Source organism: Daphnia pulicaria, chromosome 4, assembly GCF_021234035.1.
Source record: "Daphnia pulicaria isolate SC F1-1A chromosome 4, SC_F0-13Bv2, whole genome shotgun sequence".
NCBI classification, from domain to species: Eukaryota; Metazoa; Arthropoda; class Branchiopoda; order Diplostraca; family Daphniidae; genus Daphnia; species Daphnia pulicaria.
In genome coordinates this window covers 19,865,245-19,926,192 of record NC_060916.1, presented here as the reverse complement: position 1 = coordinate 19,926,192, position 60,948 = coordinate 19,865,245, and the positions used below count along the sequence as shown (strand labels likewise).

Below are 60,948 nucleotides of genomic sequence, written 5' to 3'. Positions count from 1 at the left end.
AACGTATCAAGCTTCTCTAAAACGTTACACACTTCCAAAATGTACTGTACCCGCTCACATTATTCGTCCTACAAAACAAGTGGGACAACCATTAACCGTACGGAATTATTTTAAAGTTTGGGAATTTGAATATGGTAATTACCTTGTTTTTGTTTAGTCTTTTCCTGGCATATGAGAGCGAACCACGGATTTACTCAACGGCCGTAGGGGCGCATTTCAAACAGCTTTCTACCACGAACCGAGGCACAGTAATGCAGTCTAACGTGTTGATGAAATCCTTAAATTTGCTAGAAATTATTTCCGGCTTAGTATTTAATATTTACCCAAACAGATAATTCCTGTGAGAGACAGGTGGCTTTGGCGGTGTATACTAGTTGGACATCCAAGTCAAAATTTCGCGCGAAGTGAAGCCCTTCGTCAAATCTCCCTCGCGCGATTAATCGCCTTAACCTTAAAATGAAAAATAAGCAATACTAATGTAGACAACCAAAAAATCGAGAAGTACTACTGGGAATTTACCTATCAATTGGTCGTCCTTCTGCCATTTTCCTAATTCGCAAAGTAGTTACTTTTCCGTCCCTGTCACGCGCCCCCTCAATAAATATGATGTCATTTTGCTTACTTGAAGACGACATCAAATAGCATAAATCGCTTACAAGAACTCTATATTCTATCTCAGATCCTGAAAATTCGTTCGTTAGTAAGGATTTATAAGGCACTACGAGACCTGCAATGTTACCTTTGAATGATCTCATTATGACCGATCGATTCTCCATATCGGACAAGTCTGTGGTCAAAATGCGCTTGGTCGTTTTATCAAGCTCAATAAACACAAATTGCTCGTTCGATTCAACGTAGTAATTAGGCAAAAGGAAATCCACGTCGTAACAAATCAATCGACCCTCCTCGTCCAGTGCGATTATGCACCTTCATGCAATGTATGTTAAGTGTTTGCACAACAAATGGCATATTAAAAATTAAGAAAATCACTATTACTTGTTGCAACTAGTGGCTTCAATTTGCCGTAAGATACAGCTCAAAGGTGCACCAGCAACAATTACGTTTTTCGTAAAATCCCAAAGGAAAATTCCGTTAATACTACCAATCACAAGAAGGGCATCGCCGTTTAAATCATCAATTACAGTTGCAGCTGTTAACTAAACATTTCATAGAATTGGTAAATCAAAAAATATTTTGTAAGTAAACTAGAAAAGAAAAATACATGCTAAACCTGTAGGAAATACCTTAGTTTTTAGCAAACAGTCCACAACTTCTTGTTTCATTGCACTCTGAATTTCTTGAGCTATTTGTACATTTTCAATGGACAAGGCTGTTGCCAGACTTTCAAGATTTAAATTGCTTAATCTATAATGAAAGAAGTTCCGTTATTTTGACACTAATAATACTATGCTTTCTTAATCATTGGTTGCATGTTTTCCTTTACCTCAACAATCCCACTGCTATTGAGGAGAAGTACTTCATCCTTTCTTACGATAATGTAAACTGCCTGGTTTGGAATACTCAAGTTTGGCAAAGGCATGGTTGCAAGCAGCAAGCTGACTGGAATGTAGATTACACTCATGAAGCCTCCTTCTGTGACAATAAACAGGAATTTTCCATGCAAGGACCAGGCCAAACAATTTGGGAATGAATCCAAAGAGAAACTATTTAAACAGTCTGGCAGTTGTTGGTGAGAATATGGAAATAGCTATCAACTGCCAGAACTGTATTAATTGTTCCCACATGCTTCCATTGACTCTTGGTTCAGACTTTGTCCCCTGAAATATTTTTAAAATTTACATTTAGAAAACAGAATTATGAAAACTTGAAGTCATTGCTTACAGGATTGGTGCATTCTACTGTGGCCAATGTAACAACATCAAAGATAGCTGAATCGACTACAACATACACTGCTTTTATGTACCAAAATTGACAGTCAATTATCTGGATCCCACTCAGTATTAATTACATTCCAGCAAGCCGCCATCTAAATAGAAAACAAAAGTTGAAAAAAAAATATAAGGCCAATTGAATTTTCAAATGAAAAGATTCAAATGATGAAACCATTTAGAAAGAAAATTTTGTTTTAGTCTCACCTGGAAATGTGTGTAGATTTGAAATACTCGGCTAAAGTCCACAGCATTATATGACTTATTGTTTCTTAGATCAGAAAATGTTAACTGAAATTGATTAAAATGAAAAGTAGATTATTTTCTTCTTTGTGCTGTTCAAGTTTTCAGTGTTCATGCCTTCTTATTTATGGTATGAAATCAGGTGATTGCTTTGTGCACATAAGTAGCGCTAATGATTTGCACCATAAATCATAACCCAAAAATTGAATCGACATACAAAGTGTGACCAACAGATGGCATTTACCAGTTGTGTGCCGAATTTTAGGAATACGTGATAATCGTCCGTGACTGCGTGAGTGCAAATTCGTGTAAAAGCTGCTACATTTGTTAATATTCACATAATCCTAAGAGATCTTAAGCAAGTGTCTTTAAATATTCAGATCAAGATCTGTTGTGGTTTTGTATTTGCATGGTTTCCGGTACTTTTTTTTTACCGGCGGGATTGAAAAGATTTTGGAGTTTCGAAAGTTCTGTATTTGGCTATTTGCCACTTGAAATTTTGACTACGCTTGCCACATGCGATGTCGGCTTGGGAAGGAGAAAAATGGAACAGCACAGTTAACAAAAAATTTTGAGCAGAAATGCAACTGACGGTTGGGCAAAACAGAGAGAGGAAACCTCTTCTGATTTCTGAATGGTGGGAATCTATTTGGAATCGTCTGTCACAAACACGGCAAATTTATGAGATATACGTTAGGTTAAAACGAGGAAAAAAAATGTTGTTAGTATTTCGGGTCAAACATATCCTCAAGTAAAAGATGCAACTCAGTGCTCGGATAGTGCAGGCGGTTACATTTTATAAATCTTAGGGCACCAATTTCCCCGAATAGTTCTCCGTAATCATCCACAGATCTTCCATCCAAAATACTCCTGACGATGCAAGTGAAGTAATGCGCACGAATAGAATATGAATCCACGTCCCACATATAAGAGTTCTCCAGCTCCTTTTCAGACAACAGTTCAAGGGACGAAAATCCGTGTTGATCTACAGCGTGGACATTTGTTCCAGCTCCAAGTGCCCATGATGCCCATGATTAGCTTGACTGGTAATTCTTCTAATCACGAGAAGAGACTGACGTTGCAGTAGTTCTCTAATCCTTTTTCGCTCTTCTCGGTCAAACAAATAAATGTTAAATTTCGAATTTTCTTCAAGCAGGTTCAGTTCTTCCATCGAATTGACTTCTAAGTCAGATCCAAAAACAATAGAAGATGCCACAGATGTAGATGATGTAGATGTAGATGTAGATGCCAGAAGTATCTTTGGCAGAAGTGGCTCACCATCAGTTGGTAAATAACGGAGAGACATTGCATCTCTCCAGCACCTAAACATCAATGGTGTTTTTCCAGAAGTGTTACAGAAAGAAGAAGCACCCATCAGTTCCAAAACAATTATCTTGTCTGTCCGAGACAACAAAGTGGACTTGATAACTACTTTGGCAAGCATATCAAACCATTCAGATTTTTCCCACATTGAACTGAAAATGTCAAAACTTAGATGTGTAAGATGTTCAATCAACTCCATAATTGGCATTCGACAAAAAAAAAGTTGATCAATTGCCGTCATCACTATCAGCACACGACACTTTGCACTTTCAATGGTTTTACTATCACTTTCCAGGTATGTAGATTGCCTTACTGCCCTTACAGCTACCCTTTTCAGGTATTTGACCAACTCATCAATAAGATAAATATTTTCCCCTTTCATGGCGATTTCCAGGGGTGTTTCACCTTTCTCGTTACATTGGACTAAATTTGTCAAAACTTCAATCTCACTGTAAGTATGTATAATTCTTCCAAAGTCGGATTCTGAGAGGAATCTGTATCGTTCGTAATCGGAATCATTTACATGGTATTCGGGTCCTAAGCTACCTTCTTTGACGTACGTTACTAAGCTTTTGTTAACGGCTTCTAAAACAAGGAGATAACAGTTTTTCGAATTTTCCGAAAAGGCTTCAGCCATTTTATCAATTTATAGTTTTTGTGTAAACTTGCTAGCCGAGAAGTTTTTGAGAAATATTTAACACAACTGACAGCTGACGGTACCGGGCACACTGGGAAAACGTCGGTAAGGACGCTTTACTTTCAGGCGGGAAAACCAAATTTTAATTAGTAAACAGCACTGTTGTTCTGTGAACTACTTCACGAAAGATTTTCGTCTGCAAATATTGTGCCCCTGATACAAATATTGTGCCAATTCTGTAGCCCGGGCCATGACAACGCGGGCCACCCGGGCCAAAGAAAAAAAAAATTTTCCTTTGATTGTGCCGAAAATCAACATCATTTGTGCAAGAAATTTTTCAACGGTTAAAAATTTCAAATTCAGCCGACAGTGGTTTGAAAAAAGCTAAATTTGTTGTCCCCCTTGCGGGACGCTGTAGCATGTTTACGACAGCATGAGGACTGAGGAAAAAAACAAAAAGGTAAAATAACCGTCAGAAGAAACCCAGAGGCTAGAACAATTTTCGTACGCGTAGTGGGCAGACGTCGTCTATCAGCTCAGGAAGTAAAGCGAATTAAAGTTAAAATCTCGTAAAATTTTAGCAACTTTGACAACAATTGTCTGATATCGAAAAATGAGCCGCAAAAGGCATCTTGACAATGGACCAGGCCCGATTCCTCAACGGTGGCTACACTGTCCTCGAAAAGCCTTTTTTACAGTTGGAGGAAAATTTTTAGCATTCAAAACTCCACTTGATGCAAGATACGAAAATCAAGTCGACGATGAATATACTTTTCACCCTGAAATGGTATTTTCATCAGTCAAGAATATGAAGATGAAAATTGGGCTCTGGATCGATCTTACTAATACCAGCCGGTTCTACGACAAGAATGTAGTAGAACAAAATTCATGTAAATATGTGAAACTCAAATGCAAAGGACATGGTGAAACTCCCAACCCTGAAACTGTGAACCTCTTCATCAAGCAATGCACGGAATTCATTTCTCAAAATCCTTTAGAAATTATTGGAGTCCACTGTACCCACGGCTTCAACAGAACTGGCTTTCTCATTGTTTCATACTTGGTACAGGCCATGGACTGGTCAGTAGAAGCTGCGGTCAATGAATTTTCTAAAGCAAGGTAACTATCACCAATTTGAACCATAATAGGATAACATTTAGTCTACAGATGAATAAATCGGCCTGAATTTAAAAAAAAGGGTTGACAAAGACGTGCTCTTTAGTTTCAACTACTATTTACTAATATGTTTATTTACCTTTAACAAACAAACATGTGTTTCCTCTCTTTAATAGACCCCCTGGAATCTACAAGGAGGACTATATATGACAACTATTCACTCTCTATGGTGACATAGATGACAACCCACCTGCTCTTTTCTTGCCAATGTGGCATCGTGAGGCTGATGATGATACCCACATCAAAGAAGAAACAGAAGCTGTTGATGGTATATTTTATTCAAACTATGCTCGTAACCTAAGAGTCATGTTCACGATTAAAGACAACGAAGATGATGACCAAGCCGGCGGCAGTACGGGAGCCACCTGGCTAAACTGACTAAACTGGACTGGCTAACTGACTGGCTAACTGACTGGCTAAACTGGACCTCCTGGCTAAACTGAATCGGAGAATGTGAAACCAATTGCAATTTACCTGTATTACAGTTTTAATTATATTATACTCCAGATTCCACGTCTATCGTAAAAGCCAAATGATATGCTATTTTTTATACTTAATATAATAGATTGGGTGGTTGAGTCGGATAAGGCGGAGTCAGGTAATAGTGTCATTTAGTGAACTGAGTTCGACTCTCCTGGAAGGCTTAGCTGCTTTCACACCCGGTCTACTGGAAGATGGTGTTAATAAGGACATGTGCGTTGTCTGGTCCTTCGGTTCAGCTGTTGTAGGACATATTGTAGGTTTGTAGGACCAAAAATCCTGTTGTAACTACTGTATCTCTTCATTATCCTGGTCATTCTCTTTCCCATTACATCGGTGATTATGACTAAGAAAGCAATAGTGTCTACCGTCATCTCCTTTAATCGAAATGATTTGTTTTATTCATTTTAGCCGCTAATACTTATATTTAGCAACCGCTATAGCCGAAATTAATAGGAGGTTAGCGCCATGAAGGGGCAGTATCTATAAGCGTGTGTCGATGGGTGGATGCAATTTTTTAAATTTACAGCGAGTGGAATCACCGATCGGTAACTGTGATTAATGTGTATTATATACCTTCGTGGCTTGAAGTCAAAATTATTCCATTTCTTAGTTTATCAATTTTCATGCCCAACACTGTTGATATAATTTGCCGAACAGGAATAAACGAATTCCGTTCGTTTATTGTTATTTCAATAATATTTGATGGTGGTTCTTTGCCGTTAATCACAGCGAAGATGATGATGTACACGTAGTACTATAAAGATAACCGACTATCCCGTTAAATTTCATTTAATTACGTCGACAGTAAAATTTATTTGTTTTCTATTTTTATAAAAAGGGAGGAAGGAAATGATGATTATTCGATTAATCATACACCTATACACTGGCTGATCTAATCCTTTTGGACGCTTTACTTTCAGGCGGGAAAACCAAATTTTAATTAGTAAACAGCAACCAGTTGACTGTTGTTCTGTGAACTACTATGAGAAAGATTTTCTATTGCAAATATTGTGCCCTGCTACAAATATTGTGCCGATTCTGTAGCCCGGGCCATGACAACCCGGACCACCCGGGGCTAAAGAAAAAAAAAGAAAAATATGAACCCACCGAGGTATTTTTTGTCCGGGGCGGGCATCGAGTTGCACCACAACTAGGTCTCGGGCCAACCCGAGCAGCGGCGCCATCTATTAGTCAAAAAATAAAGAATTCTCGCTGATCTGCAGTTAGAAAGTGCGAGAAAGAAAGATGAAGGTGAAGGATATAGATCTGTTCCTTTGATTGTGCCGAAAATCAACATCATTTGTGCAAGAAATTTTTCAACGGTTAAAAATTTCAAATTCAGCCGACAGTGGTTTGAAAAAAGCTAAATTTGTTGTCCCCCTTGCGGGACGCTGTAGCATGTTTACGACAGCATGAGGACTGAGGAAAAAAACAAAAAGCTAAAATAACCGTCAGAAGAAATCCAGAGGCTAGAACAATTTTCGTACGCGTAGTGGGCAGACGTCGTCTATCAGCTCAGGAAGTAAAGCGAATTAAAGTTAAAATCTCGTAAAATTTTAGCAACTTTGACAACAATTGTCTGATATCGAAAAATGAGCCGCAAAAGGCATCTTGACGATGGGCCAGGCCCGATTCCTCAACGGTGGCTACACTGTCCTCGAAAAGCCTTTTCTACAGTTGGAGGAACATTTTTAGCATTCAAAACTCCACTTGATGCAAGATACGAAAATCAAGTCGACGATGAATATGCTTTTCACCCTGAAATGGTATTTTCATCAGTCAAGAATATGAAGTTGAAAATTGGGCTCTGGATCGATCTTACAAATACCAGCCGGTTCTACGACAAGAATGTAGTAGAAAAAAATTCATGTAAATACGTGAAACTCAAATGCAAAGGACATGGTGAAACTCCCAACCCTGAAACTGTGGACCTCTTCATCAAGCAATGCACGGAATTCATTTCTCAAAATCCTTTAGAAATTATTGGAGTCCACTGTACCCACGGCTTCAACAGAACTGGCTTTCTCATTGTTTCATACTTGGTACAGGCCATGGACTGGTCAGTAGAAGCTGCGGTCAATGAATTTTCTAAAGCAAGGTAACTTTCACCAGTTTGAACCATAATAGGATAACATTTAGTCTACAGATGAATAAATCGGCCTGAATTTAAAAAAAAGGGTTGACAAAGACGTGCTCTTTAGTTTCAACTACTATTTACTAATATGTTTATTTACCTTTAACAAACAAACATGTGTTTCCTCTCTTTAATAGACCCCCTGGAATCTACAAGTAGGACTATATACGACAACTATTCACTCTCTATGGTGACATAGATGACACCACACCTGCTCCTGCCTTGCCAATGTGGCATTGTGAGGCTGATGATGATACCCACATCAAAGAAGAAACAGAAGCTGTTGATGGTATATTTTATTCAAACTATGCTCGTAACCTAAGAGTCATGTTCACGATTAAAGACAACGAAGATGATGACCAAGCCGGCGGCAGTACGGGAGCCAAGAAGAAAAAACCACGCCGAAAAGTGGCACAAGATAAAGCCAAATTCATGGAAGGGATACCCAACGTCAATCTGGTTACCGATATGGAGATAACATCCAGAGTACAAAAACGGATCAAAAACCTCACGGGGTTAAAATCGTCTGGATTCCCTGGTTGTCAACCAGTTTCCATGGATAGAAGGAACATCCAACTACTGAACAATCCCTACAAAGTGTCATGGAAAGCTGACGGCACCAGGTAATTGATCTAATCTTTATAGTCTTACGGTACCTCTAAACTTTTTCACGTCGGATTCAGGTACATGATGTTTGTTATGGGACAAGAACAGGTCTACTTTATAGACAGAGACAACGCAGTGTTTCAGATCGAGGGTGTATCGTTCTTCTCTTCGCATGATGGCAAGCGTCATTTGGTTGACACCTTAGTAGACGGTGAGATGGTCATTGATAAGGCTGACGGGATGCGCCATCCGCGCTATTTGATCTACGATCTCGTCTCTCTTGAAGGGAATCAAGTTTTTAAAGAATATTTTACGATCCGCTATCGTACGATCATGGTAACCAGTGTTTACATTTATTCTATGGATTTTTCTTTTTGATTTATTGAATATCATTTTTAATTCCAGAAAGAAATAATTGAACCTAGAGTGGTTGCCATGAAATCGGGACGGATTATCCGAGAACGTGAGCCGATCGGCATTCGACGTAAAGATTTTTGGGATTTACCAGCTACCTCCGCTCTTTTAGGAGAGAAGTTTATGAAAAAACTTGGGCATGAACCTGATGGTCTCGTTTTCCAACCAATAGAAGAGGTAAAAAAAAATTCTGCACTTTACCTATGGCAACAAAATCATTTAAAATTTAACTTTAATTGCCAACATGTTGTGTGTTTTTATGAATAGAGCTATACACCAGGTCAGTGCCCATCCGTTTTGAAGTGGAAACCACCTTCTCACAATTCTGTTGATTTTCGACTAGAAATTGTTATCGAAAACCGTCCTGGGTAAGTTCGTTATCTTTCTGTAACAGATAGACTTGTAGTTGAGATTGATTTTAATTTTGTTTTTTAGCATGTTGCGACAACGTCTTGGTTATTTGTTTGTCGGAGGGAAGAATGTCACTCCTTTTGCGATAATGAAAGCTACTAAGGAGATGGTCCCCCTTGACAATAAAATAGTTGAATGTCGATTTGAAATGAACAACGGCAAAGGAAAATGGGTCTTTATGAGGGAAAGAACGGACAAAAGCTTCCCCAATAGCTTTAATACTGCTACAGGTAAATCAAGTGCTATCGTTTTTATATCGGCAATTCTTATTGAACACGTAAATTGAAAAAAATATTTTCAGCTGTCTGTCGAAGTATCAGAGAACCGGTTACCAAGGAGATGTTAGAGGAATTCATTCTTAATCTAAGAGAAATGTCTCCTCCTCCTCCGCCCCAGCGAAGACCGCATTAGCAGGAATTCGTCGTGGTCACCTCTCTTCCTCATGGTCCTCCAACGCTACTTTTCCTTTTGACGTCGCTCAGTTTCCCGCCAACTGTTTAATTAATTCTCAAAGGTGTTCCGAGGCGCCACTTAGAAGAATATATGTTTAATTTAACCCTGTAGGTGCTTCAGTTTATTTTGTCTGATTAATTACTTGAGTTCATACACTGTAGAAAGTTGGGAGAAATAATAGGGCTTTGAACCATCGATCAAATTGTGCTCGACAGTATCGCAAGTTTTTTTAATTTTACCCGACTTTACCTTCTTTATCAAATTTCTTAAGTTGTAGTTCAACATTCCTCTCAGCAGCAAGATAAAGACTTGAGTCTGAATTTTTATAATTACCCTTAACAATGACAGTTTATTCCCATGGTTAGATAAAAGGTATTTGATAATCTGCTTCTCTCTTTCGTTTTGATGATGGATATAGTACTCTATTCGTTGAATGGGATCCTAAATACGACAAGAACAGAGTGAGACGAAAAAATAGAAAATTATTAGATTATTACAATGTAGGCTCACCTCAATCGACGGTCCGTGTCCAGGATAAATTATTAAATTAAATTTTACTTGGATTAAGGCCAAGTAAAGTTTTCAGTGAGTTTATGTAAATCGTACAGGTCCTCAAGGGCGGCAGTCCTTAAAAACTAAAATACAGTCCCCACCGAATAAAGAATTATCTTCCTTCAAATGTATGATAATGTGGTCAGTGCTGTGACCAGGTGTGTGGTACACTCTACGGAATGAATAACATGTGTACAATTCAACTAAGCCTACCATGCAATAGTGATTGACTGACTTTAAATTAGCTCCTTCAACTGAAACTTCCTGTCCAACTATTAATTTTTCAAATTCTATTGGTCTATCTTCAATGTGAAAATTTTGAGACTTTGCACGGTCTGATTAACAAATTGTTTTGATGTTAGCAATTGAATGTTGGGAAAACTTCATTTTTAATCAACCATATTGTTAATTGATTAGTGGATTTTTTCCACACCCCTCCAACATCAGGTCGAAAACATGTGATGGTCTGATGGATGATTCCGCACTTGAAAGAAAAAGAAGATTCATTTCTGGCTCTGCTCTTGGAAATGCATCACGTGTACTATAAACCCCGGCTGGTAGAGTAGAGGCCATACGATGTTGTGTCGCAGACGAGTCTCTCTCCGCGTGTGCACTTCCCCGGGTGATGGCACTACGGGAAATCCGCCTATAGCGCAGCATAGCTCCTTTTTTTCTTTTCTTTTTCCTCTCCTGGGCGCGGACTCTCCTCCGCTGGAGAGGAAAACATAATTAGTGTAGCCAAGCGCGAGCTAGCGCTTGCATCATCGCAGAGAGAGAAGAAGAAGAAAATGAACGGACTCTTCTTCTTCTCTCGGCCAAACGAAAGAAAAAACGCGCACGGACGAGCAGTTTTTCTTCTTCTTTGTTAATTTCCTTTTGATTTCTTCCTTCGCCCACAACACCCCCCCCCCCCCCCCCCTTCCACCGAGAGAGAGAGAAAAAAGGGAAGTAGCAGCAAGTTTTGTTATCCTCTTATATGCGCGCCAGACACCAGCAGCCCCACCCTGTGAACTGCTGATGCTACCCAACTTCTATGTTATTATTTTCTGATTTTTTTTTAAAAAAAGAAGAAAAAAGGGAAACAAGTTGGACCCCGAAAATTCTAACGGCAGCAGCGGCGGCGGTGGCGGTGGCGCAACGACTTGCATTCATCAAAGTTTTCGGGGGAAAAGGAAATGGAAAAGAGATGTCGAACTGAACTCACTCTGGTGGCGATGAACTGCCTAATCAGACATGCACAGCACCAGGTTTTACTACTACTACTACGGTACTACCGTTATTAACTACAATTAAAGAGGGGGGCAAATCAAAAGTCCTGTTGAAATGTAGAACGAAATGGAAAACGGTCCAACTTTTTTTTTTTTTCAAGAGTTGATTGGTTGGGGGGGATGAAACTTTTTCTCGGTCAATGGGATTGTATGCGCATAATGGCCGTGTCTAATCCGACGGAGAACGCGGGTCGACGCAGCCGTACGGATGCTGGGCTCAGAAGAAGAAGAGGGGGGGCAGCTGTTGACGGACGGAATGATGATTCGCTTTCGAAACTTGGTCGCTCGCTAACTATCTGTTGGCCAGGCGCATCGCTCAACTCTCCACCAACCCTCGCTGGCTCGCCCGCTTGCATCATATCCCGCGCAGCTGTTTGTTGCTTGCCAATTTACTCGACTCAATATTTGAAATGTGAAAATACCTTTCTGGTTCTTGGTTGCTGCTGTTGCTCCTGGCGGGCCAGCAAAACTTATTCGCGTTCCACCAGCGGCATTTCATTTTCTCTCGAAAAATTCTTGCATCTTTTCTTCGTCTTCGTCTTCTTCGTCTTCTGCTGCTTTTGGGGCTAATTCAATGCCGAACGGACGTGGTGGCGCAAGAATATGTGAGCTGTGGGGCTGGCGCTGTTGGATGATGAGCGGTTGAGGTTTTGTTCAAAGGCTGGCAGGGGGCATCCGAAAGTCATTAAGTCCCGCAGTGAGGCAACATCATTCATCAGGAAAACCAAAAGTAGCAACAGCAGCAAAACTTCCCGGCGGCCAGCAGCAGCAGCGCGAATGGCCAAAAGCTATAGAAAAAAAGAAAAAGAAACTAACTTGAAAAACTCCGACGACGACCAGACACATATACGCATTCAGCTTAGACCGGAGAAAAAGGAAAATACCCGACAGCAGGAGCAGCCAGAGCCACGGTTAAATAATCTCGCACAAGTCTTAACAACAAAAGGCAAACACGGTACGTTATACACAGTGTACACTAGTACAAGTCTCTCAAAAGGAATTTTCTTATTCACGTTCATTTTACCCCTTTTTTTTCATTTCTTTTATGTCTTTTTTTTTTTTTCTTTTTCATTCCTTTAGGTTTTGCAATTGCTCTGGTCGTGTGGAGCTGCTGTCCTCCTGTCTGGGATTCCACGCCATTTCGCCCACGGAAATCTCCGCGTGCTTATTCCACCAGCGTCACAAAAATCCATTTTTTTTTCTTCTTACGTTTCTTTTACTATTAGATTCTCAAATGGGTTTCCTTTTTTTTTTTTTTTTCTCTTTTGAAAAGGAAAAAAAATAATAATTTAAAAGAAAAATCAAATCTTTTCTTTCTTTTCGTGGTTGGTTGGCTCCCATTCAACTATTTGGTTATTTCCCCATGCCTTAGTCAAACTAGACACACACACAGAAAAAGAAATAAGAAGCAAACGCATTTTCGCCGGGGCTGCTGTCGGTTCGACGGGGTTGCGCTGCTGTTTGGCTTTGCTGCTGCTGCTGCTGCGGTTGTTGTTTTCTTTTCTCGAAACGCGTCACGACGTATACAGTACACATATGTACGTGCGGGTCCGTGATTCAGAAAGTCGTTTTTTCTATGGCTTCTCTTCCTTCTTTCCCTGGCTTTTCCGTAGTTGAGTCTGCGACTATTCCCGCGATATATGCACGCAACAGCAGCTTCTCTTCTTTGGCTGCTGCTGCTGCTGCTGGCCCGTCTGCCGTTGGCGCGGCTAAAAGAGAGAAAAGAGCTAAGACCTTCTTGCGAGTTATTCATGAATTCATTTTTATTTATACGTTTGCTGTTGGATGGATGTAGTGAGTAGTATAAGGCGAGAGTCGCCGGTCGGCAAGACGGAACAAATGCCCGACGACGCCGGAGGAGAGCGAGGCAGACTGACATCAGCAGCATCAGCACAGCCGTTCAACATAACGATCTCTTTCGCTTACAACTTTGGCCTGCCGTGCCACGTCAGTGAATAGCAAAAAAAAAAAAAGAAACAAAAAATCACTTTTTTTTCTTCTTCTTCGCCCGTCTATTCCAGTCCTCGTGATGCGACGACTACTTTTCTTTTTCAAAAAGAAACTCTCAATTTTTAGTAGCTCCAAGTCGTCGCCGTCGTTGCCTAGCAGTTCCAAGACTAGTGGAATAGAGAAGTATAGTTGGGAGAGTTTTGAGAGTTAAAAAGAAATACGGGTATTACATGCAAAGACGAGTAAAGAGAAAAGTGATGCATTTATGGTCGGGCGGGTATTGATTCGCCTTCTTCTTCTTCTTCCTCAGACTTTTGTTCCATCGCCATCGTTCCATCATCTATTCACAGATGGCTCGCTGCAATCAATGTCAAGTGCCTTTCCTTTTAAAAACTCACTTAAAAAAAAAAAAAGCAAGAGATGGAAAAAAAGATCTGACATGAGAGAAATTTCATTTTTTTTCTTCCTTGTAAAGAAAAAGAAGAAAAAAACAAAAATTCCAATCGGCTGGATGATGTTGACGGGATGTCGGGACCCGGGCGCATTTTGTCTACTTATCGAGCAACGGAGCAAACAACTTGACACAGCAAGTTCTCTTTCAATTTCCTATCTTTTAACTTCTTTTTTTTCTTCTTCTTTCTTTCTTACTCAGTATGGTACCCCCCTGGCTTATACTACTTCGTCTTTATGTATATATATATTTCCTTCTAGCAAGTTAAAATATTTGAACGCGGCATTTCCAGTCGCTCCTAAGTAAGTACACAAACGGGACAAGTATGTGTATACCAAAAGCGACTTTTTTTCTTTCTTCCCTTCTTAAAACTTATTTTTTTTTTGCCTCCCTCCCCCCTAGTTTCAGCAGCAGCAGCAGCAGCTCAGTCGATGACCAGTCACAAAAATCTTGGCTTTGCCTTCACGACCCGCTGCCAACAACCTTTAAAGTCGCTTAAAGTGCAGAGTCAAAGTCAATCTCTCAGAGATTTTGGGAGGCAAAGAGAGAAGAGAAAAAATAAAGTTGGTTAAAAAAGAGAGAAGATAACAACATTTCACCATCTGCGAGCGGGTTTTTTTTCTTATTTATTTAAGTATCCCCCCTCTCGAGAGAGACGTTATAAACCAATGGATGTTTGTGTGTGTGTGTACGTCTAAAAACCAAGTCCAATGGGCAGGGTTCATTTTGCGGTTTAGGACTGAGGGCAAGGTTTTTCTATTCTCTCTCTCACTCAATCCTATCACGCAGCAGTTTCCGTCCAATTAACAAGAAGCGGAAAAAAGTGTAAATTTTTTAATGACTCGGTGGGAAAGTGTATGTGATTTGAATTTCACTCGGTCATCTGTAACTAAAGCTGTTTTTCCTTCTCGCATCTCATTGAACAGCCGCAGTTCTAGTATACAAGTCTCTGGCTCTCTCGCGGTAGTGGGTGGATTGGGTTGAAATAAGCGCAGGGGGGTATCGAATATCCTCCATTCAATCACTGTCAGCATTCCAGACTGGCGTGCTAGCTAGTCAAAGAGTCGCTCTAGCTGAGCTGTTGATAAACAATGGGGGCAACCTTTAAACTTGTGGATGTGCATGCATCATCAGTAACAAGTAGATCGTTTTGCAGCTCGTCCACGACCGGGGCCCAGCCAGCGGCGGAGGCAAAAACGTTCCGGCGGCGATGCGAGAAGCGACTGCATTTCATCGATTGGATTATCAGATTGCCGCGCTTAGAAAGTCTCTCGTCCTATCTCGAGGAAGCAGTGAGGATGTATTTTGTGCGGCTCATGTGAAAATAATATACACAGCCAAAGACCAAACCATAACCAGCCGAACGTTGCATCATCATCACGTTGGCTTTTCCCACTAGTCTCTCCCCCACATAGTTTATATACAATGCCGCCACCACCACCACCACCACACGCATATGTCAGAGACTCTGTGTGTGCTGGTGTGTAGACCGTAAACATTTCAGTTAGAAGCGAAAAAAAAAAAAGAAGAAGAAACGGGAAGGGAAAAAAAAGGAACTTAACTCTAAGGCTTGACGAATTGCAGGACCTGTTTCGCTTGGCTTTTGGCAACTTGATACATCTGGCGGGGCGTCACATCACTTTTGGAGTCGTTGAGCAACGTCATACAGATCACAGAGAGCTTGTTGGCGCAGGTGCGGAAGAGCGGGTCTTTGGTCGTTATCTTCTGATCTCCCAAAACTTTAATGATGACGGCCTTCAGCTGTTGCTTAAATGTGTCCTTTGGGAAAGCTGCTGACGCTCCAGCAGCAGCAGCAGACCCGTTGGTGTTTTTCTTGGAAGGCGTTCGCTTACTCGCCCGAGTCGGCGGACCGCCACTTTTGGCCAGGAGCCGGGGTGACTTGCGAAGCTGGGCCAGGTCACGAGGTTGTTGTTGGTTCTTCTTCGGCGTTCGAGGGGCCCGAGAGGCAACGGGAGGCTCAGCGGCAGCCGGAGCCGGCGGACGAGTTTTGATCGACAACTGATAGGAAGTCGAACTGTTGACCGACCATGGGTTACACCACGTTGCAGAGGCCGTCTCTAAAGGCACCCACTTGTCCTGGAATTCCGATCGCTGCTTTTCGGCTTTCTCGTCTTCCACGGAAAGGTTGTAACTAATTGGGAGACAATTTATAAAATCAAATGAAATTCTGAGAACCAAATTTGTGAATATGCGCGTACTGAATTCCGGGGAATTTCAAGGCAGCACTCTTGGGCCATTCGGTCGTTCGAGCGGTTTCGGCATCGCACGAAGGTTTCAATCGCGTGGCGGCGTCACATTCGGAAGCCCGCACCTTTTTCGGAGTACGACTGGGTTGCTGCTTCCTGTTGAAGCACCGCAGCAAACTATTGACGTCGACCGAAATGACGCGACCGTTGCAACCGGGTTGCAGTAAACGGTTGTTCATTGTGGCAGGCCGGTCACCTTCAGACGTCATCTTCTTCTCCAACTTCCATTTCAAAAGTTCCGCTTCTGAAAATTCGGGCCAGTCGGTTCTTTCAGGTATCGCCTTGACGGTAAATCGATGGTGTTCCTTTGCCACGGCCACGGCTACTTCATCCAGAAGTTCATTCATCGTTGATAAGTCAATAGCTCCGTTCTCTTTGATCCAGTCTTGGAGCGCGTGCAATTGCAAGCGACGAATTTCTTTTTCCAATCGATCCATCCGCAGGTGGTCGGTCGAAGTGGGTGGATTGACGGGTAACTCTGAAGGGTATACCTTGGAGACGGAAGAAAAAGAAGTGGAGTGATGGAGTCCGACAAATATATTGGCCAGATTCTGTAGCTGATCGGCTCCTTTCAACAAATAAAGTCGCAACACGTCGTCACTCCAATGGCTCAAAAAGTAAAGGGATTTCATTCCCGTTTCCTTTCCCCGGTGTTCTGTTTCTTCGGTTGCGAAGTCAAGGCGGAATATAAAAAACGAAACCTGCTGGCAAATAATTCGCGTGGTTAACATTCCGTCTGCATTCTTTCAATGAATGATATCATGGATACTTTTTCATCCATTGCTTTCCAAAACGGATCTGCGTCTTGCACGGTCAGCACCAAAGATGTTGACGTATAGAAAACGAAGGGCACGGTGTTGGCATCAAAGGAGCTCACCAATTCCAAAAAGGAGCAAAACGTCTTCTTCTGTTGAGACATGGAAATAAGGTTAAAATGATAACATCGTAATAAATTTTTGAGATGAACAAAAGTTACCCGTGTTGCAATAAAAGGAAAATTTTCTTCTCGTATTTGACTAGTGAGAAGGTCCAGCTGGTCAAAGCCATAGCTTAATTCAGCATGCTCAAGATGTCCAAAATTGGAAGGATTATGAGGGTCTCTCATTTTCACAGATCCACCCCAAAATAGTTGATGGTTTAAAGCTGTAGGTGTTAAAGATGTTTCTGGCTTATGAAAAATTTTTACATTGTTGGAAGGATTGAAAGATTTCCAGAATTCAGGACAATCTTCCATTTGTAGGATAATGTCAACAGCATAATTTTTTAAGTTGTTGAAAACTTTGCCATCCCATACCTCACAGGGTATGTCTGCAATAAAACTGCTGGAAAGAAATTCTTGAAATGCATCAACTCCCAAACCTTTAAACATTGTTTGAGATTTTGCCACACAAATGGCCCACGTGACAGAATGATGGTTTTGCAGTATGGGACCTGCATTTGGAGCTCTAGTAGATTTTACCATTAAATTCTGGTAATCCTTCACGATTTTAAAATCATTTCCCATTTGACTAAAACAAAAAAAAAAAGAAAAGATGTAATAATAAAGGCATGAACTTCTATCAAATACATATATAAAGCAAGGTGATAGATGTTAGTTAAGAGTTCAGTTAACTTATTCGATTTTTAAATTTTTACATGCAGAAGATGATTTCGAATAATTTTGATCATCAGCTTGTGTTATCTGAACATTTTTCTACACTCTTAACATGTATAAAATAACAAAAAACAACACAACAAACATTGAAAGTGAAAAAAAACCTAAAGCTAGGATTCAACAATAGGAGTTGGGTCTAGGATGTCAACAAAGAATAAGTAGTATAAAATGTTTCCTTTCACCTATTTCACTTTTTCTGTCAATATCTTCGACGACAATAATAAAATATCTGTCCATTATTTAACGAGAAATTTCTTGTTCTATTAATTAAATGTAAATTTTAAAGAACACGTTTCGATGAACGTGTTAAATAGAGTACTTTATGCGAGTGAAAAAAAATCAGTAGACACATCAAACCGCGCCAAAATAACAAACCGTAGTCAATAGCAACCGGACTGCACTGCAGGCAGACGACTTTTTAATCCGATGAAAAATGTCAGTTTTCGAATGTCCGTTTGTCTTGATCTGGACTACTTATTTTCATTTTTATCGTTAATCCTACAGCAAGTGTTGAAAATGATCCTACTCAGTGTGTGTTAACTGGTCCAGGATTAATTCCCAATCGTATAGTTCTCCCTGCCCGATATTTTTTCATTCAATCAACTGAAAGGTATCTCATGGCTAACCTTAAAAAAAAGCTTTTATATAATCAAATCTGTCAATCCCAGGTGCAATGTTTCTCAAGCTGATATAATTGTTGAGCTGAAGGGACTTTCTGAACATGGCCCTTGCAGAGTGTGGACTCAGATCCTTGATCGGCGTGATGGAAGTTTTATAGTTCGTTATAAAATGTTTCAGGTGGGTCCAAGAATCAACAATACTTCCAATTTTATTTATAATAAACAAATTTCTTCCAGTATTGTGATGACATGGAGATACATGTCACCTGGAAAGGACATCATTTAGCCGACTCACCATACTCTTATAAAGGGAGAGTTTATGCTGAATCCTGTGATTGTCCACTTGACAGCATTGATGAAATGATAAATGATTATCAATGTTCAGTGAATGTTGCTCAAATTGACCATGATCTTAATCAATTCCAAAATGTTGATTTTAATCAAGTTTTGACAGAGGCCATGAAGAGATTCAGTCATGCTGGATCTTACAGTTTTTGCCATTATGTAGTTCTAAATAATAAGGTATTTCTAAATTTCTGCATTTCAAAAACTTACATCACTAATGCATTTATTTATCTGTACTCTGTATTTTATAAGGTTTACCGCCGCTGTTATGGTCAACATGTAGGATTTAACATGTTCATGGACAACATACTTTTATCATTATCTCGTAAAGCAGTCCTTCCGGACATGGAATTTTTGATAAATCTGGGCGATTGGCCATTGGTGAAGAAAAATACCCTGCCAATTATTCCAATATTCTCATGGTTCAACCCAAACTGCTGATATCGTAATGCCGACTTATGATATTACAGAAGCCTCTTTGGAGTGCATGGGAAGGTATACAAATCTGAATGTTGCACTTTTTTACAACAAAACCAAAAAAAAAAACCATCTGATTTTTATGAAGAGTTACGTTAGACATGTTGTCCGTACAATCCAATCCGGATACCAAGTGGAAAAACAAACAAGAGAAGGCTTTCTGGAGAGGAAGAGATTCGCGACGAGAACGTCTTAACTTAGTGAAACTTTCACGCCAACGCCCTGAGTTTATCAACGCATCTCTCACTAATTTCTTCTTTTTTCGCGACGAAGAGAAGACATATGGTCCAAAGGATGACCATATCTCTTTTTTCAAGTTCTTTGACGTAATTTAAAAAAAATTTGACTCGATGTCAATTATTCAATAACGATCTAACAACTTAATTTCTGTTTTAGTACATATACCAACTAAATATAGATGTAACTGTAGCAGCTTACCGATTTCCCTACCTATTGGCCGGCGATGCTGTGGTGTTCAAGCAAGATTCTGAATATTATGAACACTTTTATAGCGACCTTAAGCCGGGAGTCCACTATGTTCCAATAAAAGCAGACCTTAGCGATCTGGTCAAAAAGATTCAATGGGCTAAGACTCATGATGAAGAAGTTCGGAAAATTGGCATTAACGGAAGGCAGTATGCAGTAAACCATCTATTACCGAAAGACGTTATCTGCTATCACGCCATCCTTTTTAAGGTGTGTTTGTTCATCTTTTTTTTTTAAATCCTACTTACAATTTTCTTTAAATTTTTGTAGAAATGGAGCAAGAAACTCAAAAATCCAATTCGAGTTCATGACCAAATGACTTTAGTTAAGCCTTCTAATTCGACAGACAAGCGATTGGGGAATTGTCAGTGCCTGAATAAATCAACTCACGTCGAGTTATGAAGTGACTTATTTTAACGCACAACTTGCGCTAACCAAATGCCAAAGTAATCAGAGTAGCCTAACTAGCTAAACTAATTACGTACTTTTTACTTGAAATTATCCTCTTTTTTCGATTATAATGGTTTTATTATACTACGACAACAATAACAGATCTAATACATTTACTTTTTAATACAAACTTTGAACGGACACCTTACAAAAAAATCTTTTTCATCTGAAAATAATTTGCAGTCAATAAAGGAAAATTTTCATCTAAATTATTAATTATTCAAGGCCGACAGTGTCCAATTCTCGAAGGGAAGTTCTTAGTTGAAACTGAAATGCATATTCCAGTGAGATGAAAACACAATGACTTATATCCAAATGACTTAAATATCGTAGTTTGAATTTTTCGATAGCTTGAAGAGTCAACTTGGTAATATTCGAACACCCCTGCAAAATATGGGTTAGCTAGGAGGTGATACGTGAATTAAGTGATAGAATTCCAATTATACTCACATGCAAACTTAATTTGATTATTCTGGCTAGATAACTAATTGCTGTTATCATCGCACAATCTGTAATTTTGCAATAATTCAAAATTAAAGTTTCAAGTCCACGGTGGTGTTCGCACAGAGCGACAAGTCCGGTATCCGTTACCTGTAAAGTATAAAAATGTTTACTAGAATATTAACTGGCGGACTAATACCGAGCTTCCAAATGACAGCTGACAAGGAAATTGACATTTCTTTTTACCAACGAACATGCATTTAAATCCAGGTAGCGCAGCTCACGGAAACGGAAAGCTTCTTGTAAGCTTTGATCTGTGATTTTGTTGCATCCACTGATCGAAAGATAAACGAGGCCTGTATTTAAAAAAGTTTTCTCATCATTTATAGAATTCATTTGAAAACATAATCGAATGAAATTATTTTCCCATACCTCTCAAATTGGATACACTATAAGAAGACTTTTGGGGCGTCCATTCATTTTGTTGTCCATCGCAAACTGCAGGAATCAAAAGTGTAGACACCTAAAAAGAAGTTATTATAATTTATCAATTTAATAAGCATTCTATTTCAATTGCATCGTTACTTTTGCCTCTCGGAAACCGTCGTCTGTGATGGAGACGCACCAATCCAGTCGAAGATCGCGCAGTTTTAAGAGCAATTTACAAACGACCTTCAATTGAGAACATAGGCGACAGAAACAATAAAATGTTTCCTTATGATGTAGCTGTATATTGTAGGTATACATACCGGAAGACTGGAGTCCGAAACGGCTTCAGTACAAGAGGTGAGATCCAAGTGGGCTAAGAAAGGAGAATTCTCTGCCAAATGAAGCAGTGCCACTTCCGTAATTCTGGTCATGCTCAGGTTAATTTTCCGAAGTACTTCATTTCGTTTATGAAACAGTCCTTTCTCAATACCTTTACATCATCAGTGATTTAAAAATGTGTTTGATATAATGTAGAATATTAGCGTATAATTTTTTACCGAATGAGGTTATGTTTCGAAGTCCCTGGAGATTTATCTCCTTAAGTCCAGATAACTGGCTTATGCAAGACAACCCAGTGTCCGTCACTGCATGACAATTTCGAAGTGATAGTTTTTGCAGATTAGGTAATAAGCTGCAAATGCTACTCAAAGAAGTGTCGGTAATACGAGGACAACAACTAATATCTAACTCGGTCAAAGTTGATTGGGTTGCACACAAGCTGTTGATTCCAGTACTGCCAACTTCACAGCTACGTAATAAAAGGCTATAGAGTTTGAGATCTCCTATCTTTAAAGCAGATACATCGGACAAATTAGTAAGAGCACGAGAATGCAATGTGGTAAGTTTATGTGGTTGTATAATACCTTCGACAAGGAAACACACGCCTTATCGTCAATTTGAGTTTGACTAAAGTCAAGATATTTAACGGTTGCAGAGTGGTTTGCAATATGTTGCATAATGCAATCAAAGGTTAAAACTAATTCAGAAGATGTACTACCTACTTTTGTTCTGTTTTCTGAATAAAACTTTTTTTTTATTCCAGTGATGAAAAGATACTGTAGTTCCTGAAAAACTCAGATATTCTAAGTTGGCTACTAAAGTCATGAAACGATCAGCAGATCATGAACAGATCATCTAAGAGGTATGTCTCCTCCTCCTCCGCCCCAGCGAAGACCGCATTAGCAGGAATTCGTCGTGGTCACCTCTCTTCTTCATGGTCCTCCAACGCTACTTTTCCTTTTGACGTCACTCAGTTTCCCGCCAACTGTTTAATTAATTCTCAAAGGTGTTCCGAGGCGCGACTTAGAAGAATATATGTTTAATTTAACACTGTAGGTGAACTTTGAAAGATATTGGCAGCAGCTATATGAAGATAAAACAACCATATTTTATGCAAGCAAAGAATTAATTCAAAAAATCAAGTTCTCACCCAAGTTAATAACATTTATGAAAGTACAATTAAATGCAACAGCTCGGGGAAAAAACGCTAACAGAAAATACTAAAAGAAACTTTTTGTAATATTTGACTTGTTTGTAATATAAAATAAAAGAGAAAGTGTGCTTTAAAATGGACTTTTCTCTTTTTTTGTTGACTGGAATAAATACTGTGGGGAATTAGTCAACATCATTTTATGAAGTTTGTCAATAGTTGCAGGACCGTCTAAATGAAAAGAGATACAAATGATGAAGCTTTCAATCTACAAGTAATAACCGCAGCGGAAACTTACGCATTCGATACAATCCTGGATTGCCTGCCTCACTTCGAGCAGCATCAACCGCGTTGCGCAAAGCACCCAGACGGACATGCATAACGGAGGCTCACCGGTAGCTTTAAGAAATAATGTGCCCTCCTCCCTATTAGATTACCCTTAAGTGTTCAAATTCACGTTACTAATATACCTTTAGAACGTAAAATTCCATTTGGATGGGCCGCATTCTTCAGCATTGTGATACGGAAATCCATTGGTATATCGCTATTCACTGGAGGCTTGTAATTCTGGAATAAAGCGCAACAGTTAATAAAAGAAATTGATAATTAATTATGATTACATCGTAAATTGCACATACCCAAGTTCCACGGCTTAATTTCTGTCCAGTGTGGGGATCGTACTGAAATGTCGTCAAATTTTGAATGAGTATTTTGTTTTTAATTTAACAGATTGTTTTTGTCAACGAAGAATTAACTGCATATCATACCGTAATCTTTTCGCTAGTCCAAAGTCCAACTCCCATAACAAATGCTCCTTCTATTTGTCCAATATCAATTAAGTGGGCTTAAGCTTTGTCCAGCATCTTCTAGAATGTCTACTCGACGAAGCTTAACAGAGAATCAGTTAAACTCAATTTCGAAGGCTAGCAGAAAAAAATTGTGGCGATATAGGAACCAGTTTTTCTCCTCAAAATGCAATTTCCACCTCTACGGTATACGGTAGCTCCATGAATGATGTATCCTTTAACTTTATCATCCGACGTAAAGCTGTAAGAATTTATATGAAGAATAAGTTTAAATGTGGAATTTTCACGATCTTAAAATATCCTACTAATGGCGAGCAGTTAAATCGATATTAGAGTTGAAACACTGTTCAACGAGTTCACTCCAGCTAGCATCCGGCAATTTTTCTTTTATGGGTAGCATTCTGTTCTTTAAATCCTGACACGCTTTCATGGCAGCCTAATAAATGGGGCCTATAATTCCGGTCGTCATAACAAATGATACAATCGCATAAGTGTTTCCATGTTTAACTTAGCAATTCATTTCGCTTGTCACGCTGCCTCCAGTGACAGATCCATTAGTATTGGTTAATGTATTAGTTGGCTTCAAGAAATCAACGAGATATCAATGCCCAGTTCTCTTGCTACCACTTGCGTAACCTAACAAACATTGTTTCAATTAATTCAATGTGCCATTCGATAATGAATTGTTTTTAATGTCTTACTTAGGTGTTGATGCCTTGACCACATTCAATGCCACCATGAGACACTGCAACAGATCCGCCTTCATGGTAAATAGCTACGAGCACATTGCATCGAAACGGAAAAGATTCCACAGGGTTCCAGAGGAAGAAAATTAATTCCGCGCTTTTTCCATCGATTGTTTGCGTTGAATTCTTTGATCTGTTCCCATATACATTTTCATCGTGAAATATAACACGAACCAAATATATATCAACCGAAATAGCTTTCTTTACCTCTCCAAGACGTTTGTCGAATTCAGATGAACGCCGTACTTCATCAATAATTTTTCGCATAGAATTGGCCTCTTCATTTCCGCTTGTATTCAGATTTTTCAAACGGAATTCAAGAGGATCCTCTTGGCGGGTTTTCGCCAAATGCTCAATTAAAAATTCAATTATTGCAATTCCTTGTGTGGTTCCAAAATAAAATAAAGTCATGATTATGTTAACAAGTTAATCAAAAACACAATTCAACGTCAACAATCTAAATAATTTCTGACCTGGAGCACGACAATAAGTGTTTGATGGCGTATCTGTTTTCGCCAAAAGCGGAGTAAACTTCCAGGATTTTGCAGCGTAGCAATCTTTCGCGAAAGAAGCAGCGAAAAAAGCCGTGCCCTCGTTGAAATTTCCACCGCAATCGCTAACTATTTTCATATCCACAGCTTGTATGACCCCATCCTTGTCGGTTCGAGCCTTTAAAATAAATGAACAAGGAGCTGATATACTGACCCAATCAATTATCATAAGCACGAACATTTTCCTGGTTTTACCTTATATTGGCAATAGTAAGGAAGGCGCCCTCCAACGAGCGCCATGTTAGAATCCAAATCCAACGAAATTCAAACAGGTTTAGAAATTTCATACTTTTCATACTAGGTTCATAAATTTTGATGATTAAAAATGTCGCACATTAAGCTAAAGATGAGCAATAAAGACCTTACACTTACTGGGCTTTATGGAGTTTCAGGCAACGGGTGACAGCGTTTTGCACTGCATCTTGGTCTTGAGTAGAACAATAAATATTCATGCCATCTTCGACTGGAATGCACACAGCAACCAGGGTCTCCATATAAAAATGATACTGAGTACCGATTTCAAATTCACCTTCGATCACCGTTTCAGACAAAGAGAAACCTTCTATAAAGACGGAAGAGTAAACGATAAGTAACGATGATCAGTCGCAATCAATTAAAAGTTTGAAATCATTGAATACTACCTTGAACGTCACCAGCGTCAAAAACGTTTGGTGGTCCAAAAGCAGCATGAATCATAGTTCTCTCTGGATCCTTCATGGCTTCCTTTATTGTCAAAACAGGTTTTTGATGGTCTTTGTAAGTAATAATTCGGATCAATTTAGCCGCACGTGCTGCTATGATTTATGAGCTGGCTACAATTAACCCAAGGGATTGACCAGCATACAACACTTTACCATGGAGCAGAATACCTTTTGTCGTCTTATGAAAATGAACATTAAAATTTTTTTTATTCCACAGGAAAACATTTGGGGTGTTGGTGATTTTCATTATACCTCCTCGTTATTTTGACTATCAAATGCTCCATGGGCAAACACAAACAAGTTGCCTGTCTTAATGCTTTTCGCTTCAAGAAAAGATACAACAACATCTATTTTCTACAAATACGATTTCAAAGGTTATTCTTGTAGAAAAATTCAAATAATAAAAAGCTGCTAAATTACCAGTGCGTCTGAGATGTTAATGTCAATGTTACAATTAGCTACGGTACTCAGAAAAGTCAAAAAGTCCTGCTTGCCCACCCCTGCTTGCCGAATGCCGCTCATAATTTTACGTTCCAAATTCAGAGCGCCAGACCGAAATTCAGGTGCTGCTTTATCTCCAATGATTGTCAACACAAACCGAAAATAAATCAGCACCTTTTAATTAGACTTTTGTAGTTTCATTTGATGTTTCAAACCATACCTTGTAAAATAGTAGACTTAGAATCAGTTTTTAATTCTATATCGATCGACCTCCCATAAAAAAAATAGTAAAAAACCACCCGACAAGCTATAACACGGCTGGTCTAGACGAGTTTGACCCGTATACGACCCATCCCGCCCTCTAGCTTGAGTAGTCCATGTCCGTTGTTGTTTGAAGTTTGTGTTGCTGTAACTGCAGACGTCGTCTGTCAGCTCAGGATTAAAGTCAAAATCTCGTAAAATTTTAGCAACTTTGCAAGCAATTTTTAGCAAGATATTTTTTTCTCTCAACCACATGGTATTTCTTTACTTTCTCATTTTCTCTTTAATAGTTGAAAGCTTAACTTAGTTTTTGTGAAAATTTGCAGAAAAAGCCATTTCCTACGAAGTTTGAAGACTTACTTCCATCAATTGATCTTCCACAGCTTAGACTTGTTTCTAGATAAATTTTATTCTAACATCAACTTGGTACGACTTTATTATGTCTTTAGTTTTTATAATAGCTAAGCTAGTTTTTGTTAAAATTTGATTGCAGAATCCAGTTGCCTCCAATTCATCTAGTTGGGATTCGTTCGATTTGGAGATGGACTCGCTTCTGATTCAGATTGAAAACAAAAACTTGGAAGGACTGAAGGATCTGGTCAATCAAGGATCAGATGTTAAAACTACTGGGACTTTCTCACTAAATGGCCAGAAAATATTTTTAGACGTCACACCACTTTTTGCAGCTACGATTGCAGATCTACTTCCCTTTATTGATTACCTTGTTGGTAGGTACCCACACTTCCCTCCAGATCCTTTGATTCTACCAGCCAACAGTGATATAGAGCATGTCATTGAAGTACGCGAATTGGTCGGCGCTGTTTGTCTTTTTGATGATAACAAAGAAGTTCAAAAATACGGCAGGAAATGCTTGCTCAAAGCAATGAAATTGAGAAGAGACTTTGCCAGACCCAAGGTCGTACCGGCTCCATCTAAATGGGCAAAATTCGTTTTTTCGACCCAAGAAATTCTGGATTCATCAAGAGCATCGAAACTACTGTTATTTCAGGGGAAAAGGAAGCGGACCATGCAAGCATTCTTCAACATTAAAAGGATTTCCACGAAACATGATAGCTTTCCTACTCGTCTCTTCATCTACAACATGTACAAATTTGCTCTAGAAAATTGGAAAACTCGTGGCTTAACTCGGTCCAGCTGTTTTGCTGCCTCGTTCTACATATTTGAGATGATTGAAAGTTCACGTTTAATGGATCAGCTAATTGTCAATCAAACGGAGTCGAAAAACGCTTTACATCTAACTATCATCGAGTTTAACAATCTTCTTGAAAATCAAAGATTAAACCGACTTGATCTTTTCCAACACGAGTCCGTCTTGACATTCGAGCACCTATTCGCTGCTCTGGTTTTCACTTGTGAATACCAGCTCCAGGTTCAAGATCTCTCTTCGGTCGACAAAAATGAAAATGAACCGATTATATCTAACATCATTCTTAATATACTGGACCTACTGGTGGCCATACCTAAGACGGAGACCGAAAGTGAACTTTTGAAGACCCAGCTAGCAACCTACGTCGGATTGTACGAACTAACCCGTGCAGAGGGTACACCAACCCTATTGCTAAGACTATGCGCCAAGCACCAAGGTCAAACATTCGAATTCGAAGTGATCCAACTGCTACTTGGAGCTGGAACAAATGTCCACGCTGTAGATCAACACGGGTTTTCGTCCCTTGAACTGTTGTCTGAAAAGGAGCTGGAGAACTCTTATATGTGGGACGTGGATTCATATTCTGACCGTGCGCATTACTTCACTTGCATCGTCAGGAGTATTTTGGACGGAAGATCTGTGGATGATTACGGAGAACTATTCGGGGAAATTGGTGCCCTAAGATACATAAAATGTAACCGCCTGCACTATCCGAGCACTGAGTTGCATCTTTTACTTCATGATATGTTTGACCCGAAATACTAACCACATTTTTTTCCTCGTTTTAACCTAACGTATATCTCATAAATTTGCCGTGTTTGTGACAGACACAGACGATTCCAAATAAATTCCCACCATTCAGAAATCAGAAGAGGTTTCCTCTCTCTGTTTTGCCCAACCCTCAGTTGCATTTCTGCTCCAAATTTTTGTTAACTGTGCTGTTCCATTTTTCTCCTTCCCAAGCCGACATCGCATGTGGCAAGCGTAGTCAAAATTTCAAGTGGCAAATAGCCAAATACAGAACTTTCGAAACTCCAAAATCTTTTCAATCCCGCCGGTAAAAAAAAAGTACCGGAAACCATGCAAATACAAAACCACAGCAGATCTTGATCTGAATATTTAAAGACACTTGCTTAAGATCTCTTAGGATTATGTGAATATTAACAAATGTAGCAGCTTTTACACGAATTTGCACTCACGCAGTCACGGACGATTATCACGTATTCCTAAAATTCGGCACACAACTGGTAAATGCCATCTGTTGGTCACACTTTGTATGTCGATTCAATTTTTGGGTTATGATTTATGGTGCAAATCATTAGCGCTACTTATGTGCACAAAGCAATCACCTGATTTCATACCATAAATAAGAAGGCATGAACACTGAAAACTTGAACAGCACAAAGAAGAAAATAATCTACTTTTCATTTTAATCGATTTCAGTTAACATTTTCTGATCTAAGAAACAATAAGTCATATAATGCTGTGGACTTTAGCCGAGTATTTCAAATCTACACACATTTCCAGGTGAGACTAAAACAAAATTTTCTTTCTAAATGGTTTCATCATTTGAATCTTTTCATTTGAAAATTCAATTGGCCTTATATTTTTTTTTCAACTTTTGTTTTCTATTTAGATGGCGGCTTGCTGGAATGTAATTAATACTGAGTGGGATCCAGATAATTGACTGTCAATTTTGGTACATAAAAGCAGTGTATGTTGTAGTCGATTCAGCTATCTTTGATGTTGTTACATTGGCCACAGTAGAATGCACCAATCCTGTAAGCAATGACTTCAAGTTTTCATAATTCTGTTTTCTAAATGTAAATTTTAAAAATATTTCAGGGGACAAAGTCTGAACCAAGAGTCAATGGAAGCATGTGGGAACAATTAATACAGTTCTGGCAGTTGATAGCTATTTCCATATTCTCACCAACAACTGCCAGACTGTTTAAATAGTTTCTCTTTGGATTCATTCCCAAATTGTTTGGCCTGGTCCTTGCATGGAAAATTCCTGTTTATTGTCACAGAAGGAGGCTTCATGAGTGTAATCTACATTCCAGTCAGCTTGCTGCTTGCAACCATGCCTTTGCCAAACTTGAGTATTCCAAACCAGGCAGTTTACATTATCGTAAGAAAGGATGAAGTACTTCTCCTCAATAGCAGTGGGATTGTTGAGGTAAAGGAAAACATGCAACCAATGATTAAGAAAGCATAGTATTATTAGTGTCAAAATAACGGAACTTCTTTCATTATAGATTAAGCAATTTAAATCTTGAAAGTCTGGCAACAGCCTTGTCCATTGAAAATGTACAAATAGCTCAAGAAATTCAGAGTGCAATGAAACAAGAAGTTGTGGACTGTTTGCTAAAAACTAAGGTATTTCCTACAGGTTTAGCATGTATTTTTCTTTTCTAGTTTACTTACAAAATATTTTTTGATTTACCAATTCTATGAAATGTTTAGTTAACAGGTGCAACTGTAATTGATGATTTAAACGGCGATGCCCTTCTTGTGATTGGTAGTATTAACGGAATTTTCCTTTGGGATTTTACGAAAAACGTAATTGTTGCTGGTGCACCTTTGAGCTGTATCTTACGGCAAATTGAAGCCACTAGTTGCAACAAGTAATAGTGATTTTCTTAATTTTTAATATGCCATTTGTTGTGCAAACACTTAACATACATTGCATGAAGGTGCATAATCGCACTGGACGAGGAGGGTCGATTGATTTGTTACGACGTGGATTTCCTTTTGCCTAATTACTACGTTGAATCGAACGAGCAATTTGTGTTTATTGAGCTTGATAAAACGACCAAGCGCATTTTGACCACAGACTTGTCCGATATGGAGAATCGATCGGTCATAATGAGATCATTCAAAGGTAACATTGCAGGTCTCGTAGTGCCTTATAAATCCTTACTAACGAACGAATTTTCAGGATCTGAGATAGAATATAGAGTTCTTGTAAGCGATTTATGCTATTTGATGTCGTCTTCAAGTAAGCAAAATGACATCATATTTATTGAGGGGGCGCGTGACAGGGACGGAAAAGTAACTACTTTGCGAATTAGGAAAATGGCAGAAGGACGACCAATTGATAGGTAAATTCCCAGTAGTACTTCTCGATTTTTTGGTTGTCTACATTAGTATTGCTTATTTTTCATTTTAAGGTTAAGGCGATTAATCGCGCGAGGGAGATTTGACGAAGGGCTTCACTTCGCGCGAAATTTTGACTTGGATGTCCAACTAGTATACACCGCCAAAGCCACCTGTCTCTCACAGGAATTATCTGTTTGGGTAAATATTAAATACTAAGCCGGAAATAATTTCTAGCAAATTTAAGGATTTCATCAACACGTTAGACTGCATTACTGTGCCTCGGTTCGTGGTAGAAAGCTGTTTGAAATGCGCCCCTACGGCCGTTGAGTAAATCCGTGGTTCGCTCTCATATGCCAGGAAAAGACTAAACAAAAACAAGGTAATTACCATATTCAAATTCCCAAACTTTAAAATAATTCCGTACGGTTAATGGTTGTCCCACTTGTTTTGTAGGACGAATAATGTGAGCGGGTACAGTACATTTTGGAAGTGTGTAACGTTTTAGAGAAGCTTGATACGTTCGAATTAATCTACGGCCAGAACTTGATCTAGTATTGGTATGCTATCGATTTGAAGGATATGTTCAACACTTTAATAGAGATTTTAAACTTGGTATTTTATTTCGTTTTTTTAATAAAACTATATCGTGTAATTTCTTCGTCATTTAATCTCAGGAAGAAATGACCAGTGCTCTATTCCTGTGGCAACGGCATAGTGTTGAAATTTTCACTGATCCTGCCTTGGAAGAAGAAGAAACGCTTCAACTTCTTGGTAGAAACACTTCACCTCTTGGTACACCTTCGGATATGAATTCGACCATCTTTCTACCTTGGCTTCAACACGTTTTGCCAAGTTTGGTTCAATTTGACAGCGAATGCATTCCACTGGTGATTGACTGGATCATCAGAAAAGCTGCGTAAATAAATAAGTGGAATATATTGTTTTCTCTTTTTTGGGCAATTTATATGTGCTTACCTGCAATTCTTTCCCGGTGCAGTTCCCTAGAAAGTACTGAAAGACAAGAATGAACCCGAAATGCCCTCAAATTTGTCGACATTTTGCTAAGTTCATTAAAGAAAGTGAATAAATCCCCTGATGGCCCAATGGCACCACTATTTGATTCAATCCAAGACCTCTTGAGAATATTAGAAACGGGTAATGAAACTTGGGCTTCAGAAAACGGCGCTGGAGAGTCTGAAACTAATTGCGATCTCACCCATGTCCGACTCCTCTCAATGTGAGCAGATCTTATCAAGTCGTTACATTTTTTTATCTTACCAACTGGGTTGATCTTTGAAGGGGAAGGAGGAGAAGCTGAACCTGTCATATTAGAAGAAACTGATGGTGGTGATGGACCTTTTTCTTGTCCTCGATGTGGCCGGCGTTACAAACGGAAGAAAAACGCCGGTTAGTTTTCAAGAATAGTGTTTCTTTGATCAGAGGTAATTCTTTTTTTTAAATTTATTTTTCAATAGTTGCTCACCTTCATTACGAGTGCCGTGTAGTTCCTTCCTTTCCTTGCCCGATCTGCTCTCACAGCGCCGCTACATTCAAAAACACATCAGACGCAAGCTTCCGGACTACATCCAAGATTACCAATATTATACAGAACAACAAAGAGCAAAAACATCTGGCGATGACGTTGATTACATTTGGTTTCATTTAGAGAATTCTTGTGTTCGCCCCCTCATCTCAAATTCTTCCACAGACACAAAATTCTTGCATGTATTGTCGTTTTTGAGTTATCTATTAGTTTGTCACGTGTCACAAACTCAGCGCCAAGTTCTGTCACTAACTGGTCCGCCTTCAAAGAAAAGAAACAAAACGCTGTGCGATTTGTCCAAGGATAATCAACTCCAAAAACTTTGTTTCTGATCTCGGAAATCGCGTGTTGTATTTTTAATTATTGTACCTTTTTCTGTACGCGACGCCGAGAGATCTTAAATTTTGTGACTGTTCCAAATGAAACACGTTGAATACTTGAATTGTTACATTCGTTTTTCTTCCTCCGTCGATTTACAGGTTAGTGTTCGAGGTTGTTGGGGAAAATTTAGTAAATATTGGATTACAAAGTCGTTGTAATCCAAAATTTCTTTTAACTGAACCCCTGTTTTACATAAAAATCAAAATTGCTGAGTTGAAACACCAACTAGCACGAAAGTTCTAATAAAAAAAGAATTGATCAACAGCAACATATTCAAACAAAGACTTGAAATAATAATGTCCAGAGCGAAAAACAAAGAGTGAGAAACGAAGAGTTAAGTGAACGTGAATGAAAATTTGCATAACTGCATCCAATTTTTATCTGCCAGTAGATGGTGTCACCAGTCGCAATGTTTTCAAAACAACAAGCCGAAGGACTGACAAATTGACCATACAATCTAGTCGAAATCAGTCAGAGACTTTATGCTTGTTTATTGTAAAGAAAAAGGGTGTTAAGTTCCATCGCCACCATCGCCAGACAAGCAAGGTTTGAATTATTAACCAAATATCTGCGGAAACGATTTGACGTCATCAATGTCATTTCACTACACAGTTGAATCGACGTCTACCAGGTGGCGTTTAATCTGGCGGGACTGCCGGTTGTTACGGATGTTACCATAGAAACCATGAAGCGACTTCATCTCGTCTTCTCCTCTAGGCGTCCACATTTTTCTGTAAATTTGAAAGTCTTTTATAAATAACATCGAATGAAGATTGAAAAAGTTAGAAGCACGGTCTCAAAACTCAAAGAAGTTCGGCTCACAACCACGTGAAGGGTCTCGGTTTGGATGAATCTGGAAATGCCATAAACATTGCTGCCAGCCTTGTTGGCCAAACGCGAGCCAGAGAGGTAACAGCACACAATTTTTCAATTTTCTAAGAGAAATGTACACAACAACTGTTTGCTCTACATTTCACAGGCAGCTGGTTTGGTGGTGGAACGTTGATCAGGTCTAAACGTATGTCTGAAAGGGCTGTGTTGTTTGCCGGGCCACCAGGAACTGGCAAAACTGCCCTCACCATGGCTATTGCTTAAGTTTTAGGCAACAAGGTCAATCCTTCTTTAACGGTTTACAAATTATTGAAATTGAAAATTAACATTTCCCATACAGGTTTCTTTTTGTCCTATGGGGGGTCAGAAGTCTTCAGCACTGAAATCAAGAAAACTGAGGTTTTTAATAATAAAAAACTTTCGTAGAGCTAAATTGGCCTTCGTATCAAGGAAACTAAAGAAGTTTATGAAGGACAAGTCATTGAACTTACCCCAGTTGAAAGTGAGAATCCTATGGAGGTAAAAGATATAAAACCCAGTTGATATTTATGTCAAATTTTACTACCAGTTATTTGTTTTGCAGGATATGGCAAAACTGTCAGTCATGTAATCATTGGACATAAGACAGCATAAGGAACAAAGCAGCTCAAGTTGGATCCTTCCATGTTCCATCTACTAATCTCCCCAGAAGGAACGTGTTGAAATTGATGACGTCATTTACATTGAAGCCAAAAGCGGAGCGGTTAAACGTCAAGGTCGATCCGATACGTTTGCCATGGATCACGATCCATGGTTTCATCCATCTTCTCTTTTTCTCGCTTAATCCAGAAAGGAGCCCTTGGGTGTGTGTGCGTGTTTTATTTCATTTATTTTATTTGCCCTCCTATTATCGTCCCCATGACTATTATGTCTGTTTGTCAGGGCTGGGCTCCCAAGCCCGTCGTTCTTTAGCTGTACATCAGTCGGTCACTAATAGAGCCCATCGTGAACAGTTTCACCGTTTGTGCGCGCTTCACTATTGCCGCTGTCCTTTATTCCTACACCCCCGCCCTCCTCGTTCTTAACAACTCCTTGAATGTTTTCCAATATCTATCGAGTAGGCCTACGTGCTCTTGTTTCCTTGTGTGCGCCGTTCGTTCGATCGCAAGTGAGTGTGGATTTCTGCGAGAAACTTTCGTTTTTGTTGTTCATCTTTGGCCGTCTTTGGCTCGAGATGATCAGAAACAGCAAACACGCGAGTCGGTTTTTCATCAGCCTATTCTTATTGCATTTGTGGTTGGGAGTTGGGCGGGTGTGGAATTAGCACAACAGGAATTATCAAAATACTAATGGATGGATGGGTGGAGCCGAAAGGAGGAGGAGGGATCACCCAAAAGTCTTTGATTTCTCAATTCGAAATGGCGCGCGCGTGTGTGTCCGTACGTTTGCTCTCGGAAGGTCATCGACCTTTTCTTCGTCGTTCACTAAACTTCTTCTTTTCTTTTTCACACACGCAGGTGATTTAAAAATTATTTCAGCAGATTTAAACTGACCATGTCGTCGCTGCTGTCGGTGTGGACGTAAACACGCATTTGACTGTCGCTTCTGGATTCAAAATAGGTTCCAATTTTGGTGGTTATCGAGTCAATGCTGAGCTTGAAGCACGACCAAACGTCCGGTTGGTAAGAATCCTTGAATGTTCATTTTTCATTTCATATAAATTGTAATACTTGTGATTAAAACTTAACCAACATTGACTGCTCTGATGTTGCTGTTAGGTAGTTGGTAGATATGAAGTTCTTGTTAAATTAGATTCTAATTATTGGTTTTGGACTTTATTTTGTATTAGGCTGGAGATGCTGCCTTCTTTTGTGATAGCAAATTGGGTCGTCATCGTATGAAACATCACCACCATGCTGTTGTATCAGGGCGATTGGCCGGAGAGAAGAATACTGGCAACGAAACATGGATGAACATCTGCAGTGCACTGTCACCAAGTGCATTCTTCGTCGTATTATTAGTACGCAATCGGGTAAATATTCTGTTACATGGAGTTTTCCAGTTATTTAATATTAACGTTCCAATTATTTACCGCCTAGTTAACTATAGTGTCGTGCTGCTGTTGGTTGTTGTACCGTTGACGACTGGGTTGACCTGGTGTACTCATGTCTCCTGGGTATGGCAAATACCGAACCGCAACGCCGCCGCCTTACTACACAGCATACGCAATTACCAGTTACTAGACCGCCAAGGCACCAGAGTATTACACCACACCTTATGATGCTCCGAGCTACTACACCGAAGCCATGAAGTTTAACTCTGCCCTGAGTTACATCAACGAAGAGGTCAAGTACTACACCGCGGTTTCCAAGTACTACACCACCCAGGTATTGGATTGCTACAAGACTACGTATGGTGTCCCAGCCTACTACACCGAGGCTTCCAAGTACTACTCTGAGCCCAGCTACTACACCGAAACTCCAGCTTATTACGTCACCAAGGCATTTGAGTACTACACCTAAGCTCACAAATACTACTCTGCCCCAAGCTACGAAACTACAACTGAGGCGGTCCACTATTACGCAGCAAATACTTACTACACAGCGGGTGCTCCTTCGTACTCCGTTGAGCCGAAATATTGTGACTCAAGTTTACTACACCACCACCTACGCTACTCCTAGCTACTACACCGAAGTCCCCCAGTACTACACCGAAAAGGCCGAATATTACGCAACCGCGTATGCTGCCACAGTCTACTACACCGAAAAACCAAAGTATTACTCTGCTCCAACCAATACCAAATAGAGGCTCCGGTTGATTTCCTCACCAAGGTCCCAGAGTATTACACTATAATCAAACCAGAAAACATTTTAGTTTCCAACAAGAATTCTGTCAAGATGAAATGGGCTGATTTTGGACACAAGTAAAAATATACTATTTGTTTGAAATCGAAAATCCCGCCCTCGAATGTAATGTACGCCATCTATCAGTATACAATTTAACTTCATTCATTGTCAGTAGCAGAGCTATAGAATGTATGGTCTAACCACTTATTATTAGAAAGGCCTTCCATTGCCTTTTCCCCCTGGAAGTGTTCTGGCCAGACCTTAGTTGCAGAGCCACAGCGGGTGTGTTGGGAAACACATTGTTTTTTTCCAGTACCAAAATGAACAGTTTCAGTAGATGGCCGCTGTTGGCGCTGACAATAAGGTCTAAATCGATGCTTAAGCCCATTTTCCCACTTTCGATTCGCGATATTGGCTGCAACTTTGGGAAAAATTTCCGAGAGGAAAATTTAACAGGCAGTGGTTCTACCATACATCTATAACTCTGGTCAGTAGTCGTTTTTGACTGGTTGAACTCTCCAGGAGCGGGTTGTTCATTTACGTCGTTTTTTAAAGTTTAGATTTAGAAGTAAAAACCACGATTGGAATAACACAAGCCATCATAAATCTACAGTTTGATTTTTATAATAATCTTCTGATATCGAGAAAATGAGCCGTTAAGTGAATCTTAACCGATCTTAACAATGGCCCAAGTCCGATTCCCCAACGGTGGCTGCACTGTCATGTCATGGTATAGGAGTTTTTGATTATTCGATAACGTGAGCCGATCGGCATTCGACGTAAAGAATTTGAAGATGAATTTTTCCTAGACGGAAGACTGTGTCAAGATTAGCAGATTTTTCATTAGAATTAGAATAACATTTCTATCATAAAATTTTAAGCTGTGAAAATACTTTTATTGCAGAAAAACAACCTCTAAAAAATTTCCTTTTAAAAATCCGCTGAATTCGACACAGTAATAGTGTCTATAATAGTATAATAGTTTATCATCTTTATGCTTTATAAAAACAACACAAACTTGGGAAATCCTAATGAATCGAATCAGATAGAATTGGAGCAGGCAGATAGGCGAATCAACACATATAAAAAAAAAAACTTCGGAAAGTCATCAGTAATTGAGTTGCACCAATAATTTCGCGATCATAGCATGGGGTGTAAACTCGGCCGGCGATTGCCACATCCATTGAATCAATCAAAGATGTGGAATTGGGGGCAAAAGAAGGAACCCGGTCGGAGAAGGAAGTCGAAACCCAAAGGCAATTCAGAGAAAAATGAGAAATGGCAAAGAAAGGAATTGCACATCTTTTTTTTCAATTTTATTTTTTCGATGTCGCGCTATAAACCAGGACCTCCTGGCTAAACTGAATCGGAGAATGTGAAACCAATTGCAATTTACCTGTATTACAGTTTTAATTATATTACACTCCAGATTCCACGTCTATCGTAAAAGCCAAATGATATGATATTTATTTACTTATTCTAATAGATTGGGTGGTTGAGTCGGATAAGGCGGAGTCAGGTAATAGTGTCATTTAGTGAACTGAGTTCGACTCTCCTGGAGGGCTTAGCTGCTTTCACACCCGGTCTACTGGAAGGTGGTGTTAATAAGGACATGTGCGTTGTCTGGTCCTTCGGTTCAGCTATTGTAGGACATATTGTAGGTTTGTAGGACCAAAAATCCTGTTGTAACTACTGTATCTCTTCATTATCCTGGTCATTCTCTTTCCCATTACATCGGTGATTATGACTAAGAAAGCAATAGTGTCTACCGTCATCTCCTTTAATCGAAATGATTTGTTTTATTCATTTTAGCCGATAATACTTATATTTAGCAACCGCCATAGCCGAAATTAATAGGAGGTTAGCGCCATGAAGGGGCAGTATCTATAGGCGTGTGTCGATGGGTGGATGCAATTTTTAAAATTTACAGCGAGTGGAATCACCGATCGGTAACTGTGATTAATGTGTATTATATACCTTCGTGGCTTGAAGTCAAAATTATTCCGTTTCTTAGTTTTTCAATTTTCATGCCCAACACTGTTGATATAATTTTGCCGAACAGGAATAAACGAATTCCGTTCGTTTATTGTTATTTCAATAATATTTGATGGTGGTTCTTTGCCGTTAATCACAGCGAAGATGATGATGTACACGTAGTACTATAAAGATAACCGACTATCCCGTTAAATTTCATTTAATTACGTCGACAGTAAAATTTATTTTTTTCTATTTTTATAAAAAGGGAGGAAGGAAATGATGATGATTATTCGATTAATCATACACCTATACACTGGCTGATCTAATCCTTTTGGACGCTTTACTTTCAGGCGGGAAAACCAAATTTTAATTAGTAAACAGCAACCAGTTGACTGTTGTTCTGTGAACTACTATGAAAGATTTTCTATTGCAAATATTGTGCCCTGCTACAAATATTGTGCCGATTCTGTAGCCCGGGCCATGACAACCCGGGCCACCCGGGCCAAAGAAAAAAAAAATAAAAATATGAACCCACCGACCACCGAGGTATTTTTTGTACGGGGCGGGCACCGGGTCGCAGCGCAAGGTCTCGGGTCAACCCGAGCGCTGCCATCTATTAGTCAAATAAAGAATCTCGCTGATATGCAGCTAGAAAGTGCGAGAAAGAAAGATGAAGGATATAGGATCTGTTCCTTTGATTGTGCCGAAAATCAACATCATTTGTGCAAGAAATTTTTCAACGGTAAAAAATTTCAAATTCAGCCGACAGTGGTTTGAAAAAAGCTAAATTTGTTGTCCCCCTTGCGGGACGCTGTAGCATGTTTACGACAGTATGAGGACCAATGAGGACTGAGGAAAAAAGTCCAAAAATCGTCAGAAGAAACCCAGAGGCTAGAACAATTTTCGTACGCGTTATGGGCAGACGTCGTCTATCAGCTCAGGAATTAAAGTTAAAATCTCGTAAAATTTTAGCAACTTTGACAACAATTGTCTGATATCGAAAAATGAGCCGCAAAAGGCATCTTGACAATGGGCCAGGCCCGATTCCTCAACGGTGGCTACACTGTCCTCGAAAAGCCTTTTCTACAGTTGGAGGAAAATTTTTAGCATACAAAAACTCCACTTGATGCAAGATACGAAAATCAAGTCGACGATGAATATACTTATCACCCTGAAATGGTATTTTCATCAGTCAAGAATCGTAATCTAAACATTCGAATTCAAAGTGATCCAACTGCTACTTGGAGCTGGAACAAATGTATGTCCACGCTGTAGATCAACACGGGTTTTCGTCCCTTGAACTGTTGTCTGAAAAGGAGCTGGAGAACTCTTATATGTGGGACGTTGATTCATATTCTGACCGTGCGCATTACTTCACTTGCATCGTCAGGAGTATTTTGGATGGAAGATCTGTGGATGATTACGGAGAACTATTCGGGGAAATTGGTGCCCTAAGATATGTAAAATGTAACCGCCTGCACTATCCGAGTGAAGAATTGAACCAACTACTTAGTGATCTTTACAATTCTGAACTCTAAATTCAATTCCTCATTCAGCAATTGGAAGTAAGCGACAGCATAATATTCACACCTATTCACGCATTCCGTAAAATTCTCGTGTAGTTAGGACGTGACTGGCAGAACAATAACCGTAATCTTCTTGAAAGCCGTGGTATAGCCGATCAAAATGATAGCAGATACTTCGTTGCTTAATTCTCAACCAAATTTCGGGAAGTTTGATAATTCTTTGGCTGCAAATGTTTTATCTTTAAAGTGAATTACTTAAATACAGTTTTCCCAGAGAACATGTCACGTCTGCCTCCCTGCTTCGTGCAACTTCGGTACCGGTATTCATACATGAGGTGCTAAGTTATAGTAAATAATCTTGACGTATGCGCGGTTGCATATGAAAACGGACGAAAACAGAAACCTTAAAATCAACTTATTTATTTGCGTCATCAATCTTTTTGGTGTGAAACGAGACGTAATTATGGGTAAGCGACATCATTCCGCGTCAGAGCGAAACACGTTATCGATTAGAAGTAGGTTTTTATAATTTTGTGGATAAAAACGATTTCTGAGTCGCTCCCGATTTCAGCAATTTTATTCTGATTTTATAATGCCAACTAATTATTTAAAAAGGGGTAATTTGTGATAAACATTAATTTTGTGAAAGACTTGGCTTGGAAGTTGGAACTTGGGACGCTTGGGAGAAAACGAGTTTTTTTTAGAACGAAATAAAACGATATAATTCGTTGTAGGGCAGCAGCAAAAAAAAGTAGTAGTCATTTAGCCAATCAGCTAACCTGACGTTTTCAAATTTGTAAACAGTGGAAAATGGCTGCGACGTCTCGAGCGAAAAAAAGAACTCGAGTGACTCGCAAACAAAAATCTTGTCCGAATCCACTTTTCGAGAAATGGCTAATTGAATTGAATAAGGATGCTGTTAGAAAAGAATCAACTGAATTATCCTTATGCCTTATGGCAAGAAATTAAGATCAATTAATTAATAATTAATTAAAAAATTAATTAATTAATTAATTAAGATACTCCATATTCCACGTCTATCGTAAAAGCCAAATGATATGCTATTTATTTACTTATTCTAATAGATTGGGTGGTTGAGTCGGATAAGGCGGAGTCAGGTAATAGTGTCATTTAGTGAACTGAGTTCGACTCTCCTGGAGGGCTTAGCTGCTTTCACACCCGGTCTACTGGAAGGTGGTGTTAATAAGGACATGTGCGTTGTCTGGTCCTTCGGTTCAGCTATTGTAGGACATATTGTAGGTTTGTAGGACCAAAAATCCTGTTGTAACTACTGTATCTCTTCATTATCCTGGTCATTCTCTTTCCCATTACATCGGTGATTATGACTAAGAAAGCAATAGTGTCTACCGTCATCTCCTTTAATCGAAATGATTTGTTTTATTCATTTTAGCCGCTAATACTTATATTTAGCAGCCGCCATAGCCGAAATTAATAGGAGGTTAGCGCCATGAAGGGGCAGTATCTATAGGCGTGTGTCGATGGGTGGATGCAATTTTTAAAATTTACAGCGAGTGGAATCACCGATCGGTAACTGTGATTAATGTGTATTATATACCTTCGTGGCTTGAAGTCAAAATTATTCCGTTTCTTAGTTTTTCAATTTTCATGCCCAACACTGTTGATATAATTTTGCCGAACAGGAATAAACGAATTCCGTTCGTTTATTGTTATTTCAATAATATTTGATGGTGGTTCTTTGCCGTTAATCACAGCGAAGATGATGATGTACACGTAGTACTATAAAGATAACCGACTATCCAGTTAAATTTCATTTAATTACGTCGACAGTAAAATTTATTTTTTTCTATTTTTATAAAAAGGGAGGAAGGAAATGATGATGATTATTCGATTAATCATACACCTATACACTGGCTGATCTAATCCTTTTGGACGCTTTACTTTCAGGCGGGAAAACCAAATTTTAATTAGTAAACAGCAACCAGTTGACTGTTGTTCTGTGAACTACTATGAAAGATTTTCTATTGCAAATATTGTGCCCTGCTACAAATATTGTGCCAATTCTGTAGCCCGGGCCATGACAACCCGGGCCACCCGGGCCAAAGAAAAAAAAAAAGAAAAATATGAACCCACCGACCACCGAGGTATTTTTTGTACGGGGCGGGCACCGGGTCGCAGCGCAAGGTCTCGGGTCAACCCGAGCGCTGCCATCTATTAGTCAAATAAAGAATCTCGCTGATCTGCAGCTAGAAAGTGCGAGAAAGAAAGATGAAGGATATAGGATCTGTTCCTTTGATTGTGCCGAAAATCAACATCATTTGTGCAAGAAATTTTTCAACGGTAAAAAATTTCAAATTCAGCCGACAGTGGTTTGAAAAAAGCTAAATTTGTTGTCCCCCTTGCGGGACGCTGTAGCATGTTTACGACAGTATGAGGACCAATGAGGACTGAGGAAAAAAGTCCAAAAATCGTCAGAAGAAACCCAGAGGCTAGAACAATTTTCGTACGCGTTATGGGCAGACGTCGTCTATCAGCTCAGGAATTAAAGTTAAAATCTCGTAAAATTTTAGCAACTTTGACAACAATTGTCTGATATCGAAAAATGAGCCGCAAAAGGCATCTTGACAATGGGCCAGGCCCGATTCCTCAACGGTGGCTACACTGTCCTCGAAAAGCCTTTTCTACAGTTGGAGGAAAATTTTTAGCATACAAAAACTCCACTTGATGCAAGATACGAAAATCAAGTCGACGATGAATATACTTATCACCCTGAAATGGTATTTTCATCAGTCAAGAATCGTAATCTAAACATTCGAATTCAAAGTGATCCAACTGCTACTTGGAGCTGGAACAAATGTATGTCCACGCTGTAGATCAACACGGGTTTTCGTCCCTTGAACTGTTGTCTGAAAAGGAGCTGGAGAACTCTTATATGTGGGACGTTGATTCATATTCTGACCGTGCGCATTACTTCACTTGCATCGTCAGGAGTATTTTGGATGGAAGATCTGTGGATGATTACGGAGAACTATTCGGGAAAATTGGTGCCCTAAGATATATAAAATGTAACCGCCTGCACTATCCGAGTGAAGAATTGAACCAACTACTCAGTGATCTTTACAATTCTGAACTCTAAATTCAATTCCTCATTCAGCAATTGGAAGTAAGCGACAGCATAATATTCACACCTATTCACGCATTCCGTAAAATTCTCGTGTAGTTAGGACGTGACTGGCAGAACAATAACCGTAATCTTCTTGAAAGCCGTGGTATAGCCGATCAAAATGATAGCAGATACTTCGTTGCTTAATTCTCAACCAAATTTCGGGAAGTTTGATAATTCTTTGGCTGCAAATGTTTTATCTTTAAAGTGAATTACTTAAATACAGTTTTCCCAGAGAACATGTCACGTCTGCCTCCCTGCTTCGTGCAACTTCGGTACCGGTATTCATACATGAGGTGCTAAGTTATAGTAAATAATCTTGACGTATGCGCGGTTGCATATGAAAACGGACGAAAACAGAAACCTTAAAATCAACTTATTTATTTGCGTCATCAATCTTTTTGGTGTGAAACGAGACGTAATTATGGGTAAGCGACATCATTCCGCGTCAGAGCGAAACACGTTATCGATTAGAAGTAGGTTTTTATAATTTTGTGGATAAAAACGATTTCTGAGTCGCTCCCGATTTCAGCAATTTTATTCTGATTTTATAATGCCAACTAATTATTTAAAAAGGGGTAATTTGTGATAAACATTAATTTTGTGAAAGACTTGGCTTGGAAGTTGGAACTTGGGACGCTTGGGAGAAAACGAGTTTTTTTTAGAACGAAATAAAACGATATAATTCGTTGTAGGGCAGCAGCAAAAAAAAGTAGTAGTCATTTAGCCAATCAGCTAACCTGACGTTTTCAAATTTGTAAACAGTGGAAAATGGCTGCGACGTCTCGAGCGAAAAAAAGAACTCGAGTGACTCGCAAACAAAAATCTTGTCCGAATCCACTTTTCGAGAAATGGCTAATTGAATTGAATAAGGATGCTGTTAGAAAAGAATCAACTGAATTATCCTTATGCCTTATGGCAAGAAATTAAGATCAATTAATTAATAATTAATTAAAAAATTAATTAATTAATTAATTAAGATACTCCATATTCCACGTCTATCGTAAAAGCCAAATGATATGCTATTTATTTACTTATTCTAATAGATTGGGTGGTTGAGTCGGATAAGGCGGAGTCAGGTAATAGTGTCATTTAGTGAACTGAGTTCGACTCTCCTGGAGGGCTTAGCTGCTTTCACACCCGGTCTACTGGAAGGTGGTGTTAATAAGGACATGTGCGTTGTCTGGTCCTTCGGTTCAGCTATTGTAGGACATATTGTAGGTTTGTAGGACCAAAAATCCTGTTGTAACTACTGTATCTCTTCATTATCCTGGTCATTCTCTTTCCCATTACATCGGTGATTATGACTAAGAAAGCAATAGTGTCTACCGTCATCTCCTTTAATCGAAATGATTTGTTTTATTCATTTTAGCCGCTAATACTTATATTTAGCAGCCGCCATAGCCGAAATTAATAGGAGGTTAGCGCCATGAAGGGGCAGTATCTATAGGCGTGTGTCGATGGGTGGATGCAATTTTTAAAATTTACAGCGAGTGGAATCACCGATCGGTAACTGTGATTAATGTGTATTATATACCTTCGTGGCTTGAAGTCAAAATTATTCCGTTTCTTAGTTTTTCAATTTTCATGCCCAACACTGTTGATATAATTTTGCCGAACAGGAATAAACGAATTCCGTTCGTTTATTGTTATTTCAATAATATTTGATGGTGGTTCTTTGCCGTTAATCACAGCGAAGATGATGATGTACACGTAGTACTATAAAGATAACCGACTATCCAGTTAAATTTCATTTAATTACGTCGACAGTAAAATTTATTTTTTTCTATTTTTATAAAAAGGGAGGAAGGAAATGATGATGATTATTCGATTAATCATACACCTATACACTGGCTGATCTAATCCTTTTGGACGCTTTACTTTCAGGCGGGAAAACCAAATTTTAATTAGTAAACAGCAACCAGTTGACTGTTGTTCTGTGAACTACTATGAAAGATTTTCTATTGCAAATATTGTGCCCTGCTACAAATATTGTGCCAATTCTGTAGCCCGGGCCATGACAACCCGGGCCACCCGGGCCAAAGAAAAAAAAAAAGAAAAATATGAACCCACCGACCACCGAGGTATTTTTTGTACGGGGCGGGCACCGGGTCGCAGCGCAAGGTCTCGGGTCAACCCGAGCGCTGCCATCTATTAGTCAAATAAAGAATCTCGCTGATCTGCAGCTAGAAAGTGCGAGAAAGAAAGATGAAGGATATAGGATCTGTTCCTTTGATTGTGCCGAAAATCAACATCATTTGTGCAAGAAATTTTTCAACGGTAAAAAATTTCAAATTCAGCCGACAGTGGTTTGAAAAAAGCTAAATTTGTTGTCCCCCTTGCGGGACGCTGTAGCATGTTTACGACAGTATGAGGACCAATGAGGACTGAGGAAAAAAGTCCAAAAATCGTCAGAAGAAACCCAGAGGCTAGAACAATTTTCGTACGCGTTATGGGCAGACGTCGTCTATCAGCTCAGGAATTAAAGTTAAAATCTCGTAAAATTTTAGCAACTTTGACAACAATTGTCTGATATCGAAAAATGAGCCGCAAAAGGCATCTTGACAATGGGCCAGGCCCGATTCCTCAACGGTGGCTACACTGTCCTCGAAAAGCCTTTTCTACAGTTGGAGGAAAATTTTTAGCATACAAAAACTCCACTTGATGCAAGATACGAAAATCAAGTCGACGATGAATATACTTATCACCCTGAAATGGTATTTTCATCAGTCAAGAATCGTAATCTAAACATTCGAATTCAAAGTGATCCAACTGCTACTTGGAGCTGGAACAAATGTATGTCCACGCTGTAGATCAACACGGGTTTTCGTCCCTTGAACTGTTGTCTGAAAAGGAGCTGGAGAACTCTTATATGTGGGACGTTGATTCATATTCTGACCGTGCGCATTACTTCACTTGCATCGTCAGGAGTATTTTGGATGGAAGATCTGTGGATGATTACGGAGAACTATTCGGGGAAATTGGTGCCCTAAGATATATAAAATGTAACCGCCTGCACTATCCGAGTGAAGAATTGAACCAACTACTCAGTGATCTTTACAATTCTGAACTCTAAATTCAATTCCTCATTCAGCAATTGGAAGTAAGCGACAGCATAATATTCACACCTATTCACGCATTCCGTAAAATTCTCGTGTAGTTAGGACGTGACTGGCAGAACAATAACCGTAATCTTCTTGAAAGCCGTGGTATAGCCGATCAAAATGATAGCAGATACTTCGTTGCTTAATTCTCAACCAAATTTCGGGAAGTTTGATAATTCTTTGGCTGCAAATGTTTTATCTTTAAAGTGAATTACTTAAATACAGTTTTCCCAGAGAACATGTCACGTCTGCCTCCCTGCTTCGTGCAACTTCGGTACCGGTATTCATACATGAGGTGCTAAGTTATAGTAAATAATCTTGACGTATGCGCGGTTGCATATGAAAACGGACGAAAACAGAAACCTTAAAATCAACGTATTTATTTGCGTCATCAATCTTTTTGGTGTGAAACGAGACGTAATTATGGGTAAGCGACATCATTCCGCGTCAGAGCGAAACACGTTATCGATTAGAAGTAGGTTTTTATAATTTTGTGGATAAAAACGATTTCTGAGTCGCTCCCGATTTCAGCAATTTTATTCTGATTTTATAATGCCAACTAATTATTTAAAAAGGGGTAATTTGTGATAAACATTAACTTTGTGAAAGACTTGGCTTGGAAGTTGGAACTTGGGACGCTTGGGAGAAAACGAGTTTTTTTTAGAACGAAATAAAACGATATAATTCGTTGTAGGGCAGCAGCAAAAAAAAGTAGTAGTCATTTAGCCAATCAGCTAACCTGACGTTTTCAAATTTGTAAACAGTGGAAAATGGCTGCGACGTCTCGAGCGAAAAAAAGAACTCGAGTGACTCGCAAACAAAAATCTTGTCCGAATCCACTTTTCGAGAAATGGCTAATTGAATTGAATAAGGATGCTGTTAGAAAAGAATCAACTGAATTATCCTTATGCCTTATGGCAAGAAATTAAGATCAATTAATTAATAATTAATTAAAAAATTAATTAATTAATTAATTAAGATACTCCATATTCCACGTCTATCGTAAAAGCCAAATGATATGCTATTTATTTACTTATTCTAATAGATTGGGTGGTTGAGTCGGATAAGGCGGAGTCAGGTAATAGTGTCATTTAGTGAACTGAGTTCGACTCTCCTGGAGGGCTTAGCTGCTTTCACACCCGGTCTACTGGAAGGTGGTGTTAATAAGGACATGTGCGTTGTCTGGTCCTTCGGTTCAGCTATTGTAGGACATATTGTAGGTTTGTAGGACCAAAAATCCTGTTGTAACTACTGTATCTCTTCATTATCCTGGTCATTCTCTTTCCCATTACATCGGTGATTATGACTAAGAAAGCAATAGTGTCTACCGTCATCTCCTTTAATCGAAATGATTTGTTTTATTCATTTTAGCCGCTAATACTTATATTTAGCAGCCGCCATAGCCGAAATTAATAGGAGGTTAGCGCCATGAAGGGGCAGTATCTATAGGCGTGTGTCGATGGGTGGATGCAATTTTTAAAATTTACAGCGAGTGGAATCACCGATCGGTAACTGTGATTAATGTGTATTATATACCTTCGTGGCTTGAAGTCAAAATTATTCCGTTTCTTAGTTTTTCAATTTTCATGCCCAACACTGTTGATATAATTTTGCCGAACAGGAATAAACGAATTCCGTTCGTTTATTGTTATTTCAATAATATTTGATGGTGGTTCTTTGCCGTTAATCACAGCGAAGATGATGATGTACACGTAGTACTATAAAGATAACCGACTATCCCGTTAAATTTCATTTAATTACGTCGACAGTAAAATTTATTTTTTTCTATTTTTATAAAAAGGGAGGAAGGAAATGATGATGATTATTCGATTAATCATACACCTATACACTGGCTGATCTAATCCTTTTGGACGCTTTACTTTCAGGCGGGAAAACCAAATTTTAATTAGTAAACAGCAACCAGTTGACTGTTGTTCTGTGAACTACTATGAAAGATTTTCTATTGCAAATATTGTGCCCTGCTACAAATATTGTGCCAATTCTGTAGCCCGGGCCATGACAACCCGGGCCACCCGGGCCAAAGAAAAAAAAAAAGAAAAATATGAACCCACCGACCACCGAGGTATTTTTTGTACGGGGCGGGCACCGGGTCGCAGCGCAAGGTCTCGGGTCAACCCGAGCGCTGCCATCTATTAGTCAAATAAAGAATCTCGCTGATCTGCAGCTAGAAAGTGCGAGAAAGAAAGATGAAGGATATAGGATCTGTTCCTTTGATTGTGCCGAAAATCAACATCATTTGTGCAAGAAATTTTTCAACGGTAAAAAATTTCAAATTCAGCCGACAGTGGTTTGAAAAAAGCTAAATTTGTTGTCCCCCTTGCGGGACGCTGTAGCATGTTTACGACAGTATGAGGACCAATGAGGACTGAGGAAAAAAGTCCAAAAATCGTCAGAAGAAACCCAGAGGCTAGAACAATTTTCGTACGCGTTATGGGCAGACGTCGTCTATCAGCTCAGGAATTAAAGTTAAAATCTCGTAAAATTTTAGCAACTTTGACAACAATTGTCTGATATCGAAAAATGAGCCGCAAAAGGCATCTTGACAATGGGCCAGGCCCGATTCCTCAACGGTGGCTACACTGTCCTCGAAAAGCCTTTTCTACAGTTGGAGGAAAATTTTTAGCATACAAAAACTCCACTTGATGCAAGATACGAAAATCAAGTCGACGATGAATATACTTATCACCCTGAAATGGTATTTTCATCAGTCAAGAATCGTAATCTAAACATTCGAATTCAAAGTGATCCAACTGCTACTTGGAGCTGGAACAAATGTATGTCCACGCTGTAGATCAACACGGGTTTTCGTCCCTTGAACTGTTGTCTGAAAAGGAGCTGGAGAACTCTTATATGTGGGACGTTGATTCATATTCTGACCGTGCGCATTACTTCACTTGCATCGTCAGGAGTATTTTGGATGGAAGATCTGTGGATGATTACGGAGAACTATTCGGGGAAATTGGTGCCCTAAGATATATAAAATGTAACCGCCTGCACTATCCGAGTGAAGAATTGAACCAACTACTCAGTGATCTTTACAATTCTGAACTCTAAATTCAATTCCTCATTCAGCAATTGGAAGTAAGCGACAGCATAATATTCACACCTATTCACGCATTCCGTAAAATTCTCGTGTAGTTAGGACGTGACTGGCAGAACAATAACCGTAATCTTCTTGAAAGCCGTGGTATAGCCGATCAAAATGATAGCAGATACTTCGTTGCTTAATTCTCAACCAAATTTCGGGAAGTTTGATAATTCTTTGGCTGCAAATGTTTTATCTTTAAAGTGAATTACTTAAATACAGTTTTCCCAGAGAACATGTCACGTCTGCCTCCCTGCTTCGTGCAACTTCGGTACCGGTATTCATACATGAGGTGCTAAGTTATAGTAAATAATCTTGACGTATGCGCGGTTGCATATGAAAACGGACGAAAACAGAAACCTTAAAATCAACGTATTTATTTGCGTCATCAATCTTTTTGGTGTGAAACGAGACGTAATTATGGGTAAGCGACATCATTCCGCGTCAGAGCGAAACACGTTATCGATTAGAAGTAGGTTTTTATAATTTTGTGGATAAAAACGATTTCTGAGTCGCTCCCGATTTCAGCAATTTTATTCTGATTTTATAATGCCAACTAATTATTTAAAAAGGGGTAATTTGTGATAAACATTAACTTTGTGAAAGACTTGGCTTGGAAGTTGGAACTTGGGACGCTTGGGAGAAAACGAGTTTTTTTTAGAACGAAATAAAACGATATAATTCGTTGTAGGGCAGCAGCAAAAAAAAGTAGTAGTCATTTAGCCAATCAGCTAACCTGACGTTTTCAAATTTGTAAACAGTGGAAAATGGCTGCGACGTCTCGAGCGAAAAAAAGAACTCGAGTGACTCGCAAACAAAAATCTTGTCCGAATCCACTTTTCGAGAAATGGCTAATTGAATTGAATAAGGATGCTGTTAGAAAAGAATCAACTGAATTATCCTTATGCCTTATGGCAAGAAATTAAGATCAATTAATTAATAATTAATTAAAAAATAAATAAACAAGATTCCTTCGGTAATGTCCTTCGGGAATGTTTTTAAACGTTAAAGAGACAGAAAATCAAGGTTAAATAGTAGATAAATACATACTATTATGTTTGGAAAATTTTGTTTCCCTTTATTCTCTTAAATTAATTGATTCTTAATAACTAATTGACTAATAATCTGTCAATATTATCATAATATTCGTAATATTCGAAGTCGCACCACTCATAATATTATGAGTGGTGCGACTTAGGTGTGGCGGAGGCTTCGCCCCACCACCCCACCGCGCACTTCATGTTTAGATTAAGTTAAAGTAACACTTATTACTATAATAACAATACAATTATATCATGCGGTCACATGTTGCATTACATGAGTCTTGGCTAATAGATAGCGAACTACCATCATACCTTTTTTATCCCTTCTATCAATGTAACAATGATGGTCTAATGGTCATCAACCCAGGCTGCCATTCGCATGGTTCGGGGTTCGAATCTCAATCAAGTCGGAAAAGAAAACTAAGTTTGTAATTTTTGAAAAATTCCTCTTAATAAGCTTTCGGAGGTAAATAAAAGTGGAAGATCGGTGGTAACTCTTCACGACCGCGAGAAGATCTTGATGACCGAGGACGGCGAGGAGAGGAGAGAGGAAGAAGGGAGAGATGACCCAGAGCTTCAAAATGAATATAATCTAACATTTTTAAAATGTTCCTCAACTTCTTGGTTGATGACTAACTGTTAAAAAAGGAGGCATAGAAATTTTACTGACAACCAAATTTATTAAAATCAAGAAAAAAATAGTAAACAAAAAGAGTTAATAATAAAACAAAAAGGGTTAAAAAAATAAAAGTGGGAAAATACAAAGTAAAAAGATGAATAAAGACGAAATCGAAATCGAACATAAAAACCAAATCAAATAATTAATACTCTCCACTCCCATAGCAGAAAACTTGTCTTGCTACGGAAGATCCAAACTTTTTTTTTCTTTTTGTTTACACTGCTGAGCATGCACTGACAGTTGGAAGGTTACGCAAAAAAAAGCGAATTCACTGCCTAGGATTCGGTAACCAACTAGGTAACAAGTACGCAAATTAAATTTTTAAAACAGTAATGAAAACAAATGAAACCCCGTTAGGACATGTATCAAATTTTGACAGAATTATGTACAAAATTTGGTGACGATTGGTCATTCAGGGAAGAAACGTATAAAGGATAACTAAATGGACATTAAACCCTCTGAATTTCACTACTAGCTACTACTACCTTACCCCCTATACCCCACACCCTATATTGTTAAGGACCTTCGTATATAAATATACCTCAGGGATAAATTAATTAATATACTCCAGATTCCACGTCTATCGTAAAAGCCAAATGATATGCTATTTATTTACTTATTCTAATAGATTGGGTGGTTGAGTCGGACAAGTCGGAGTCAGGTAATAGTGTCATTTAGTGAACTGAGTTCGACTCTCCTGGAGGGCTTAGCTGCTTTCACACCCGGTCTACTGGAAGGTGGTGTTAATAAGGACATGTGCGTTGTCTGGTCCTTCGGTTCAGCTATTGTAGGACATATTGTAGGTTTGTAGGACCAAAAATCCTGTTGTAACTACTGTATCTCTTCATTATCCTGGTCATTCTCTTTCCCATTACATCGGTGATTATGACTAAGAAAGCAATAGTGTCTACCGTCATCTCCTTTAATCGAAATGATTTGTTTTATTCATTTTATCCGCTAATACTTATATTTAGCAACCGCTATAGCCGAAATTAATAGGAGGTTAGCGCCATGAAGGGGCAGTATCTATAGGCGTGTGTCGATGGGTGGATGCAATTTTTAAAATTTACAGCGAGTGGAATCACCGATCGGTAACTGTGATTAATGTGTATTATATACCTTCGTGGCTTGAAGTCAAAATTATTCCGTTTCTTAGTTTTTCAATTTTCATGCCCAACACTGTTGATATAATTTTGCCGAACAGGAATAAACGAATTCCGTTCGTTTATTGTTATTTCAATAATATTTGATGGTGGTTCTTTGCCGTTAATCACAGCGAAGATGATGATGTACACGTAGTACTATAAAGATAACCGACTATCCCGTTAAATTTCATTTAATTACGTCGACAGTAAAATTTATTTTTTTCTATTTTTATAAAAAGGGAGGAAGGAAATGATGATGATTATTCGATTAATCATACTCCTATACACTGGCTGATCTAATCCTTTTTGAAATGCTTGGATTTCTCTGGCGTTCTCTGGCGTTCTCTGGCGTGCTCTGGCGTGCTCTGGAGTGCTCTGCTGTGTTCTGGCGTACTCTGTTGTGTTCTGGCGTGGTATGCTGTGTTCTGGCGTTCTCTGGCGTTCTCTGGCGTGCTCTGCTGTGCAGAACTTAAGTGCCGGACAATAGAACTCAAATAACTTGATTAATTTTTAAAAATTCAAGTGCTTTGATGTGCATTTTTCTAAAACTTTTTGTTCATGAATTGCTCTATAAATTTATTGATTCAATAGACTTTAAATGGTGTATTGGACATTGATTTACACATCCTGTAATAAAAAAAATGGTTTTAACACGTGAAATAAATATTATAGCAACTTCAAGTGCTGAGCTGTACTCTGCTGTGTTCTGGCGTGCTCTTGCGTGCTCTTGCGTGCTCTGGCGTGCTCTGGCGTGCTCTGCTGTGCTCTGCTGTGCAGAACTCAAGTGCCCGACAATAATAATCCACTACCCGACAATAGAACTCAAATAACTTGAATAATTTTTAAAAATTCAAGTGCTTTTATGTGCATTTTTCTAAAACTTTTTGTTCATGAATTGCTCTATAAATTTATTGATTCAATAGACTTGAAATGGTGTATTGGACATTGATTTACACATCCTGTAATAAAAAAAATGGTTTTAACACGTGAAATAAATATTATAGCAACTTCAAGTGCTGAGCTGTACTCTGCTGTGTTCTGGCGTGCTCTGGCGTGCTCTGGCGTGCTCTGGCGTGCTCTGCTGTGCTCTGGTGTGCAGAACTCAAGTGCCCGACAATAGAAATCCACTACCCGACAATAGAACTAAAATAAATTGAATAATTTTTAAAAATTCAAGTGCTTTGATGTGCATTTTTCTAAAACTTTTTGTTCATAAATTGCTCTATAAATTTATTGATTCAATAGACTTGAAATGGTGTATTGGACATTGATTTACACATCCTGTAATAAAAAAAATGGTTTTAACATGTGAAATAAATATTATAGCAACTTCAAGTGCTGAGCTGTACTCTGCTGTGTTCTGGCGTGTTCTGGCGTGCTCTGGCGTGCTCTGGCGTGCTCTGGCGTGCTCTGGCGTGCTCTGGCGTGCTCTGGTGTGCTCTGGCGTGCTCTGGCGTACTCTGCTGTGCTCTGCTGTGCAGAACTCAAGTGCCCGACAATAGAAATCCACTACCCGACAATAGAACTCAAATAACTTGAATAATTTTTAAAAATTCAAGTGCTTTGATGTGCATTTTTCAAAAACTTTTTGTTCAAGAATTGCTCTATAAATTTATTGATTCAATAGACTTGAAATGGTGTATTGGACATTGATTTACACATCCTGTAATAAAAAAAATGGTTTTAACAAGTGAAATAAATATTATAGCATCTTCAAGTGCTGAGTTGTGCTCTGCTGTGTTCTGGCGTGCTCTGGCGTGCTCTGGCGTGCTCTGGCTTGCTCTGGCGTGCTCTGGCGTGCTCTGGCGTAATCTGGCGTGCTCTGGCGTGCTCTGCTGTGCTCTGCTGTGCAGAACTCAAGTGCCCGACAATAGAAATCCACTAACCGACAATAGAACTCAAATAACTTGAATAATATTTAAAAATTCAAGTGCTTTGATGTGCATTTTTCTAAAACTTTTTGTTCATGAATTGCTCCATAAATTTATTGATTCAATAGACTTGAAATGGTGTATTGGACATTGATTTACACATCCTGTAATAAAAAAAATGGTTTTAACAAGTGAAATAAATATTATAGCAACTTCAAGTGCTGAGCTGTGCTCTGCTGTGTTCTGGCGTGCTCTGGCGTGCTCTGGCGTGCTCTGGCATGCTCTGGCGTGCTCTGGCGTGCTCTGGCGTAATCTGGCGTGCTCTGGCGTGCTCTGCTGTGCTCTGCTGTGCAGAACTCAAGTGCCCGACAATAGAAATCCACTACCCGACAATAGAACTCAAATAACTTGAATAATTTTTAAAAATTCAAGTGCTTTGATGTGCATTTTTCTAAAACTTTTTGTTCATGAATTGCTCCATAAATTTATTGATTCAATAGACTTGAAATGGTGTATTGGACATTGATTTACACATCCTGTAATAAAAAAAATGGTTTTAACATGTGAAATAAATATTATAGCAACTTCAAGTGCTGAGCTGTACTCTGCTGTGTTCTGGCGTGCTCTGGCGTGCTCTGGCGTGCTCTGGCATGCTCTGGCGTGCTCTGGCGTGCTCTGGCGTAATCTGGCGTGCTCTGGCGTGCTCTGCTGTGCTCTGCTGTGCAGAACTCAAGTGCCCGACAATAGAAATCCACTACCCGACAATAGAACTCAAATAACTTGAATAATATTTAAAAATTCAAGTGCTTTGATGTGCATTTTTCTAAAACTTTTTGTTCATGAATTGCTCCATAAATTTATTGATTCAATAGACTTAAAATGGTGTATTGGACATTGATTTACACATCCTGTAATAAAAAAAATTGTTTTAACATGTGAAATAAATATTATTGCAACTTCAAGTGCTGAGCTGTGCTCTGCTGTGTTCTGGCGTGCTCTGGCGTGCTCTGGCGTGCTCTGGCGTGCTCTGGCGTGCTCTGGCGCGCTCTGGCGTGCTCTGGCGTGCTCGGCTGTGCTCTGCTGTGCAGAACTCAAGTGCCCGACAATAGAAATCCACTACCCGACAATAGAACTCAAATAACTTGAATAATTTTTAAAAATTCAAGTGCTTTGATGTGTATTTTTCTAAAACTTTTTGTTCATGAATTGCTCCATAAATTTATTGATTCAATAGACTTGAAATGGTGTATTGGACATTGATTTACACATCCTGTAATAAAAAAAATGGTTTTAACATGTGAAATAAATATTATAGCAACTTCAAGTGCTGAGCTTTGCTCTGCTGTGTTCTGGCGTGCTCTGGCGTGCTCTGGCGTGCTCTGGCGTGCTCTGCTGTGCTCTGCGGTGCAGAACTAAAAAGCCCGACAATAGAAATCCACTACCCGACAATAGAACTCAAATAACTTGAATAATTTTTAAAAATTCAAGTGCTTTGATGTGCATTTTTCTAAAACTTTTTGTTCATGAATTGCTCCATAAATTTATTGATTCAATAGACTTGAAATGGTGTATTGGACATTGATTTACACATCCTGTAATAAAAAAAATGGTTTTAACAAGTGAAATAAATATTATAGCAACTTCAAGTGCTGAGCTGTGCTCTGCTGTGTTCTGGCGTGCTCTGGCGTGCTCTGGCGTGCTCTGGCTTGCTCTGGCGTGCTCTGGCGTGCTCTGGCGTAATCTGGCGTGCTCTGGCGTGCTCTGCTGTGCTCTGCTGTGCAGAACTCAAGTGCCCGACAATAGAAATCCACTAACCGACAATAGAACTCAAATAACTTGAATAATATTTAAAAATTCAAGTGCTTTGATGTGTATTTTTCTAAAACTTTTTGTTCATGAATTGCTCCATAAATTTATTGATTCAATAGACTTGAAATGGTGTATTGGACATTGATTTACACATCCTGTAATAAAAAAAATGGTTTTAACATGTGAAATAAATATTATAGCAACTTCAAGTGCTGAGCTTTGCTCTGCTGTGTTCTGGCGTGCTCTGGCGTGCTCTGGCGTGCTCTGGCGTGCTCTGCTGTGCTCTGCGGTGCAGAACTAAAAAGCCCGACAATAGAAATCCACTACCCGACAATAGAACTCAAATAACTTGAATAATTTTTAAAAATTCAAGTGCTTTGATGTGCATTTTTTTTAAACTTTTTGTTCATGAATTGCTCTATAAATTTATTGATTCAATAGACTTGAAATGGTGTATTGGACATTAATTTAAACATCCAGTAATAAAAAAAATGGTTTTAACAAGTAAAAAAAATATTATAGCAACTTCAAGTGCTGAGCTGTGCTCTGCTGTGTTCTGGCGTGCTCTGGCGTGCTCTGGCGTGCTCTGCTGTGCTCTGCTGTGCAGAACTCAAGTGCCCGACAATAGAAATCCACTACCCGACAATAGAACTCAAATAACTTGAATAATTTTTAAAAATTCAAGTGCTTTGATGTGCATTTTTCTAAAACTTTTTGTTCATGAATTGCTCCATAAATTTATTGATTCAATAGACTTGAAATGGTGTATTGGACATTGATTTACACATCCTGTAATAAAAAAAATGGTTTTAACAAGTGAAATAAATATTATAGCAACTTCAAGTGCTGAGCTGTGCTCTGCTGTGTTCTGGCGTGCTCTGGCGTGCTCTGGCGTGCTCTGGCATGCTCTGGCGTGCTCTGGCGTGCTCTGGCGTAATCTGGCGTGCTCTGGCGTGCTCTGCTGTGCTCTGCTGTGCAGAACTCAAGTGCCCGACAATAGAAATCCACTACCCGACAATAGAACTCAAATAACTTGAATAATATTTAAAAATTCAAGTGCTTTGATGTGTATTTTTCTAAAACTTTTTGTTCATGAATTGCTCCATAAATTTATTGATTCAATAGACTTGAAATGGTGTATTGGACATTGATTTACACATCCTGTAATAAAAAAAATGGTTTTAACATGTGAAATAAATATTATAGCAACTTCAAGTGCTGAGCTGTACTCTGCTGTGTTCTGGCGTGCTCTGGCGTGCTCTGGCGTGCTCTGGCATGCTCTGGCGTGCTCTGGCGTGCTCTGGCGTAATCTGGCGTGCTCTGGCGTGCTCTGCTGTGTTCTGCTGTGCAGAACTCAAGTGCATGACAATAGAAATCCACTACCCGACAATAGAACTCAAATAACTTGAATAATATTTAAAAATTCAAGTGCTTTGATGTGCATTTTTCTAAAACTTTTTGTTCATGAATTGCTCCATCAATCTATTGATTCAATAGACTTAAAATGGTGTATTGGACATTGATTTACACATCCTGTAATAAAAAAAATTGTTTTAACATGTGAAATAAATATTATAGCAACTTCAAGTGCTGAGCTGTGCTCTGCTGTGTTCTGGCGTGCTCTGGCGTGCTCTGGTGTGCTCTGGCACGCTCTGGCGTGCTCTGGCGTTCTCTGGCGCGCTCTGGCGTGCTCTGGCGCGCTCTGGCGTGCTCTGGCGTGCTCTGGCGTGCTCGGCTGTGCTCTGCTGTGCAGAACTCAAGTGCCCGACAATAGAAATCCACTACCCGACAATAGAACTCAAATAACTTGAATAATTTTTAAAAATTCAAGTGCTTTGATGTGCATTTTTCTAAAACTTTTTGTTCATGAATTGCTCCATAAATTTATTGATTCAATAGACTTGAAATGGTGTATTGGACATTGATTTACACATCCTGTAATAAAAAAAATGGTTTTAACATGTGAAATAAATATTATAGCAACTTCAAGTGCTGAGCTGTACTCTGCTGTGTTCTGGCGTGCTCTGGCGTGCTCTGGCGTGCTCTGGCATGCTCTGGCGTGCTCTGGCGTGCTCTGGCGTAATCTGGCGTGCTCTGGCGTGCTCTGCTGTGCTCTGCTGTGCAGAACTCAAGTGCCCGACAATAGAAATCCACTACCCGACAATAGAACTCAAATAACTTGAATAATATTTAAAAATTCAAGTGCTTTGATGTGCATTTTTCTAAAACTTTTTGTTCATGAATTGCTCCATAAATTTATTGATTCAGTAGACTTAAAATGGTGTATTGGACATTGATTTACACATCCTGTAATAAAAAAAATTGTTTTAACATGTGAAATAAATATTATTGCAACTTCAAGTGCTGAGCTGTGCTCTGCTGTGTTCTGGCGTGCTCTGGCGTGCTCTGGCGTGCTCTGGCGTGCTCTGGCGTGCTCTGGCGTGCTCGGCTGTGCTCTGCTGTGCAGAACTCAAGTGCCCGACAATAGAAATCCACTACCCGACAATAGAACTAAAAAAACTTGAATAATTTTTAAAAATTCAAGTTCTTTGATGTGCATTTTTCTAAAACTTTTTGTTCATGAATTGCTCTATAAATTTATTGATTCAATAGACTTGAAATGGTGTATTGGACATTGATTTACACATCCTGTAATAAAAAAAATGGTTTTAACATGTTAAATAAATATTATAGCAACTTCAAGTGCTGAGCTTTACTCTGCTGTGTTCTGGCGTGCTCTGGCGTGCTCTGGCGTGCTCTGCTGTGCTCTACGGTGCAGAACTAAAAAGCCCGACAGTAGAAATCCACTACCCGACAATAGAACTCAAATAACTTGAATAATTTTTAAAAATTCAAGTGCTTTGATGTGCATTTTTTTTAAACTTTTTGTTCATGAATTGCTCTATAAATTTATTGATTCAATAGACTTGAAATGGTGTATTGGACATTAATTTACACATCCAGTAATAAAAAAAATGGTTTTAACAAGTGAAATAAATATTATAGCAACTTCAAGTGCTGAGCTGTGCTCTGCTGTGTTCTGGCGTGCTCTGGCGTGCTCTGGCGTGCTCTGCTGTGCTCTGCTGTGCAGAACTCAAGTGCCCGACAATAGAAATCCACTACCCGACAATAGAACTCAAATAACTTGAATAATTTTTAAAAATTCAAGTGCTTTGATGTGCATTTTTCTAAAACTTTTTGTTCATGAATTGCTCCATAAATTTATTGATTCAATAGACTTGAAATGGTGTATTGGACATTGATTTACACATCCTGTAATAAAAAAAATGGTTTTAACATGTGAAATAAATATTATAGCAACTTCAAGTGCTGAGCTGTACTCTGCTGTGTTCTGGCGTGCTCTGGCGTGCTCTGGCGTGCTCTGGCATGCTCTGGCGTGCTCTGGCGTGCTCTGGCGTAATCTGGTGTGCTCTGGCGTGCTCTGCTGTGCTCTGCTGTGCAGAACTCAAGTGCCCGACAATAGAAATCCACTAACCGACAATAGAACTCAAATAACTTGAATAATATTTAAAAATTCAAGTGCTTTGATGTGTATTTTTCTAAAACTTTTTGTTCATGAATTGCTCCATAAATTTATTGATTCAATAGACTTAAAATGGTGTATTGGACATTGATTTACACATCCTGTAATAAAAAAAATTGTTTTAACATGTGAAATAAAGATTATAGCAATTTCAAGTGCTGAGCTGTGCTCTGCTGTGTTCTGGCGTGCTCTGGCGTGCTCTGGCGTGCTCTGGCGCGCTCTGGCGTGCTCTGGTGTGCTCTGGCGTGCTCTGGCGCGCTCTGGCGTGCTCTGGCGTGCTCTGGCGTGCTCGGCTGTGCTCTGCTGTGCAGAACTCAAGTGCCCGACAACAGAAATCCACTACCCGACAATAGAACTAAAAAAACTTGAATAATTTTTAAAAATTCAAGTGGTTTGATGTGCATTTTTCTAAAACTTTTTGTTGATGAATTGCTCTATAAATTTATTGATTCAATAGACTTGAAATGGTGTATTGGACATTGATTTACACATCCTGTAATAAAAAAAATGGTTTTAACATGTGAAATAAATATTATAGCAACTTCAAGTGCTGAGCTTTGCTCTGGTGTGTTCTGGCGTGCTCTGGCGTGCTCTGCTGTGCTCTGCGGTGCAGAACTAAAAAGCCCGACAATAGAAAACCACTACCCGACAATAGAACTCAAATAACTTGAATAATTTTTAAAAACTCAAGTGCTTTGATGTGCATTTTTTTTAAACTTTTTGTTCATGAATTGCTCTATAAATTTATTGATTCAATAGACTTGAAATGGTGTATTGGACATTAATTTACACATCCAGTAATAAAAAAAATGGTTTTAACAAGTGAAATAAATACTATAGCAACTTCAAGTGCTGAGCTGTGCTCTGCTGTGTTCTGGCGTGCTCTGGCGTGCTCTGGCGTGCTCTGGCGTGCTCTGGCGTTCTCTGGCGTTCTCTGGCGTGCTCTGGCGTGCTTTGGCGTGTTCTGGCGTGCTATGGCGTTCTCTGACGTTCTCTGGCGTGCTCTGGCGTGCTCTGGCATGCTCTGGCGTGCTCTGGCGTGCTCTGGCGTGCTCTGCTGTGCAGAACTCAACTGCCCGACAATAGAACTCAAATAACTTGAATAATATTTAAAAATTTAAGTGCTTTGATGTGCATTTTTCTAAAACTTTTTGTTCATGAATTGCTCTATAAATTTATTGATTCAATAGACTTGAAATGGTGTATTGGACATTGATTTACACATCCTGAAATAAAAAAAATGGTTTTAACAAGTGAAATAAATATTATAGCAACTTCAAGTGCTAAGCTGTGCTCTGCTGTGTTCTGGCGTGCTCTGGCGTGCTCTGGCGTGCTCTTGCGTGCTCTTGCGTGCTCTGGCGTGCTTTGGCGTGCTCTGGCGTGCTCCGGCGTGCTTTGGTGTGCTCTGGCGTGCTCTGGCGTGCTCTGCTGTGCTCTGCTGTGCAGAACTAAAAAGCCCGACAATAGAAATCCACTACACGACAATAGAACTCAAATAACTTGAATAATATTTAAAAATTCAAGCGCTTTGATGTGCATTTTTCTAAAACTTTTTGTTCATGAATTGCTCTATAAATTTATTGATTCAATAGATTTGAAATGGTGTATTGGACATTGATTAGACATCCTGTAATAAAAAAAATTGTTTTAACATGTGAAATAAATATTATAGCAACTTCAAGTGCTGAGCTGTGCTCTACTGTGTTCTGGCGTACTCTGCCGTTCTCTGCCGTGCTATGGCGTGCTCTGGCGTGCTCTGGCGTGCTCTGGCGTGCTCTGGCATGCTCTGCTGTGCTCTGCTGTGCAGAACTCAAGTGCTCGACAATAGAAATCCACTAGCCGACAATAGAACTGATATAACTTGAATAATTTTTAAAAATTCAAGTGCTTTGATGTACATTTTTCTAAAACTTTTTGTTCATGAATTGCTCTATAAATTTATTGATTCAATAGACTTGAAATGGTGTATTGGACATTGATTTACACATCCAGTAATAA

The 60,948-nt window shown here is 39.2% G+C and overlaps 6 protein-coding genes, 5 long non-coding RNA genes and 1 pseudogene across 13 annotated transcripts; 6 read left to right on the top strand and 6 right to left on the bottom strand.

Moving 5' to 3' along the window:
• Positions 1-228: 228 nt before the first annotated feature.
• LOC124337830 lies at positions 229-1,482 on the bottom strand. Its single transcript, XM_046791844.1, has 7 exons — positions 1,445-1,482; positions 1,245-1,365; positions 997-1,157; positions 740-927; positions 520-682; positions 324-450; positions 229-258 (listed from the first exon to the last, which is right to left on the bottom strand). The coding sequence occupies exons 1-7, from the start codon at positions 1,480-1,482 to the stop codon at positions 229-231; spliced, it is 828 nt and encodes a 275-aa protein (XP_046647800.1).
• A 2,928-nt stretch (positions 1,483-4,410) lies between these two features.
• LOC124335860 lies at positions 4,411-5,768 on the top strand. 2 transcript variants are annotated; one of them, XR_006916928.1, is made up of 3 exons: positions 4,411-5,211; positions 5,385-5,536; positions 5,600-5,768. It is a non-coding gene; the product is annotated as an uncharacterized LOC124335860 (long non-coding RNA). The 2 variants fall into 2 exon arrangements; XR_006916927.1 differs by having other exon boundaries at positions 5,591-5,768.
• A 1,439-nt stretch (positions 5,769-7,207) lies between these two features.
• LOC124335858 lies at positions 7,208-9,835 on the top strand (annotated as a pseudogene).
• Positions 9,836-13,258: 3,423 nt separating this feature from the next.
• LOC124338606 lies at positions 13,259-14,716 on the bottom strand. Its single transcript, XR_006917901.1, has 3 exons — positions 13,770-14,716; positions 13,363-13,691; positions 13,259-13,298 (listed from the first exon to the last, which is right to left on the bottom strand). It is a non-coding gene; the product is annotated as an uncharacterized LOC124338606 (long non-coding RNA).
• A 555-nt stretch (positions 14,717-15,271) lies between these two features.
• LOC124335845 lies at positions 15,272-18,254 on the bottom strand. 2 transcript variants are annotated; one of them, XM_046789337.1, is made up of 5 exons: positions 18,094-18,254; positions 17,234-17,765; positions 17,027-17,164; positions 16,210-16,961; positions 15,272-16,142 (listed from the first exon to the last, which is right to left on the bottom strand). In XM_046789337.1, the coding sequence occupies exons 2-5, from the start codon at positions 17,759-17,761 to the stop codon at positions 15,554-15,556; spliced, it is 2,007 nt and encodes a 668-aa protein (XP_046645293.1). In that variant the 5' UTR covers positions 17,762-17,765; positions 18,094-18,254; the 3' UTR covers positions 15,272-15,553. The 2 variants fall into 2 exon arrangements, with proteins under 2 accessions (XP_046645293.1, XP_046645294.1); XM_046789338.1 differs by having other exon boundaries at positions 16,210-16,958.
• Positions 18,255-18,406: 152 nt separating this feature from the next.
• Positions 18,407-20,430, top strand: LOC124335846 (protein O-glucosyltransferase 2-like). The gene is given in 8 exon segments (XM_046789339.1): positions 18,407-18,521; positions 18,580-18,709; positions 18,769-19,053; positions 19,129-19,298; positions 19,300-19,371; positions 19,442-19,679; positions 19,750-20,049; positions 20,110-20,430. Coding segments are annotated over 7 exon segments (1,206 nt in total). The 5' UTR covers positions 18,407-18,521; positions 18,580-18,700; the 3' UTR covers positions 20,242-20,430.
• A 63-nt stretch (positions 20,431-20,493) lies between these two features.
• LOC124335847 (F-box/LRR-repeat protein 14-like) lies at positions 20,494-22,245 on the bottom strand. The gene is made up of 8 exons (XM_046789340.1): positions 22,083-22,245; positions 21,717-22,005; positions 21,480-21,649; positions 21,316-21,402; positions 21,163-21,253; positions 20,977-21,086; positions 20,740-20,880; positions 20,494-20,673 (listed from the first exon to the last, which is right to left on the bottom strand). The coding sequence occupies exons 1-8, from the start codon at positions 22,173-22,175 to the stop codon at positions 20,506-20,508; spliced, it is 1,149 nt and encodes a 382-aa protein (XP_046645296.1). The 5' UTR covers positions 22,176-22,245; the 3' UTR covers positions 20,494-20,505.
• Positions 22,246-23,001: 756 nt separating this feature from the next.
• LOC124336636 lies at positions 23,002-23,430 on the bottom strand. Its single transcript, XR_006917139.1, has 4 exons — positions 23,416-23,430; positions 23,287-23,328; positions 23,119-23,215; positions 23,002-23,047 (listed from the first exon to the last, which is right to left on the bottom strand). It is a non-coding gene; the product is annotated as an uncharacterized LOC124336636 (long non-coding RNA).
• Positions 23,431-25,129: 1,699 nt separating this feature from the next.
• On the bottom strand, positions 25,130-25,788 carry LOC124335966. The gene is made up of 3 exons (XR_006916971.1): positions 25,705-25,788; positions 25,393-25,620; positions 25,130-25,313 (listed from the first exon to the last, which is right to left on the bottom strand). It is a non-coding gene; the product is annotated as an uncharacterized LOC124335966 (long non-coding RNA).
• A 507-nt stretch (positions 25,789-26,295) lies between these two features.
• LOC124335945 lies at positions 26,296-28,343 on the top strand. The gene is made up of 3 exons (XM_046789453.1): positions 26,296-26,410; positions 26,481-26,580; positions 26,648-28,343. The coding sequence occupies exon 3, from the start codon at positions 26,696-26,698 to the stop codon at positions 28,085-28,087; it is 1,392 nt and encodes a 463-aa protein (XP_046645409.1). The 5' UTR covers positions 26,296-26,410; positions 26,481-26,580; positions 26,648-26,695; the 3' UTR covers positions 28,088-28,343.
• A 1,120-nt stretch (positions 28,344-29,463) lies between these two features.
• LOC124337829 lies at positions 29,464-30,717 on the top strand. The gene is made up of 7 exons (XM_046791843.1): positions 29,464-29,501; positions 29,581-29,701; positions 29,789-29,949; positions 30,019-30,206; positions 30,264-30,426; positions 30,496-30,622; positions 30,688-30,717. Exons 1-7 carry the CDS (start codon positions 29,464-29,466, stop codon positions 30,715-30,717), a joined length of 828 nt encoding a protein of 275 aa, XP_046647799.1.
• A 4,045-nt stretch (positions 30,718-34,762) lies between these two features.
• Positions 34,763-35,359, top strand: LOC124335918. Its single transcript, XR_006916950.1, has 3 exons — positions 34,763-34,840; positions 35,008-35,190; positions 35,258-35,359. It is a non-coding gene; the product is annotated as an uncharacterized LOC124335918 (long non-coding RNA).
• Positions 35,360-60,948: the final 25,589 nt, after the last annotated feature.

What these genes read in the sequence shown, in the direction of transcription:
- LOC124335845 (XM_046789337.1), bottom strand. Translation starts at nt 17,761, where the DNA reads ATGGGAAATGATTTTAAAATCGTGAAGGATTACCAGAATTTAATGGTA. An exon ending in TTCCTTTTATTGCAACACGG is followed by an intron (nt 17,165 to 17,233) that starts GTAACTTTTGTT and finishes ATGTCTCAACAG; the next exon opens with AAGAAGACGTTTTGCTCCTT. An exon ending in TTGAAATTCCCCGGAATTCA is followed by an intron (nt 16,143 to 16,209) that starts GTACGCGCATAT and finishes TCTCCCAATTAG; the next exon opens with TTACAACCTTTCCGTGGAAG.
- LOC124335847 (XM_046789340.1), bottom strand. Translation starts at nt 22,175, where the DNA reads ATGCAACATATTGCAAACCACTCTGCAACCGTTAAATATCTTGACTTT. An exon ending in TCGAAACATAACCTCATTCG is followed by an intron (nt 21,650 to 21,716) that starts GTAAAAAATTAT and finishes GATGATGTAAAG; the next exon opens with GTATTGAGAAAGGACTGTTT. An exon ending in ACGGTTTCCGAGAGGCAAAA is followed by an intron (nt 21,254 to 21,315) that starts GTAACGATGCAA and finishes ACTTCTTTTTAG; the next exon opens with GTGTCTACACTTTTGATTCC.
- LOC124337830 (XM_046791844.1), bottom strand. Translation starts at nt 1,482, where the DNA reads ATGAAGTACTTCTCCTCAATAGCAGTGGGATTGTTGAG. An exon ending in ACTGTTTGCTAAAAACTAAG is followed by an intron (nt 1,158 to 1,244) that starts GTATTTCCTACA and finishes TGAAATGTTTAG; the next exon opens with TTAACAGCTGCAACTGTAAT. An exon ending in GAAGGACGACCAATTGATAG is followed by an intron (nt 451 to 519) that starts GTAAATTCCCAG and finishes TTTCATTTTAAG; the next exon opens with GTTAAGGCGATTAATCGCGC.
- LOC124337829 (XM_046791843.1), top strand. Translation starts at nt 29,464, where the DNA reads ATGAAGTACTTCTCCTCAATAGCAGTGGGATTGTTGAG. An exon ending in ATAGCAGTGGGATTGTTGAG is followed by an intron (nt 29,502 to 29,580) that starts GTAAAGGAAAAC and finishes CTTTCATTATAG; the next exon opens with ATTAAGCAATTTAAATCTTG. An exon ending in CATAATGAGATCATTCAAAG is followed by an intron (nt 30,207 to 30,263) that starts GTAACATTGCAG and finishes ACGAATTTTCAG; the next exon opens with GATCTGAGATAGAATATAGA.
- LOC124335945 (XM_046789453.1), top strand. Translation starts at nt 26,696, where the DNA reads ATGGACTCGCTTCTGATTCAGATTGAAAACAAAAACTTGGAAGGACTG.